Source organism: Carya illinoinensis, chromosome 9, assembly GCF_018687715.1.
Source record: "Carya illinoinensis cultivar Pawnee chromosome 9, C.illinoinensisPawnee_v1, whole genome shotgun sequence".
NCBI lineage: Eukaryota > Viridiplantae > Streptophyta > Magnoliopsida > Fagales > Juglandaceae > Carya > Carya illinoinensis.
This window is the reverse complement of record NC_056760.1, coordinates 11,750,304-11,822,392: the sequence shown is the minus strand read 5'-3', so window position 1 is coordinate 11,822,392 and position 72,089 is coordinate 11,750,304. Positions and strand designations below refer to the sequence as shown.

General features: G+C 35.6%; 3 protein-coding genes and 1 long non-coding RNA gene across 13 annotated transcripts; 2 read left to right on the top strand and 2 right to left on the bottom strand.

Moving 5' to 3' along the window:
* Positions 1–1,133: 1,133 nt before the first annotated feature.
* LOC122276341 lies at positions 1,134–7,181 on the top strand. Of its 3 annotated transcripts, none has more exons than XR_006228833.1 (4): positions 1,134–1,388; positions 1,982–2,841; positions 3,072–3,531; positions 3,615–7,181. It is a non-coding gene; the product is annotated as an uncharacterized LOC122276341 (long non-coding RNA). The 3 variants fall into 3 exon arrangements; XR_006228832.1 differs by having other exon boundaries at positions 1,138–1,388; positions 2,565–2,841; XR_006228831.1 differs by lacking the exon at positions 1,134–1,388 and having other exon boundaries at positions 2,699–2,841; positions 2,948–3,531.
* Positions 7,182–16,490: 9,309 nt separating this feature from the next.
* Positions 16,491–21,966, bottom strand: LOC122276803 (putative calcium-transporting ATPase 13, plasma membrane-type). Its single transcript, XM_043086707.1, has 3 exons — positions 21,724–21,966; positions 19,393–19,521; positions 16,491–18,824 (listed from the first exon to the last, which is right to left on the bottom strand). The coding sequence occupies exons 1-3, from the start codon at positions 21,964–21,966 to the stop codon at positions 16,491–16,493; spliced, it is 2,706 nt and encodes a 901-aa protein (XP_042942641.1).
* Positions 21,967–43,204: 21,238 nt separating this feature from the next.
* On the top strand, positions 43,205–61,715 carry LOC122276609 (protein FAR-RED IMPAIRED RESPONSE 1-like). Of its 8 annotated transcripts, none has more exons than XM_043086461.1 (9): positions 43,205–43,376; positions 44,973–45,026; positions 45,175–45,290; positions 59,899–59,928; positions 60,164–60,317; positions 60,410–60,502; positions 60,587–60,676; positions 60,762–60,864; positions 60,948–61,715. In XM_043086461.1, exons 5-9 carry the CDS (start codon positions 60,258–60,260, stop codon positions 61,658–61,660), a joined length of 1,059 nt encoding a protein of 352 aa, XP_042942395.1. In that variant the 5' UTR covers positions 43,205–43,376; positions 44,973–45,026; positions 45,175–45,290; positions 59,899–59,928; positions 60,164–60,257; the 3' UTR covers positions 61,661–61,715. The 8 variants fall into 8 exon arrangements, 4 of the variants coding, with proteins under 4 accessions (XP_042942395.1, XP_042942397.1, XP_042942396.1 ...); XM_043086463.1 differs by having other exon boundaries at positions 43,205–43,468; XM_043086462.1 differs by lacking the exon at positions 44,973–45,026 and having other exon boundaries at positions 43,205–43,468.
* LOC122276608 (putative calcium-transporting ATPase 13, plasma membrane-type) lies at positions 45,585–55,700 on the bottom strand. Its single transcript, XM_043086458.1, has 2 exons — positions 55,325–55,700; positions 45,585–48,044 (listed from the first exon to the last, which is right to left on the bottom strand). The coding sequence occupies exons 1-2, from the start codon at positions 55,535–55,537 to the stop codon at positions 45,741–45,743; spliced, it is 2,517 nt and encodes an 838-aa protein (XP_042942392.1). The 5' UTR covers positions 55,538–55,700; the 3' UTR covers positions 45,585–45,740.
* Positions 61,716–72,089: the final 10,374 nt, after the last annotated feature.

Here is a 72,089-nt window from a genome sequence, read left to right as displayed (position 1 = left end):
CGTACCTCCAAGAGCGGGGAGTTACAGTAATCATGTAATTTAATTAAAAATAAATTTAATTTTATAAAAATTAACTCAAAGAGTAAAAGAATGTTAATTTTTATAAAATTAAATTTATTTGTAATTAAATTGCATTATTACGTTAGTTGATTAAATTTATGTTCTTTTAGATTATGCAAAAGTGTCATGTTATGAGATTTTTAATCTAGATTCAAAGAGCAAAAGGAAAGAAAAATTGGATAGTAAAACTATAGTAAAGAAACTGTAAGGATATCATTACTCATTTAGAAATGGTTTGAAAAAAAAGAAGAGAACCTGTTTTATATTGTCATTTTTTTTTTTTTTTTTTTTTTTATCGATTGCTCATAAAGTGTTAATGAGCAAATTTAAAAAAACGGTAGATAAATCAGAGTTAATATTCTGTTAAAAAAATAAAAATCATAAACGCACAGTAATTTTAAAAAGGTTTGAACTATCCTCCGATATGTTTTCCCTTTTCCCTCAAAATATTGTCTTAAATAAATAAATAAATAATCAAACAAGAAAATCATCGTTTTAAATAAATAAATAAATAATCAAACAAGAAATTAAGACAAAAATAAGGCCCCTTAACATCAGATTTTCTGGTAATCATAATTTTTTAGCAGTAATAGTGTCCATTGATTGACTGTCCTTACAGAGTTAGATAAGTAGTCTTTGCAAGTGGATAAGAGTAACGAACTTGTGAACGAGTTTTTAAAACCGACTTCCCCTTTATCGGGTCGATAGATATTGCGTTAATAGAAATATTAATTCTATCGGATATATGTCTCGATTGTGTATTTTAAATCTATTTTTTTAATTTAGTTATTAAGAAAATATTTTTAGATAATATTACGATTTTTTTATTTTTTTTAAAATATTTATAATGATTAAAAAAATGCATAAAGAAAAGAAAAATTAAAAAAAAAAAATGAAAGATACCGTTCGGGACAATTTTTCGGTGATTTCGTCGGTAACTGTACAAGAACTCGTGCGTTGATACAGAAAATCTATACAGGAGTCTCACATTTTTTTACACTATTAAAAAATATGAATTTACTATTTTACTCTCTGTTATTTTATATTGGTGTGTTGACTGTGGAGCTGTGTAGCAGTGCTCGCGTTGATAACTCTGTGTGGCGCACGTTTAACCGAAGTCAATGGTACAAGTCTTCTGTCTTCTTCAACTGAAGTCAATGCTCTGCTAATCTTTGGGGGGAGATAGCGAGAGAGATGTTGCGATTGAAGCCTTTCAACATTTTCCCAGTGAGTCAATTGAACGGTCTTTCGATCACTAACCCTCCGGTAATAAAGTGTGTATGCTCTGCTTCACTTTGATCCATTGTTGGCTAGTACATGAATCTTTGGTGGGTTTCTTACATTTCCGAACAGTTTCCTTCAATGGGTTCTTACATTTTCCACGTTTCAATCCTTTCATGTTTGATCTCTCTCTCTCTCTCTCTGAGTGTGTGTAATGTTATGTTGTCTATGCTGATATTTTAGTTCAATGCTATGTGCTTTTTCTTTGTTAAGTTAGATGTTTTTTTGGTTAGCACAGTTAAAGGTTTTTTAATTGACAAAACATTGGCACCATATTGGCCTCTTGCTGGTATTGCCTGATTCTAAGTTGCTCTTTCTTTCTGTACGATACGCATTTCACAAATGTTGCTTTGTTTTATCTTTCGTTTCAACGATAATAAAGATCCCTCTAGTTCGGTATAAACACTTTATCTGCACGCTAATTATTGAAATATCTTGAAATAGAATGCAGAGATCGGTGTGTCACTAATTGTTTTAGCGGTTTCTTGTTCCATTCGATTGTTAATTGACGAAAGTGAAATTAGAACTTGGTATATTTCCCTTTTATCATATCACTATACGGTAAACTTAAATGAGTTCATGGTGCTTAGGCGGGAGTAACATCGTTCTTATGTGCACAATGTTTCTGGTTTGAGAACAGGAAAAAGACATGGAGATTTGTAAATGTTGTTGTCCAGCAACCATAATATAAAGCTCCCAAACATCGTTGGGGAGACATATTATACAGTTGGGGAATGTTATTTGTACCTGCCCTTTATTTATATACAAGAAGTGGAAATTGGCATAGACTAAGATGAAACGGGTGGGGAGTTTTCGTTGATGAGTGGCAGCTCAAGATTAGAAGTCGGTTCTGAGGGAGCAGAGGGTGTCATGCTGTTGACTCCCATATGTGAGTTAATTGGTGCAATCAACCAATCCCTGATGCAGCCTGATGTGCACTTTGTAGTGCAATCGATGGTCCATGAAACCACACCAATTAGAAGACAGACTAACCACTGCACCAAATTTAATCTTGCACAGCCTGAAACTATATGTGCAATCTCAATAAAAGCCACCTGGAGTACCAGAGTAACACCCACTGCCACCCAAAACAAGATGTTTCGATGAATGCCCCTAAATGCGTTCTTCTTCTCCAGTTCTCTTGCATTGACTTGGTTGAATACTTGACAAAGAACAAAGCTATTGAAGATAATGGTTTTACTAACCTTCTCTTTGATGTGCAGGATGGCTTGCCCTTTGAATTGGAAGGCCATTAAGATAGCTACCTGATATAGAACTTGACTGACAAGATTTCTCCACATAGGCTTGGTGATAAGTGGTTTAGTTCTTCTCAGTGGCGGCATGTCCATTAGTTTCCCTGCTGGTGGCTCAGTCAGTAGTGCAAGGCCACCAAGAAGGGCTACAACGAAGTTTGCCCAAAGCAACTGGACTGATGTTATTGAAGAATATCCAAAACATATCGTTGTTAGCAAGCTTATCAACAGCCCTGCAGCATTCACGGTGAGTACAAGTAGGATATATTTCCTTATGTTGTCATAAGTACATTTTCCGCAACTTACAATGGTGACCAAGAAATTGAAATTTCCATCCCTGATGATGATTTCAGCACCTTTTCTGGCCATTTCACTGCTACAAGTCTCTATCACGATCCCCACATCAGCTTCTTTTAGTACAGGAATCTCATTTGTTTTGACCCCAATCATTGCTACTTTATGGCCTTTTTTCTTCAGACACTGCACCAGAAGGAGCCTATCAGAAGGGAAAGAGCTTCTCATCACAGTGATTTTATCTACAATATTCATCCTCTCTTCTGGGCTGTGATTGAGAAACTTTTCTCCTTCGAGGACCATCCTATTTGAGTCGGGAAGCAGTCCACCCTCGCAAACTTCCAACCCTGACAAATTATCTTCTGATACAAATATGACGTTAAATCCAGCATTTCTCCCAGCTTCTATTTCTTTTAGCATCTCTGTGCAGCACATATCTACTGCCATTGGATTTAGTGGTAGCCAACTAGATTTATCAAGACAGATAGTTGTGACTGAAGCCATGGTAAGACAAGCCAAAGGTTCTTGAGCAACGGCCTTGTCAGAGAGCATCTTCTTGTTCCAATAAGTGATGGCTAGTGTGATGGCAAAAGGAATTCCTTCCATTAATCCAACCAAAGACATAACAAGTGAAGTTGTCATGGTACTGATCTTCCCATTTGGTTTCAGAACAATTCTCTTGATTGCATTCATTATCTCCTCACATGAGATTGGTTTCCCCTTCAGGTCTGGAAGGCTAGAGTCAACATCTTCCTTTTTAAGCATAAAACGGAGGAACAACACTACAAGGATGAGGATTGAGATTGAAAGCCCAGTAATTTGTATGCCACTATTCACCTTGTCAAGTTCTGCTGGTAAAGGGGTATTTTTGGGGGCATGGGTACCCTGCTTCATTAAATGACCCCATGTTGTGTCCATGCCCACAGCTGTAACAAGCATGCGACCAGTTCCTTCCGTCACCTTTGCACCATAGAACAGAAAAGGGTTCTTTTTATCAACAATGAACTCTGAACCATCATTTAGTTTTAGGAATCCACTGGATATGAACAAACCATCAGCTGGGACCAGATAATCCCTCTCCAGGCATATTATGTCACCCAGCAAAACATTACGGATGGATAATTTCTGTTGGCATCCACCCCGGAAGACATCAACATTTTCCCACATTTCTAATGCTTTCTGATTTCCTGTACATGTCATTGTCTGGGAATGCTTGAGCCAGAAGTCACGAAGAGCAGGAACAACTACAAGTACAACAATGGCAAGAAGTATTATGAACCCTTCGTACCAACCAGTCCTGTTTCCTTCCTCCTTGATCCCAAAGCCAAGTGACAGCACTGCAGACACGAAGAGAAGGAAAATGATGTAACTATTGCATGATTTCAAGAGGATTTGAAGGAAGCTTCGTGCAGGAGTTTGGGTTGTGGCCAAGATTGTGCTGGTTATGCGTCGAGAACGTAGATCTTCCTCATTGCCAGGTATTCCATTCTCTAAACTCGTATCCAGAGCCTCTGCAATTCCTTGAATGCCTCCAAACTTCTGTAAGGAATCCATGTCCTTATCCTTTACCATCTTTGAAATGTTTTCTTGCTGGAGTTTTGCGTCTCTGCTTATACGGTTACCATTTTCACCGTCCAAAGAATCCAAACTTACATTCATGGAAACTTGAGGTGATGCAGATGATATTTCCACGCCTGGTATAATTTGTTGATCCTGCAAAGTAACAATTAAAGCATATATATATCAGAGTGATGACTATAATCTTAAACTTAAGTCAGTAGTCTTCAGTGCAGATGTAATGCTCATCCTCAATAATATATAGCCATAGTCCAATACTGCATGTGCAGCAAACCTTATCCAGAAGAAGTAACTATATACACGCACACACTCATCAATTCTATATATTATTGTATTATTACTAAATATAAAAAATATGCCATCAAGTTAAACTTTTTGTATGAAATCTAATATATCTAAGTAAATATAATTAAAATCTTATTTAGAATTGAACTTTTTTTCCTCATGCGTGTCTTTATGGTTTTCTCTAGTTATAGTTTTTTAGTTGTGTAATCAATTAATTCATAAATTTTATTGAAATTCATAAGAAGTTAAAGCGGCCAGGGCCATCAGTATGACTTTTGATGACCAAGATTATTTTGACACAACATATAATTGAGAGCTATTGGTCTCTCTCACTTAAGCAAAGTTTCTGAAGTTTCTTTTCGCTAACATAGAAACAAAGGAAACTAAGAAGAGAATATCAAAATTATTCAAAAAATATTTCGAGATCAAAGTGCTAACATGAATCGACACTAGATCTCTTAAAAGTTCTATCTATGGTATAATGACTCAAGGTATGTTAACTTTAGTTTTCATCTAATAAATGTAACTATTTATGCAGATGATGCATGTTTACGACTGGTTTTTATGATAATAATCACCCTAAATTCATTTATTGGCTACTGCTAATTCTTTCAAATTCAAGATCATCGATATTGTCATGACCAATATGTGCATCAGCAGACTAGCTTAATAAGCCGTTTGTAGCTGCAATTTTTCTCTACATTGTGATCTGTCATCTCGATTATCCTGCAGGGTCCTTAAGGCTTAAACATTCGAAGCAAGTCAATTTCCTCATTTATGAGCATGTGATATCCTTCACATGCCTTTGATTCCCTTAGAAGTTAAATTGTACCTAATATATAATGAAAGCTAAGTACGAAATTGTTTCAGCTAAAATATGACTATTAGTTTATAATCTCTACTTTATTCATGTTCCCCTTGTGCTTGGGAATTGCAATATTTAGATCCCTAGCCAAAAGGCACCCGAACTGCTCTTCTTCTTCAAGCACTACCACTTGTTGCTATATTTAATTTTCTGGTACTTACCCAGGTTTGGATGCGGTTTTGAGCATCCCTAAATCTTGGAGAACAGGTACGTGCATCTAAAGATGATAGGTCCTGAAAATAAGGAAGGCTCGGTCCTTCTTTTTTTTTTTTCTTTTTTTCCTCATCAACAAGGACATATTCTTAGTTTTTAGCCTACGAAATTTTAAAACCTCATTAGTCACATGTCAGAGGAGGAGAGTTCAGGTTTGCTCCATCGGAATATAAACCACATAGCTTTCTTTTCTTTAAATTTCAGAGAGGTATGCAAGATAGTTTATGCTTTATCGATTATAAAGATGAAGAAATTTATGTTTTTTTATTTTTGCTGTCTGTCTTCTCAATTTCTTAGTTTCTTTGTTAAAGGGGTTGGGGATCATTCCTGAGCATGGTCTTAATTCTCTAACTGTTTGGTGGGCAATATATATGGTTTTCAACTAATTTTTCTCCCTTTGCTAATTTCTGAAATCATACAAAGGTAATAAATGAAGGACTATATATAAAAGAAACATATACAGTGATCACAACTGACATGTAATCATCTCCAGTAGCAGTAGATTAGTCATATATAGATTTTGCTCAAAATGATTTCGGTTGCATCATTATGTAGTTTGAAATATCAGTATCCCATGATTCTCTAATAATAGTTATCTTTGACAGGCTAGGCCATGATAGGTGCACGATAGCATTTCAAATACTCATTTAGTTATATGTCTTTGTTACCTATACATGACTAATATATGGAATCAGCTAGCATTGATCTACTTGGAGAAGTTGTCAAGAAGCTAGAAATATATCTTTACCCGCCATGCACAGAAGATCCAAGCGATCGAGACATGCAAGAGCAAGAAAACTTACCATTTTTCCCGTGACATCGATATTGCTGATTATACTGTAACAGGAAGTTGATGATGAGACTGTATCGAGAGAAGGAGAACCCTTCTCATCATGAGCTTTATCTGCTCTCGATATTAGATTTCTCTGCTGCAGGATCAAAAGAATCCAGCGCCAACGTTCTCTTGCAGTACTACCGGATATTAGCAAGGCCGTCTGCTGAGACTCGAGGTCCACGTGATCGTGGCCAGAGCTTGTGCTCGACATACAGCTTGTCTGAATTTGCATGGCGGCTGGCGCTGTGCATCAAACTCACTTTCTGTACTTCAACAAACAAATTAATCATTAATGGGTAGGCAATAATAGAATGAAAGAATTCCATGGTATGATTAATTGGTAGCCAGACATATATACTCACATAACTGTATTTTTCTCCTCAGCAGCCACATAATAACGGCACTGATGCTGATAGAAGTTGCTTTATAGGTAGCTGGTCATGTATATATATAATATATATATATGTTGCTTTTCATTCAGAAAGATGAAAGGACACGCTTTCAGTTCAGAATCAAAGTTACTTCGTTGGTTGGAAGAATGAAATTACGCCGATCGTTATATAATGATGTTGACAAACCGAGGTCCTCGGTCATTATTTGTCTTCCTCGAAACTACCTTGAAATGTTTAGGTTGCTCCAAATGCCGCGTGCTTACAAGGTTGGAGATTGAGGCTTCCATTACGTCTTTACTGATTATCCAACTTTTAAAATGGTTCGTTTGGCATCAAGAAGAGCAGAAGAGACAGACGATATTGAATTTTCGTCTTGTTCTTGATCAGTTTGATCATCTGATTATGATCTTGCGGCGTCGTGCCACAACCAACATGATCATGTGGACAGATCCGAGGGTCCAGCATCTGACGAGGCAGATTGTGAAGGGGTCAATGAAATTTCCGTACCACCGCAGTGGAGAGAACTGAGGTCGATGACTCGATATTATTACGTCGTCTTCTATTGATTGTCGTGTGGGGAATTGCAACGATGTATCCACGTGTTCGCAATATATGCTACTCTTGGGCCTCCTCATTGGCTTGGTTAAATTTATCTTTAAATTTAATCAATATTAACACTTTTTTATATTTATATATTCCATCTAAATTCAATCTCTATATTAAATTAACCATTTATTTTCTATATAATAATAAAATATTATTAAATTAATAATTTTTCATTTAATCTATTCTATCAGGTACATTTTATAGTTCAACCAATTAAATGTTAATAATAATTATATTTTCATTAAATTAATATTACAAAAAAGTATTGTTAAATGTTAATAGTAATTATATTCTAATTAAATTAATATTAAAAAAGTATTGTTAAATATTAATAATAATTATATTATATTAAATTAATATTAAAAAAATATTATTAAATGTTAATAATAATTATATTCTAAATGTTAAATGTTAATTATATTCTAATTAATTTAATTTATTTGTTTTGAATGAAAAATTAATATTTTAATATTTGATGAATAAATAGTGATTATCTATCTTTGGTCAAGCACTATAGCTGAAGTCTAAATCAGTTTAGATATGCCTAGCCCAATGTGGGATTTTTTTTAAACATATTATTCAAATTTTGGCCAACCTCCTCATTTGGCCAAGCCAATGAGGATGCTCTAAGAGTATTGACATTGATATATGCATATGCAAATACAAAGACATATAAACAGTATTTCTACAAATTTGAAAATCTACTATTCATTCTTTAAATATTATTTTATTAATTATTTCTCTCTACTCTCACTCTCTCTCACAACCAAAGTTTTGAATACCTTTTCAATAACCATTTCGGTTAAAGCACTGAAATGAAATATTTTAGTACCGGTATGTTTCGGTATTCAGTTTCGGGATTAATTATATATTATATATAAATATTTATATATATAAGACGTATTCTCTTCATTACTTTCGTGAACCATTTTGGATATTTCATTGCTACAGCCTTGAGCTTTTGAGGAGGTCTCATTGCAAGCCTGTCTCTTATTCCTTCCTTTAGGGTTTTGTTTGGTTTCTTATTCTCAGTCTATCCATTCTTTCGATTAGAAGGACAACTCCCCTAGAATCACCATCTTGAGGTGGATTTATGAAGAACTTCCATCAGATATCAAGGACAGGCTTCAAGCTCTTTACTTTGTTCACCCTGGGCTTCGTTTGAGGCTTGTCTTTGCCACTCTTGGCCGATTATTCCCAAGTGGAGAGTGAGTATTTTGTTTTATTCTTGAAAAGTTTAAAATTACTTACCAAAAGTAATACCATGAAATTATAAATCATGTTTTGGTGATGATAGAGTTTTTGATTGTGCGAGTCTGAGTGTTTAATAAGATTAATGGTGTTTTCGAATACTAGTGATGGAACTGAAATCTTTCGTGGTGTGGAGGGAAGGCCGATAGGTTTTAATCATGGAAAAAAAGGTGGAATTTGGTTAAGAAGATGAGACTGGACTTAACCACGGCTCGGTGGTTTGCCAAAGCTCTGGAGGACTGTGTGAAAGTAGGGAGGAATGAGTTCTTTACAGGCCATCGGGTGGGTGACAGGGGTTTCATAGCACAGAGGTGCTCAAACTTGCAGGGTGTGTCAATGGCATTGGTAGAATACTATGGAGGTGGGCGCCGAAACTGTATTTTTGTCCCAGAAGATATCGATGGTCTGGGTTGGCGAAAAATGGTGGAGACGCTGAAAGAGATGGAGCAAGACAGTGGTCTCACTGGGGCGGCATCGACAAAGACATTGACAGAGCATCCACAGCCCTCCCGGTCATACATGGAGGCCCTGCAACAAAAGATTGGTATGGTCCCGTCGTATCAACAGGCCTGGCCAGATATTAGTGATGCAGGGGATAGGTAGTTAGTGAGGGGTGCCATTTTGGAAGGTCTGCAGGGACGTGAGGGGGGTGACAAGGGATATGTTGGTTTTCAAAAGGAAACTTACCTTCGGGTAATGATAGAAATGCAAAACCAGTTGGGAGACTTACAACTAAAACTAAACTGGTTGAAAAAACAAGTCGAGGATGATAATGGGGTGGATTTGGGTGTGGGTCCAGACGGCCCTGTGCAAGATCGGGGGCCTTGCCTTCATCTATGGGCAAGCAACCCATGATTTACGGACTTAACCCAGATGGACTAAACGGGCGGGCTGCAAGTGGATTGGGAGCTTAATTGAATGGGCCTAGTGGGCGAGCTTCAAATAGACGGGTGATTTACGGGCCTAGTATGGTACCGAAGGCTATTAACAATTATGGAGCCCAGAGGCCGTTGCCAAATACGACGATCTGAAAGCAGCGAGCTGAGGCCTCAGCCGAGGTTGATGGCATGGTGCCATGGCCACCTGTGCTGGCGATGGGACAGACGAACCCGGCGAAGGGAGTGAAAACCTTGATAGGACAGTTGGCATCGGAGAACACCTCAGAGACCAACATCGGGCTGGGTATGTTGTAGAGCAATTCGAGGGAGGTGGTTCACTCAATGCCGGCGATGGTGGCTCCTCTGTAGGTGGAATAAAAAATGCTGGTGATGATGGAGGAGCAGATTTTACCATCACGTGATGAGGATTTAGCTAAAATTGTTCATCTCTCTTCGTTCTTCCCTGACATTTGTGCATAGAGACTGCCGATTCCATCTATGGAAATGAAAACCACTCAGAGTGAGGCCCTTTCTACCACAGTGAAGTACCTTGAATTAATTTCGGAAGATGGGGAAGAGCTAAACTTGGAGGTTGTGGATGACAGTATCGGGGGGCTTTCTCAAAGAATTACAGGGGAGAGTACTGACATTCTGTTGGTGCCTGAGTCTCAAGAGGTAAATAATGTGAATTCTGTAGTTGAATGGGAAGGTTGCAACTTGATGGAAGGGGATGTAGAGACTGGGGATAGAACTCCACTCCCACTGAAATGTGTGTCACCGGGTGAGTTTGAGACATCGAATTGGGTGTTCAACAAGGTAAAAGATATTCAACACGTGGTGGGATTGAAGTGTGTGGGGTATGAGGAACAATTTTTGGCACTTCTCACAGCCATTGAGGTGGGTCATCTACAAGATAAAAAAAAATTGGATCCAAAAAACAGAGGGAACTCAAGAGACTTGATTGGTCACTAAATGAAGGTAGCTCAAGCCGGGATAAATCTAAAGGGAAAGGCGCTGCTATTTCTTTATGAAGCCAAAAATTGTGTCTTGGAATGTTCGTGAGCTGAATGAGATTAATAATCGCCAGCATATAAAAAAATTGCTTCGAGAATGGAGGGCAGACATTGTTTGTTTTCAAGAAACAAAACTGAAGTTGGTGACCAGAAAAATTATGAGAGGTGTGTGGAGCTGCCCGTATGTAGATTGGGTGTATCTGGCTTCGAATGAGGCCTCTGGCGGTATTCTTGTGATATGGGATAAAAGAGTAATGGAAAAAATAGAAGAGTTTGTAGGAGATTATACAGTGGCTTGCTCCTTTAAGATGGTGGAGGATGATTTTTTGTGAGTCTTTGTAGGTATTTACGGACCAAATGTTGATGACGTTAGAAAACAATTGTGGGAAGAAATTGCTAGATTACATACCTGGTAGGACCTTCCCTGGTGCATTGGTGGCAATTTTAATATCACTAGATTCCCTAGTAAAAGATCTAGAGATAGCCGCATTCGCTCAGCCATGACAGATTTCTCAGATTATATTTTTTATTTGAACCTGATAGATCTCCCATTCACAGGAGATCCATTTACATGGTCTAATAGCCAAATGTGGTCTCGCTTAGACCGATTTCTAATTTCGCCGGATTCTGAAAGTAAGTTTCCAGAGGTGTGCTAGAAGAGATTGCTACGAGTGTGCTCAGATCATTTCCCTATTTCATTAGATGGATGAGGCATTCAAGGCGGTCGACGTTATTTCAAATTTGAAAATATGTGGCTTAAAAGAGAGGGCTTCATGAAAGGGTAAAGCACTGGTGGTCATCATATCAGTTTTTTTGTAGTCCCTTTCACATACTTGTAGGTAAATTAAAAGCTTTAAAGAATGATATAAAGTTTTGGAATTATCAAACTTTTGGCGACTTAGGGGAGCAAAAGAAAACCATGATGGATGAACTACAGAGTTTTGAGAGGTTCATGGAAGATAAAGTCCTTACCCCACAGGAAACATCACGTAAGGCAAAGCTAACCTCATAAATAGAAAAAGTATTATCTTTGGAAGAAATTTCTTTGCGTAAAAAGTAAAGAGCGTTGTGGCTGAAAGAAGGGGATCGAAGCATAAATTTTTTTCCATAGAGTGGCCAACTCTCATAGGAGAAATAACACAATTGAGATGCTGCAAATTAATGATAGAGAATGCACTGAGGCTCCTGTGATCCGGGAACATGTGGTAAGTTTCTATGAACAACTTTTTACAAAAAGAGAGAGAGATGGTGGACTCAACTTTGATTCTATTGAGCCACAAACTATGTCATGGTTGGAAAGAGCATTTGAGGAAGCTAAGGTACATGAAGTAGTCAAAAGAATGGCAAAAGATAAAGCACCAGGATCAGATGGTTTCTCGATAGGGTTCTTTCAAATATGTTGGGAGGTTGTGAAAAAAGACATTATGAATGTGTTCCAGGAATTATTTGTAGGCAGAAAATTCCAGAAAAGCATGAATGCTACTTTTATTACTTTAATTCTGAAGAAGACTAGGGCATCGGAGGTGAAAAACTTTAGGCATATTAACCTCATAAATGGGGTATACAAAATTATTTCAAAGGGGCTTGCAAACTGGTTAGGGGCGACCTTAGATAAGATAATCTCAAAACCACAAAATGCTTTTGTATGAGGTCGTCAAATTCTAAATTCAATCTTAGATTCTTAATAGCCAATGAATGCCTGGATAGTAGATTAAAGTCTAGTTGTGCCGGAATTATTTACAAACTAAATATGGAAAAGGCTTATGACCATGTAAATTGGAAATTCCTCCTCTATCTATTGAAGAGATGTGGTTTTGGAGAGAAATGGTGTATGTGGATTAGATGGTGCATCTCAATGGCCGGATTTTCAGTTCTGATCAATGGCAACCCAGAAGGTTTCTTTAACAGTTCTCGGGGGTTAAGACAGGGAGATCCGCTGTCACCACTTCTTTTTGTTATCATCATGGAAGCTCTGAGTAGGATGGTAACGACCCTAGTTAATAATGGTTATATGGCAGGATTTTCAGTGAGTGAACTAAATATGGGCGTTATCTCGATTTCACACTTACTTTTTGCAAATGATACCTTAATATTCTGCGAGGCAGAGCAGGATCAACTTAGTACTCTGAAGGTGCTCCTTATGTGCATTGAGGCAGTGCTAGGGCTGAGAATAAACTTTGATAAATCAGAGTTAGTGCCAGTTGGTAGTGTAAGTAATACTCGGCATTTGGCTGGCACACTTGGGTGCGAAGTTACTTATTTCCCTATGATTTATCTGGGATTACCGTTGGGGGCTGCATCAAGGACCTTAGTGATCTAGGATACAGTTATTGAGAAAATAGAACGAAGATTGGCAAGGTGGAAGAGATTGTATTTGTTGAAAAGAGGTCGGGTGACCCTTATCAAAAGCACTCTATCTAACCTATCTACCTATTTTTTATCATTATTTTCTATCCCAGCATGCGTGGCAGCTCAGCTTGAAAAACTCTACCGGGATTTTTTATGGAGTGAGATGGGGGAAGAATGTAAGTTTCATCTAGTTAGTTGGGATAAGGTGTAATTCCTTTAGGAGGGCTAGGGATAAAGAACTTCAGAATGTTTAATCAAGCACTCTTGGGAAAATGACTTTGGAGATATAATGTGGAACCGGAAGCTCTCTGGAAACTAGTAGTTGATTGTAAATATGGTCAGTCTTGAGGAGGTTGGTGTACTAGAGAGGGGAATGAGCCTTTCAGTGTGGGGATCTGGAGGCGTATAAGACAAGGGTGAAGGGTGTTTGCTAACCATACTAGTTTGGTGGTGGGGAAAGGCACACGTATAAAATTTTGGAGGGACATCTTGTGTGGGGAGGTGGCACTAAATGACTCTTTTCCATCAGTTTTTCAAGTGGCATGCGATCAAAAAGCTTCGTTGGCGGATTTCATGATTCATTCAAGAGACCAAAGTCAATGGAATGTTACCTTTACTAAAGCAGCCCAAGATTGGAAATTAGACAGTTTAGAGGCTTTCTTCCGTTTAGTATATTCCAAGAAGCTGAATGGACTGCACGTTGACAAATTGTGGTGGACACCAGCGGGTAAGGGTATTTTCTCAGCTTGCTCATTTTATAAGGCCCTTACAGCTTTACCAAACTCTCATTTCCCATGGAGAAGACTGTGGAGGAACAAGGCGCCTCCCAAATCACTTTTCTTTACATGGACAGCAGCCCTCGGTAAAATTCTGACTATCGATAAGCTGCAAAAGTGACGGATAATTATTTTAAATTGATGTTGTATGTGTAAGAAAGCTGATGAGACAGTGGATCATCTCTTACTACATTGTGAGATAGCCAGAGTCCTTTGGTGTGAAATTTTCAGTCGAATAGGCCTAAACTAGGTGATGTCGGCTTCAGTGGTTGAGCTATTGGCTAGTTGGGTGATGCCGGGCGGTGCTCCATAAATCGAAACTATCTGGAAGATGGTCCCTATCTACATTATGTGGTGCTTATGCCGAGAGCGTAACGAGAGGACATTCGAAGAGAAGGAGTATACACTAGAAGAGCTCCGCGTTTTATTTTTCAGCAATTTATTTCATTGGGCTATTGCTATAGATTTTAATTGCCTAAATGTACATGATTTCCTTTTGTCCTCTTTAGCGATCTAGATAGGTCTTATCTCCTATATACCTCTTTGTATACTTGGACTATGCCTATTCCTATTAATACTATCGTTTATTTATAAAAAAAAAAATATTTATATGTATATATAAACTAACATTCACCTTCACCTTCATCTTATTATTATAATATATTATATTTTTTATCATTTTATTATATTTTTAATATAATATATATAAAAAAATTATATTTGTATTATTAATGCCAAATATATGTAGTGTATGCTAATTGTAAAAAATATATTAAAAAATTAATTTTAGGAAAAAAATTAATAATAATAAAAAATGAGATTTTATTACTATTTTGACTCAAAGATGAATAATCTAATGCGAGAGTTTTTCTTAAATGACAAAGTCAATCACTAAAAAATATGTTTTTGCACATGCATAAATCAATGCCAATGATCTCAGAAATTCACCTAAAAGAAATGGGAGGTGCTTCAATGATTGTTAATGCACTATGGGAAAATTTAGAGATTTTTTTATTAGCACTTTAAATTTTTGGGTGCACAATCTTGTAAGAGATTGAATATTTAATTATTTGTAATGTCTCATTTTAGTTTTTTTTTTTTTTAGATATATTCTCTTGTATACTTCCCGTATATTTGAGTTATGTCTATTTACTTAGAATAAAATCTCTTATTACCTAAAAAAAAAATTACCTGTACATACGTAGCCGAATAATGGGGGGCTTCACGAGCTTATCTGACAAAAAATAAAAATAAAAAAAAAAATCTTTGTTTGCCGTTATTAATTTTGTGGGTTTTCAAAGCCAAATTTTCTTGATTTATTTATTTATTTACATTTATTGGGTCCGAGCTGCTATTAGGAGTTGGGGTGAATCAAAAGTTACCTATATAATATATTATTATATTCGTGAAAATTTGACAGTAGAAAAAAAATTATTTATCATTATTTTTATTATATTCTCTCAACATTTTTTGATTTGATATTAAATAGTTCGTACACAAATAAAATATAATAAATAATTTCTAATTATTTAATATCAAATTATAAGATGGTGGGCAATACTAATCTATACGTTTTATATATATATATACACAGTTCATGTTTTGCAGCAGTACTTCTCAGTTGTAAATGGAGCTCGACGTGTTTAACTTTACGAATTACTTGAGAACTCTACTGGTGTCTCAATTACAACGGTTCCAATTCCAAGCCAAATGGTCAGGTAAAACATGTCATTTAATTTAGATTTTTCTTGTTTGTATAATATTGAAGTGTTTGTGGATGACAGAGAGGGGTGAAGGGAGATTTTTCTTTGAAGCTTCGTTCATAGTTTTGTGAGATCCTTTTACCGACGATAAACAACGTTAACGTCGAGTAAAAATGTTTTCGAGGAAAGCTTGTCATTTTGTAGACATTTTACGTACGTAATGCATGACGTGCTTGTGCTTCATTTTGGCGTGAATCCACGCATCATTACGATGGCTCGCGCCTTTAGATCGAGACGCATTCGGTGCATGCTTTTAAATTTCTTTGAACTTTTCTAAACATAAGACCACGTACCACATATTTTTTTTATATTTTTTTTGTTGAATTTTTTTTAAATATATTCTTTTTAAAATAATTGAATTATTTTACTAATTATCCATATATCAAATATTTGGTAAAATAAAAAATATAAAAAAAATATAGTATATGATGTGTAAGATTATGTATGGAATTTTTCAATTTCTTTAGAGATGCCCTGAAGCCTAACAGGGACATAAATTAAGCAACCAAATTCTTTGGGGGTAAAAAAGTAAAGTAAAACCTGAAATATGTTCTACAGCCCATCGATGGATAGCGATCAGCGCCTTTTTAATACTAAATGCGGACAATTAAAATTAGTTGGATGTGAGATACATGTTCCTTAGGTACGTTCTGTCAAAGAGACATGTGTCCCGCATCTAACAATTTTGAAACTGGACGGCCAAGTCAAAACTAAACTAAAATGGGGTTGGCGTCTGAGTTTGATGAGCGCGCGTCACCTCAAGATGAGTAGATTCAAAGAGAGCCAGAGGGTGCTACTCTAGGTTCCAATACATGAGCCAAATGGTCCACTCAACCAATCCATGACATAGCCTGGTATGCACTTCGTACCCCAATCGATAGCCCATGAAACCATTCCAATTACAAGACATGCCACCCACTGCACCCAATTCAATTTCGCATTGCCCGCCAGGATATTTTCAATCTCAATAAAAGCAAACTGCAGTACAAGAATAACGATCACAGCCACCACAAACAATCGGTTACAATAAATGCCGCGAAACACATTCTTCTCCTCCGGTTCCCTTGCATTCACTAGGTTAAATACTTGACAGAGAACAAAACTATTGAAAATCATGGTTTCACTTACCTTCTTACTAACTCGTAGGATAGCTTGCCCTTTGAACTGGAAGATCACTAAGATGGCAGTCTGATATAGAGTTTGACTGAAAAGCTTTCCCCACATAGCCTTTGTGATAAGTGGTTTATTTTGCCTCAATGGCCACTTGTTCATCGATTTCTGATGATCTGTTGGTGGCTCAGTCAGTAGTGCAAGACCGCCAAGAAGGGCAACAACAAGGTTTGCCCAAAGCAATTGGATTGCCGTAATAGGAGAATATCCAAGACACACGGTTGTGATGGAGGTTATCAAAAGCCCGGCAATATTCCGGGTGAGCTGAAGTTGGATGTACTTCCGAATGTTGTCATGAATGCATCTTCCGCACCTTACAATTTCAACTAAGAAACTGAAATTTCTTTCCATGATGACAATGTCAGAATATTCTTTGGGGATCTCACTGCTCCCCATCACAATTCCTACATTAGCTTCTCTTATTGATGGAATATCATTCGTTTTGTATCCAACCATTGCTACTACATGGCCTTTTTCCTTCAAACACTTGACAAGAAGAAGCTTATCAGAAGGTGAGGAGCTTCTCATCACACTGATATTATCTGCTTTATTCATCCTCTCTTCCTTGCTGCAATTTCGGAAGTCTTTACCTTCAAGCACCATTCCATTTGAGCAAGGAAACATTTCACAATTGAGAGCTATAGCTTCCACCTCCGATATTTCATCTTCTGAAATCAATATGATGCTAATTCCAGCCCTTCTCAAATCTTCTATTGCGTTTCTTGTTTCTGCCAAGCACTTGTTATCTTCCAGTTGGCTGTGTGTTGGCCAAGCATTTTGGTCAAAGCAGATGTTTGTAACTGAACCCATGGAAAGAAACGCGAAAGGGTTTTGTGCAAAGTCCTTGCCAGACAGCATCCTTCTATTCCAAAAAGTAATAGCAAGTTTGATTACAAAAGGTACTCCTTCCATTACACCACCCAGTATTGGCATGGCAAGTGAAGTCACGGCAGCGATCTTTGCATTTGGTTTCACGAAAACTTTGTTCATCATTTCCGTTATCTCAGTTGGTTTCCATTTTAGATCAGGGAGATTAGAGTTAACATCATCTCCTCCAAGCTTAAAACGGAGGAACAACACTACAAGGAGAAGAATATAGATTAGAAGCCCAGTAATTTGTATGCAGCTACTCACTTTTTCAAGTTCTGCTGGAAGTGTGGTCTTGAAGGGCCTGGCATGGTCGCTGATAAAGTGCATCAAATGATCACCACCCCATGTTGTGTCCATGCCTACAGAGGTAACTAGCATGCGCCCACTTCCATCAATCACCTTTGCACCACATAACATAAACGGGTTCTCCTCATTGATGATGGTTTGTAGCTCGCCATCCAGTTTTAGGGATTCACCAGATATGAACAAACCATTAGCTGGGACCAAATACTCCCTATGGAGGCATACTATGTCCCCCAACAAAACTTTGCAGATGGATATTTTCTGAATGTATCCCCTTCTGAAGACATTGACTTCCAATGGTGGCATTTCCAAGGGCTTCTGCTTTTCTAGGATCTTCCATGAAAGCTCCAGGCAAAAGTTACGTACGGAAGGAGCAACCTCAAGAATCAGGATGGCAAAAATTATGATGACACCTTCGTACCAGCCAGTCATTGGGCCTTCCTCCATAATCCCAAAGCCAAGTGACAGCACCGCCGACAGAGAGAGAAGGAAAATGATATAACGATTCCAATATTTTAAGTTAAACTGAAAGGAGCCATAATGTGCAGGAGTCTCATCACCAAGTATTCCATTCTCTAAATCGGTATTAAGAGCCTTAGCAATTCCCTGGATGCCTCCAAACTTCTGTAAGGAACGTAGATCCTTCTCCGTTACAATCCTAGCAATGCTTGCTCTTTGCAATTCTGGATCATTGTTATGATTGTCAATCTCATCATCCAAATTTACATTGATGGAAACACAAGGCAATGCCGATGAGATTTCCGCACTTCCTAGTGTAATTTGTGGATCCTGCAAAATATCAATATCAATCACAAGATATATAAGTATTGTGAACTTTCTTCAACAAACTGACCATGAGTTGGTAGCTCAAGGCAGAAAAGCTCAAGAGAAAGTTGGGCACTTTCCCAAATTCAAGCACGAGTGTTGCAAATTCTTTTGGGAGAAGTAGCTAATTTTTATGATAACTAGTCGTATAGCTAAGCGTGGGTAGAAATAGCTACAAATTGAATGAAAAATCTCATTTAGCATTATACCTTAATTAGACATGCATTACACAATAGGCTTATAATTATTATATATATATAATTTCAATCTCCAAAATTTTGATTGAGCAACTTGATCTTCTATCCTTTGCTCTTGTTTGTTAATGTTATGTCAATTATGATTAGAAATCTCACAACAGTTGTTTGAGTGAACGTCATGATGGGTCAAAATTAAGCTATTTATATTACGAACTGTGCCCGAGTAAAAGAAAATAAGTTAGAGAAAAGAGGCATGCATGTAAATATATATAATTAGTAAAACTACAAAACTACGTACTAATTTTAAATAAAAGTTACTAGTGATTAATGTTTGCCTGTTGGAGGTTGGAAGCAGCACTGATATGATATGATTCGCTGATCTCTTGACCAACATGATCTATGGAAACTTGAGATGATGATATTGCGGATGAGATCAGATTTATGCTTCCCGTATTTGGTGAATCCTGCAAGATATCCGACTAGCTAGAAGATATCAGTAATTAGATAGTAATTGATTTTTATTTACTAATCGAAACTGGCAGTTGAAAATAGGAGAGAGAGAGAGAGAGAGAGAGAGAGAGAGAGAGAGAGAGAGAGAGTAGAAGATCAATTTTTGTGGATTAATTAATGGTCGAGGAATCCTCTATATCATTTGTTAGCTAGCTAGGGACAGTCGACAGACACACGTACTTACTACTGTCAATAATAACCTACTTACTACTATCAATAATCTGTTAATTAATGTCAGTTCAGTTCTATGCTTGCTTTTGCATGATGTTGATCAGTATTCTTGCAACGAATGTCTCGTTATACGTGTATATATATATATATAGAATAATCATTGAAATAATATATTTCTGGCAATATTTAAACGGTATTGATAACAGTCCAGTTTTTGCATTTTATATATAGCTCATGTCTAAGTATTAGTATAGGATCGCGCCTACTGAATCGTTAATAAACTCACCCCTTATCTCTAATATTTTTTAGATAATTTTAAAGTGTCAATTGAAAAATAGGAATAGGAAGCCAGAGTGAGATCACTAATTGAGCGTGAGGAATAAATGCTTGGGAGTCACAAGTGGAGTACTAGTTTTGAATAAGTGTCAAAGAACATGACAAGGGAACATTGGAATATTTATTATGTTATTAGTTTGAGTTAATGGGCATTATTTGAGACTTGTGGAATTTCTTTTTCTCATTCATGTTCACACTTTAGAACTTCATTAGGAAGGAACGTCAAATTTTGAACTAATAAATGAGTTTTACATGTTATAAAGTAGTTTTCCTTGTCTGTCAGAGTACAATATAAATTATTGAGTTGTGATTTTAAAAGATAGGAACTAACTCATGATCATCTTAATTAGGATCTTGCATAAAGAAGCCACCCGGGACAAATCCTAGTTACATCTTCTTCTTCTTCTTTTATATATATCTATATCTATATATATATATATATATATATATATATAAGTGTGTTCTTTTTTTTTTTAAAGTGGATCACAACAAAAAGAGAAAAAAAGAAACTTTTACAAAACTTTGCAACCAGAGATTATATCTAACATTACTTTTAACCAGTCTCCAAGAGTCCATGTTGAACAATAATCATCTTAATGCATGACCGGACCACTAGTGGTCATGAAGCTGTTGTACAAGTACTGATCAATATTCCCCATCATGTGGTGATGTTCAATTTAACTTAAAAGTTTTATGTAATCTAATTAGCTCTAACTGATTATATCTCAAGTGTACAGATTTTTTAATTCAAGTAGTGATCTGTAATATATAGACAATCAGATTTGGTCAGTTGGGCTAGCTTTGCTTCCATTAATCCCCTATAACAACCAAGTGTACCTGTCGTTCGCTTTCAGTAACAACCACTAGTCCACGACTATTACAAGAAAACTTGATAGTTATTGCCACTTATTTTTTATAAAAATAATTATATATTGTTAAAACAGTCTCATTTTAGCAGCATATAGTCATTTTCACAGAAAATAAATGGCAATAACTGTCTAATTTTCTTATAGTGAATCCCCTATAAATGAATGTTTTTACTTATGGTCTATGCTTTTTCTTTTCTTTTTTTCCCCTCATGAGGCTTATATTACACGTGAAATGCTAACAAGGAAGCTTTATACTAAGGGAAATGCTTGGGCCGGAGCTTGCTGGTAGCTCTCGCTGGACACTATCGTTGACTCTTTTTTTATTTATTTTTTACGTAATGGTTAAGTAAGTCTTTTTTAATAATATTATATTTTTTAAAATAAATATTTAAAAGTATTAAAAAAACATATGTAAAAAAAAAACATACAAAACAACTAGCGGACGTTGCTACTATGCTAAATATGGCCTCCACCTATCCAATAAGTTATTTGTTATTTTTATTATTCTGTTTAGATACATATATTTAAATATTAAAATAAAATAATAAATAATAAATTACACATTAATTAAATAAAAATATATAATATAAGATTTTTATATAAAATCTCTCACTTGTATATAAATATATATTATATATAATTAGTTCTTGTATAAGAAAAAACATTTCTTTAGCGTTTATATCGATTGATCAGCTGTACGTACGTAGTTCCAGCTACATATTTAGCTACAAATAATTACTCGCAAATCTAAGGGACATAAAATCATATTTTGAAACTTACTGCTGCTGTTGCTGCTGCTCCTAATTCGTCATTCGAGGATGAGACTCCATGGAGTGCATTAAGAGAGCCCATCTCAGCTGATTTATACGCCGCCGGTTTTGATACAAGTAGATTTCGCTCCCGAAGGATCGAAACAGCCCGGCGCCAACGCTTTATTGGCGTAGTAGTACTGTTGTTACCTGTTTGTATGTCCATCATCTGACGTTCATGATCAGACTCTTCATGGCCAGAGGTTGCGTACATGTTTATCATTAAGCTTGAGCACTGAATGCGCATGGCTAGCTGCTAGATCTGCATATGAATCCTTATATGCACCTAGGAAAATGCTTAGATCAATTCCGCGTGGGGACCACTATTTGTACGTACGATGTTATGGTTTTTTTAAGATCGAGCATTCCGGGCAATTTCGGCGTGTGTTTCCCTGGTCAAGAATTAAAGATTTGCATGAGATTGCGTCAACCACAACATCTACCGACGGACTCCTTTCGGGACTTTCCTAAGGAGGAAATATTTCCTAAGTTAGAATTTTTGTACTAGATAATTTCCTAGCAAGATACTTCAATAATCCTCATAGGAAACAAGAATCAGCTAGCTAGCTTCGGTTTTTTTGTTTTTTTGTTTTTTGAGAAATAACATATGACATTCATATAATCAGTAGATACAAAAAGTCTTCCAATTCAAACATAAATAGCAAAGAAAATTACATAACAAGAAGACCAGCAACATCCACTATATAATGCTACCAAAATAAAATCAAGAGGTTCATACCACTATTGAATAGTATCACTCACATGATGTATATGTTGTGCTAAGCGATGAGCCATATCATTTTCTTGTCTACCAACATGTAGAACATTAATGGAATGGAGGAGGATAATAAAAGTTTTATCTCTCGTATCAAAAGTCCAAAACTTAACTGCTGCTCTTGGTTGGAACAAAGTGCCTCCACGATCACAAAAGAGTCCCCCTCAAGGCTCAAGTACCAAATGCATGTGAAAGTCTCATATGATAGATCATCTGTAAGTCTCGCAAAGAAGCAAGAGTCTCAATATCATCTGGTGCATGTATGCAATTTACATTGCCTTTGATATTACATTGCTGGAAAATATGAATCTATAATATTTAATTAACTATAAGAAAAACATTTATTTTAAGCAGTTATATGTTTTATGTTACGAAAAGGATTATTTTTTATTAAAATGAGTTTATTCTCGTCGCAAATAAATCGTCAGTACAAATAATCTTTTTTCAGGTAATTTGGAGTTTATTAGCTATAGATTTAAGTACTTTAATTGGGGTTCCTTTTAGTTTTTAGGATGCACTTAGGTTTTAAATGATATTAATGGTGGCGTGGAATAGGTACGCGGTGCATGCCACATAGTCATCTTGGATCACGGTCGATTCAAACCTGTACATGTGATTTCTATATAAGCCCGTGAAGTATGTCTGAAAACAGAAGAAACAGGGAAAAAACGAGTTGATAAAGTTTTCATGCTTACAGTGGACGGCATACTACGTACGACATAAGTTCTTGTAGGACAGCTTGTTCTTCTTCTTGTTTTCCAACCATTTACTTTAATTTTTTTTTTTTTTTAAAACAAAAGCTCTTTCTAGGAGTTTTCTTCGAAGCGTACGTATGTTACTTTATAAGAAGAGTTTTGACCAAACGGGAGAGGATGATGGCCGACCTGGATTCCTCGTTCTTATTAGCCCAACATCTCACTATACAGTCCATTATTAGGCCGAAGTAAGCCCATGAGATCGGTCCATTAAACTCCAAAAGCAAATTTTCTTTCCCATGAGGCATCCACAGTTTTGCGCACGCTCGTTTAATTTACGTTACGGTTGGATGTCCAGTTGAGTTGAATTAAATTTTTTATACATAATAATAAGTTAAAATAATTGAGTAAATTTTGTGAAGTCGACTTAAAATAAGTTTAGATATATATAAAAAGTTGTAAAATTAATAAATTTCATCATTAAAATCTACTATTCACCTAGCATTCCTTCTCATTATCGACACTAAAGACAATTTTTTTATTTTTTTGGTAAAAACTTACCTGCAGTCATAACCCCAATATTGAAAATTAATAAGGTACTGCATAAAGTAATTAAAAGTGTGGTCTGCTAGTATGGTGCCAGCCATGTGGGCTCCATGAGATGGAAAATTGAGAGGAAGAGCCATTAAAGTTTGTCATGAATGGTCCCCACGAATAATTCAATTTGAATTGGATTCAAAATGATATAAATGGTGTGTTTAGATGTTGTGGACGGTTTAAATATGAACTGCAATGAGTGCCGTCAAGGAACCCAACCTTAATGTCATTTTATAATTTCTAAAGAATTTATGACATTTAATTTTGTGCATGGTCACAATACTTTTTTAATTTTTTTTTTAGAAAAAGGATAGTATGATTTTTAAACAAGACTATCAAACGTGTTCATATATTTTTATTTTTCTATTTTTTTAATGGTTAAGAAAATAATTATTAATGAGTTTATATATATAAATATAAAAATATTTTCTAATATTAAAGATGTTTAAAAAATAAAATTAAATTAAAAAAACTTATTTAGGAGTAGTTTGGATTATGAAATGAGATGAAATGGTTTTAGATGAAAATTAAAAGTTGAATAAAATATTATTAGAATATTATTTTTTAATATTATTATTGTTTTGAGATTTAAAAAAGTTGAATTGTTTATTATATTTTATGTGAAGATTTAAAAAAATTGTAATAATAAGATACGATGAAATCATTTCTACATCTAAATGCGGCTTACACTAGCGTGCTAATAATAACAATAATAAAAATATGCACATGCAGTAGAGGGGTGTTAATTTTTTTAATGATGAAGAATGTTAAAAAAATAATAAAAAATCAAAAATTTCAAATATATTATCGAGTAGTAAAAGGAGTTATAAGAAAGTAGCATGGTATCATTATCTTATTTGAAATGGACGTGCAGTACCCTTGTGGTTTAGAGTAATGCTACATACAGTCACTTTTGCGTACTCCTTGCGCACTCTATTGATATGATTGGCTGGATTAATTTTTTTTAATACACAACCAATCATATCATTGGGGTGCACAAAGGAGTCTACAAAAATGACTGCACATAGAATTTTTATGTGGTTTATCTAATAGGAAAAATGTCATAAAGGTGAAGCTCCCAAACTCCTCCATTTTAGAGAGAGAAGCTCCTACATCTCTCTGAAACACAAACCAGGGCAACACCACGGGAGAGGAGGTGGGAGCCTCGGCTCCTCCCTCCCCACCTCCTTCCTCTTTTGTTTTTTCTAGTTATCCTCAAGCTTTTTGTGTTTGTGAGTGTCGTTGGCTGTGGTTATGGAGGCTTGATAGCCCTATACCATGTACTGAGCCGAGACTTCCACCATACTAATCCAATCAGCTAAATGGGGTGGTCTTCATGCACGAGGCAGGTGGAGAGTTGTTTTCCATCACATAAAAACCTGTAGTTGGGTGGGGCAGCCTAATACAATGAAGGTGAGGGTCATGGCTTAGTTGGTGGTCTTTACAAAGGAGGTGGGAGGTCTCGGAGTGAGTCTGGGATGTGGTGGTGGTGCTCTCAGCATGTTCCTGCGCAAATGAAGAGTCGTGGTGTGTTTCTTGCTAAAATGCTTTCTGTGGACAATATGCCAAAATAGGAGGTGGATGCATACTGACGTGCGTGGATGACTGTATGTTGGCCAAGGAGAAGTGCTTTCCAGGATGAACATGGATTGCTCTATTGCTGGCCAAGGAAAACAAAGGAATGGGGTGAAGTCTGACTCACGGGTTTTGCTAGGGAATAGAGGAATGTGCATGATGATAGTCGATTTAGAGCCAGCTTCATTGCATGTTTATCGGTTTTTTAGTGTTTCATGTTATTTAGTACGTTGGGTTGTCTTCGATTTGTTGTTGGTTATCGAGGTTTTTTTTTTTTTTTTTTTTTTTATCATTTGGTTTGTTTCAAGTCTCTGTTGGATTAGTTTCATTTGGTTGTGTGACAATAAGGCTTCAGGGCTGCGGTGATGGGGACTCAACAGAGTGCAAACCATGTTTCCATTGCAGACCTATGGTTTGGCATAAGGTGGTGTGCTTGAATCCTGCTATGGAGGACAAGTGCGCTTGGGCTGGAGGGGAGCAGAAGAACGTGGAGCTTGGTGGAGGATCTGTCGAGCACTCATGCATGCTTTGTGCATGTTTGTTGTAGGAGATGGTGAGGCCTGTCAGGCACTCATGCGTTTTAGAAGTGCATCATGGACAGTCTGTTGGAGAGCCATTGTTTTTTAGTATTTCTAGTCTTAGTTTGAATATTAAAAATAAAGAAAAATAGGCTATTAGACTTTATTGTCCATAGCAAACTAGTCCCTTTCCTCTTTAGGAGGAGGAGGGTGTTGAGTCCCTCTCCTCCTTTGGGAAGGTGGGGGTGGTATGTGTTTTCTCAAGAAAAGTCGAGATGGATCTTTCTTTTATTATTGAGTCTCGTATCTCAAAACGGTCTTGTCACTAGAGAACTTTGAAGTTAGACAATATCCGGCACAATGAATTTTGTGTGCGGGGGTGCTTACAACAGATAAGTAGTTGATTTGTAATTAGGGCCTGTTACCTGTAATTATCAATTGTAGCTGTAACTTCCTTCTTTCATAAATAAATAGAAGTCTATTTCCTATAAAAAAATAAAAAAATAAGAAAAATGCCATGTGATGTAGTGGATTTGTCACATTATATTTCCGTTATTGATTCAGTAAAGGTTGTATGGGCGAACTTTTTTTAAATACAAACCTAGTCTTAGGGGTTAGTTTTAAACTTTTTTAAACCATGGGTATTAGTTTGGAAAGAGCTCAACCTCATGGGACCTATATGGTAAATTTTCCTTATTTAAGGTTCAGACTTGAAAAACAATCAATCATATTAGTGGAGTATATAAAAAAGTATACAAAATTGACTATATATAGAGTTTTCATCTTTTCAAACTCTCAAATAAAATATAAAAAATTAATTAATTTTTTAAAATTAAAAAAAATATATTATATTAATATTTTATTCAACTTTCTCATATGTATAACTAATCTGTAGAGTTTCCTTGTTTTTTCAATTCCTTCTTATCTACTTTATATCTATACCTATTATATAAGCGACAATCACTGAGTTGCAGTAATCTACAATAATTTTTCCATCATCTATTTTTCCCCACTTGTGTGTTGTGTTGTCTCTTTTTTGCCTTCAGTTTCTAAAGCTTTGTGTTCATGTAGTTGGAGATCTATTTATCTTTTTGTGCAGTTGGGTCAGATATTATGTTTGTTTGGATCTTTGCCTTTCTATCTTCTCTGTCATTTTTTGTGCCTGTTCTCTTTCATCTTCTCTCTTGGTTTCTTTACCGTTTTGAATTTTCATTTTCTTTTTTCTTCTCTGGTTTCTCTACCGTTTAGCCTTTTTATTTTCTCTTTATCTCTATGTATATTGCCTTCCGTGTTGCTTTTCCAAAATTAAACCCCTTTGCTTCCCTACATTCTGTCTTACGATTTTGTTATGGGTCTTTGCGTTTCTTTTATAAGGCACTGCGATGCTGATATTGTTTGAAGGTTGTAACTTTTTTTCCGTTTTGGGTATGCCGTGGTCTTTGAAGCAACACATATTTTTTCACTTTTTTTTTTCTTTTTTTGGGGAGGGGGAGGGGAGTTTAGAGGACCCGCACATTGCTTCTTTGTGTTGTGGGTGTTGGTGAGGTTTTTTTTCCCACTCCGTGTATGTTGTTGTGCCTAATGCAAGGTCCGTTTTTTTTTTTTAATTTTTAGTTTAAATAATGGAATTGAGGTTTATGTTGTTCGTTTAGGTATTTTAATTTTTTTTGTTTTCGTTTTTCATCCAAGGTTGTAGGGTTTTCCTTTTTTTGGTTTTGCGTGGTTGTTGGTACAAGATCTATTTTTTCCTTTTCATGGGGTGGGGGGAGGGGGTTTAAAGGACCCTGATAAGAAGGTCAAGGAAACTATGCAAGAATGAGTGCAATTCACTTGGAATGAAGGTAGCAAGAGTCCAACACTCAAAATGGACTTGAGAGGAGGAGATCCAGTTTTCATCTTGTAATACGCTATAAAAGACACGACTTGGACATATTGTTATTGACAGTCTTGAACTTATTTATTTTATTAAATTGGTTTTTAATTAGTTCTAAGAATTAGTATAGAATAATTAGGCTTGAGGATGCTTAGCCCATATATAAATTATTTTGTTAAACTAGGGTTTCAAGAAAGTTACTGTAGCAGCACTGTAGCCGCGCATATTCACTCAGGAGTATTTTTGGAAGATGATGATTTATTTTGATTAGAGTTTTAATTAGGTTTTGGTTTAAATACTCTTTGTAACCTCATATTAAGAAGTTAATAAGTTTATGTAACTTTTATGAAATTTGATGAATTTTATTTATTATGAGTTGAGTTTATCTCATTTTGTTCTTCATTGAACTTTTGAATTTATCAAAGGTAAATCACAATATTTGTGACGTTCCTCCTTTGTAATCTAGGTTCTTTGGATAGGTTCTTCAACGAGTCTAAATTTTAATATAATCTAAGTTTTTGAAACGAGTTCCTTAACGGGTCTAGATTCTTCCATCCATTGACTTGATTTTGACTTTCTTAGGTCAATTTTTAACTTAATTATAGATTCAAGAGATTCCAATTCTGCGGGTTCACATCATACCCACCCTTTGCTTCTTTGTCTCCTAGTTGTTGTTGTGGGTTTTTTTCCCCTGGTGTATGTCGTTGCAGTTCATGCAAGGTCTGATTTTTTTTTTTTTTTTTTTGGGAGGATGGATTGGGATTGTCTTTCTATGCCATTAGTTATCGTTTGTGGGGAGTTAACGTGTTGGATGTTGCTTTACCGATTGTAATTTTTTTTGTTTTCCCTTTTGATCTTGTGGTCGATCATGGATTTTGCTTTGGTGTTTGTTATGTCTGGTTGTGATTTTTTTTTTTCGGGGTAATGTGGTGGTGGTTGATGGACGACTTATTTTTGGTGCAGTTGGTTTTTTTGGGGTGGAAATTTTGATACAGTTTTAAGGGTTGTAATTTTTTATTTTTTTTGTTCTCATCCCATGGTCGATGATGCACTTCATTTTTGTACTTGTTGTATGCGTGTAGTTTCCTTTTTTTTTTTTGTGAATTTGATTTTTAGGAGAAGTTTTGATGTTAGGTTTAGTACATGTTTAGGATTGCAGTAAAAAATATAACTTATAACTTAAATAATAAATTCTACTATTAAAAAATTATTTACTATTTGGTAACCATATATTTAAAATATTTTCAAATATGTTATGTTTGTTTGGAAATAAATTTAAAAAGTATTTTTTGAAGTAGAAATGAAGATTATTTGAATTTTTTAAAATTATGATCATATCTTTGAAAGTTTGAAAGTTGTAATTATCTTAAAGTTATATGGATATTTTCGTCCATTGACAGTCTTTTTAAAATGATTTTTTTGTCAAACGTACTTTTTAACTTATTTGAAATTAAAAGTATTTCAACTTTTTTCTGTGCAAATCTGTTTTTCTTTTTATTTTTTCATTTTGCATTGGACGATCGGATATGTTTCTTTCTGAAAGAAAATATACGCCTTTCTTTTTTTAATTTTGATTTGGGATTTTTGTTTATTTTAGTTCACATTTCTTTTATTATTTTAATTGAGGTTGAGAATTGTACAGTAGGTTGTAATTATTAATTGAGAAATGTGGTTTTCTTTTTCGAGATTTGATATTCCGTTGAGGATTGCAACTTTATTTTCGCCTTTTGCCATTAAAAATAGAATAAAAACCCAGCGGTACACTATAACCGTACAAGCGGGCAGCAGACCAGTTTTTTCCTTATATTATATGCCAACATAAAAGGTTGACAATTTCTTTTTTTCCGAAAGCTGATTATATATCAATATCACACGTGTCCTGTCTAGTTGAAGCTTGCCAGGTAAGTACGTTTTACGTCAGTCCTTTCTATAACTAAATCAGCAGATCGCTAACATGGGGATTTCGTTTTTTAATTTTCATTCGAAAAGGTTTTGTATTGATAATTAGCTGGCAGCTATACAATTTATAGACACCTTGATAATAGGAAATTGATTTTGAAGATCAGTTTCTTTTGACTTTTGATTTTTATAATTTAAAAAAATATATTATTTTATTGTTGGAAGATGATGGGAAGAAGAGCAACGATTTGTCAAGGGTTGAAGAAGTCTGTAACGAAGAAAGAGAGAAATTTGTTGGAATAAATAAAGCCTCTAGTGGTCAATAATAATAGATTCTAAACTATATTTTTTAGAATATGCTAATTAAATTAATATAAATATATGCTGACATAATTAGAAAACTACTACTAATTTAAAAAATCCAATTAAGAAGTTTTAATTAAGACATGATTGATCATGTATTCGATGATCGGCTCCATATATATCAAGAAACTGATCAACTCAACGTCATTGTGGCATCCACAGAGAGAGAGAGAGAGAGAGAGAGAGAGAGAGGAGATCAGAGAGAGGGTGAACTGCGGTTCATGAATGTTGGTCGAAATTTGCCTGCAGTCCGAAGGTAAGGATTCTACACGACTTTCGTCTCTGATCTCTAATAACCTTTTTGTACGTTGTATGTTGTCTTTGCTCAATATTGGCCGGCTTCCAATTTCTCGTACTTTCGTTGCATCCAATTCATTAGATATTTTAGTTCAATACCATATTTATGTGCATGCTTAATTCTTCAGTCCAATAGGCTGCATGTACTTTAATTTCTTTTCCAATTCTTTGCTCCACTCGCGTATTAATCCATGATTATTGTATACTTTTTACTCTTCATCAGAATTCGGAAACCTTAATTCCTGGCTTGTTAATATTGAATCATCATATCAAATTTCTGTGCATGCATGGTACGTTCGTTGAGATCTAGGGAGCTAAATTAATATTTAGAACTACAACATGACTTAATTGTGTGCTGCGAAACACCCAATTAGGTAAGGGTTATGGTACTGGCAAAGACAAGTGTTTCAAAATTTATATTTGAATAAAAGAGTGACTATCCGTACGAGTTGAGATGAGATGGTCTCTGAAACCAAACGGCTTCTTATAAGTTAATTAATTCCATATTTATGTTCATGGTTAATTCTTTGGTTCAATGGGCTGCATGTAATTGGCACTCTTACTTTAATTTCTTTTGCAGTTCTTTGCTCCACTCGCCTAGTAATCCAGACTATCCAGTACGATTAATATATACTTTTTACCCTGCATCAGAATTCGGAAACCTTCCTTCCCTTGTTATTGAATCATTATATCAGATTTATGTGCATGGAAGGTACGTTTAGACACTATAACACTTGCGTTACTATGTACGTGCTGCGAATAACAGTACTTGTGGCAAAGACATGTTTTACAATTTATTCTGTTTCCGTTTGAAATTTGAATAACAGACATTTTTTATACTTAAATTATAAGTAATGTTGCATACAATAGTAGAATGCATTACTAAAAAATTAATCTATTTTATTGTAAGTTCTTTATTTATTCATTTTATCAAAATGATTGTACAGTATTTACGCACTCATGATTACAACTATTATTTTTTTTTAATACCAATTTATTAATTTCTCGAAATTTTCTAACAGCTCAAGATGAAATTTTTTACTTAACAAGCAAAATACGATAAAGAGTATTGCTACTAATCATTTCACATACCATACTTATTTTTTATTTTATTTTTCATTATTTTAATCTTTTTAAACTAATTGAGTTATTCTACTTATATCTTTATATTATATACCTATTAAAAAAATAAATACATAAAAAAATATGTATAATATGTGGTGTTGATAGAGTTCATGATGAGTAGATCAATTTTTTATTCAGGTTCGGTTTGGCCATCAAGACTTCTCATTTCCAACACAAAATTCTCATCTCATCATTATAATTTTTCTAAATCTTCATACAAAATATAATAAACAATTTAACTTTTTCTTAACTTTTTTAAATCCCAAAATAATAATAATATTAAAATATAATATTTTAATATTTTATCTTAAAATTTAAAATTCTCATCTTAAAATTTAAAATTCTCATCCAAAAAATCTCAGTAGCCAAATAGAACCTAGCGTTGACAAGATATAAAAACGAGGGTATCGAGACAACTTGGGTTTTATTTGGATGTATAAGTTGTCATGGCTTTTTTTTTTTTTTTTTTTGAGAATTCTGTTCTAAGGTCTTTGATTACTATTATTATTATTACTTTAAATCTATACTAAGGCTAACACGTTTTCGAGGAATGAAATTAGATAAAAATTTAATGAATAATAATAAGATGATTTGTAAATAGTAGTGACATAGTTTAAATTGAATATTTTTTAAATTTTCGAAAAGAAGAGAGAAAAAGTTGAATAAAAAAATTATAAAATTAAAATATTGTTAAAATATAGTTTAATATTATTTTTGTTTAGAGATTTGAAATAGTTGATGTCCTTTTTATTTTTTGTTTGAAATTTTAAAAAAGTTGTAATGATTAGTTTGAAAGTATTTGTTTTTTAGTGATATTTAGAAATAAGATAGGATGAGATGAGATGACTCAGATGAGAAAGTTTTATAATATTATTTTTTTTAGAGATTTGAAAAAGTTGAATTCCTTTTCTTTCTTTCTTTTTTTTAATTTTGAGAAAGTTGTAATGATTATTTTGAAAGTATTTGAGTTTAAATGATGTTTAAAAATGAGACATGATGAGATGAGATAAGAATTTTGAGATGAAAACTTTTACCAATAGATCAGCCCTAACATGATTGAAAGGACCTTGTACTGGAAATCACAGAAGGCGTTACGTTGCTTCAGGTATGTGTCTATAATATATTCATATTAGTCATCTTCCTATTTACAATCCGTTGTGAAAATATATCATACATAATATTATTGATGTAACACGATTTGATTTGCAATATGTAAATTTATAAATTTCTCTTACAAATTAAATCCAACCAAGTCAACAGTATAGATCAATATTCATCCTACATGTTAATCAAATTTCTCTATTCATGTTACATGTTAATCAACAGTGTAGAATATATATCAGCTTATGAATACAATTTCTCTATTCATGTACATGTTAATCCCATCCTCATATCACATTCTTTGCAATACACAAAAGCAAAAAAGATCTACTGTCATGGAAATGTAAGGATAAAGGCAATAAATGTGTCAATTTATATATATATATATATATGCAACCTGCATGCAAGTTAACCCTTTCAGCATAGCTAGCCCAGAGGAAAGCGCAGAACAACGTTCCAAGTTTTGCTTTATAGGAAATAAATGCATAACGGTGGAAAATAAACTAAGGCATTTCACAATCATTTTCATTTCATCTCATATCATGATATAATTATTGTAATTTTTTAAAATTTTCACATCAAAACAAAATAAACAATTCAATTACTTTTTCAAATTTTGAAATAAAAATAATATTAAAAAATATATTTTTTAACAATATTTTATTTAATTTTTAATTTTTATCTTAACTCATATCATCTTATCTATGAAAAAAAAATATTAATAGTACCCAAGCTTTATGATCATAGATTCATAGTATATTCTCGGACACATGCATTTATCTTTCATTCTTGATCACGATTTACACATGCAATGGATTACTTGCAATTGCTCACAATTACTCATAACTTACAGATATTTCCATGCCAGTTTGATTAGGGTTAATCGTATGCGACTTGATTTTGATTTTCTCTTCAAGTTTGATAAATGTTTTGATCACGAGTTATGTATTTGGATCGGATTGTGAAATATCTACGCTAATTAAGGCCACCTTTGGAGTCATTTGCATGCTTGTGCTTATAAATGTGGATAACCCCCTGCACACATTCGGCCAGCCAGATAATAACCTGTCCAGATGAACAGCCTTGTCAGTCTGTCAGACACTTAACCATTAAATGGTTAGGCATGAAGCGCAAACTAGTAACTTAAAAACAATCACTTAGTATTAGTTTGGATGTTGAGATAAAATGCATGGGGATAATAAATTTATGAATAGTAATGATAAATAATTTGTAAATAATAATGAAATTATTTGAATTAATGTTTTATGAGGTTTACGGGAAGTAGAAATAAAAAATTAAATAAAAAATTATAAAATTAAAATATTGTTAGAATATAATTAATTTTTTAAGATATTTTTTTTTTGGGATTAGAAGAAATTGATTTTTTTTTTTTTTGAAAGTTTGTAAATTTAGAAGAATTGTAATGATTAAGTGAAAAGATTCAAAATTTAAAATTTAAAATTTTTTGTAGTATTTGTTGTGTTGGATGTTGAGATGAGGTGAGGTCATCTTGCAATCCAAAAGAGATCTAAGATAATAAGCATAATTTTTTAACCTTATTAAACAGTGACACACGAGAACATCCCGATACCTCAATGGAATTCAAAAATAAAAAATAAAATTATACTCATCATTCCCATACTACATATGATTTTTATTTTTTTACTTTTTTTTTTCCTTATCAAATATGTATTGTATGGATGATGAGTAGAAAAATTCTATTATTTTAAAAATATTAAAAAAATAAAAAAATAAATATAATATACGAGATATTACGCAACAAAGCTCATTCAAATTACCAAAATAAAATGGCACTGAATTTTAAGGTAAAATAGGATAAACGCATGATCAGCAAAAACTTAAAAAATAAAAAAATAAATATAATATATGAGATGTTACGCAGCAAAGCTCATTCAAAGTACCAAAATAAAATAGCGCTGAATTTTAAGGTAAAACAGGGTAAACGCATGATCAGCAAAACTTAATAAAAAGTGCGTAACGTTTTCGTGGGGTTTCGAATCTTCGATTCTTTCGAACCATGGTCCACCAGCTGGTCTATGACAAGGCACGCCATTTAGCTGCGGCAATGAGCATGCAGGCAAATGGCAGTTTGTTTTTTATTATCTATTTTTTAATTATGTAAATAAATAAATAAATAATAATTGATGCGTTGACATGCATGTTTTTATTGTACAATCCGTTTTATTTATTACATATGATTATTTAATTTAATATGTGACGAGACTAAATGCGATTACATGTTTATATGAGTTGATAACATGGGAATGTATGATATTAATTATAATATTATTCTATAGCATATGTTTGTTAGATTTTAACATAGATAATTTCCACTAAGTAGTCTTAAGTTAATATTGTCCGTGTATCTTTTGTAGGTGTGGTCTGTTGTTACACAATCTATTTGTTTGGAGCGAGATTGACACTACATTGAGATACGTAGACCCAAGGCCATGGCCATTATGTGATGTAATAAATAGAGGGGCGCACAACCCCGCTATAGGCATTAGAAAGTAACTATTAGTGTATTGATATTATTTTAAAAAATATTTAAACATGTTAAGAAAATTTGAATAAAAAAATTAGAAAAGTAAATTTTATCTAGAAAGCACGTCCAGTGGTCACTATTAGGTAGCACCTTAACACTACTCGTAGGCATTAATATTTGACTTAATGATTAGGTTTTATTTGGTTGTTGAACCAAATTCAGTTTATTTCAAACTAATTATTGATGGAATTCACTACTTTTTAAACTTCTTATAAAAAAAAAAGTTAAACTCATCTTAACTTATATAATTTATACATTTTAATATAAAAATTTAAACTCGTCTCAATTTAAAATAGTTAAATCTATCTTAATGAGTTTTACAAAATATTACTATTCATAACTTAACTTAACTTAACTTATCTTAAAATCCAAACGTATCATAAGTGTTCGTGTGTTTTGAAGTCATTAAGGGCCAGCTATAGATTACTTATGGGAAGGTTATATAGAACCCTTCCCAATTAGTCAATTTGACATGGAAAAATATAGTTGCAAGCACAATTGTGCATTAATCTGTGCACCAATATGATGTGATTGGTCAAAAAGTAGATTTTATTGAAAACAATGTTAATTTAAATTTTAAGTATGAATAAATCAATATTAGTGCACAGATTAGTACGCAACTGTGTTTGTATGTAGCAAAACTCGACATTGCTATATAGTGCACTCAACCAAGAACTTGAAGAAGGCTTCTTTTGGAAAGGTCGCTAAACTAATCCGTGTAGCAAAGTAAAGTGGATTGCTGGACAAACTCGTGGAACAGGTTGTGAGATTGCATTTGAGGTATTTATACAAAAATTATTCTTCTCCTCTGCATGATTTTTGAGCTCTAGCTATATTAGCTACTGATTTATACTCGGCCTTAGTGGAGGACTGAGCAATGGTGGCTTATTTTTTGGACCCCCAAGAGATAAGATGTTTGCCAAAGTATACACAAAACCCCACAGTTGATTTCCGATCATCTGGACATCCAGCTCAGTCAGCATCAGAGAAGGCCGAGATTCTAAAGGAGGAATTGGAGGAGAAACAAAAACCAAGTGAAGAGATGTGACATAGGTAACGAAGAATTTGTTTCACTACTTGCCAATGAGAAATCCTAGGACTATGTATAAACTGACAGATGCGATTGATGACAAAGGATATATCAATGAGTGTAAAAGCTAAATATTGAAGGCTGCCTACCACACTTTGATAGAGTTGTGGATCATCAAATGAGCAGCCATCGAACAGAGTAAGTTTATCCTAGGTAGGCATAGGAGTACTTACAGGCTTGGAATTATGTATTCAACTGCGATACAAGAGATCATAAATATACTTTGTTTGGGAGAGAAAAAGGCTAGAAGGGGTTTTGGTAACCTCAATGCCTAGGAAATAATGAAGATTACTTAAGTCTTCAACTGGGAAGTAATGACTCAATGAAGAAATGAAATAAGAGATGAGGGTCGGATAGGACCCAATAACAATCAAGTCATCAACATATATAAGAATAAACAAACAATCAGAACCATTACGAAGTATGAATAGGGAGGAATTGGCCCAAGAGGCAACAAACCCAAAAGAAACCAATTGATCAGTTAACTTGGCAAACCAAGCGCTAGGGGCTTGCTTTAAACCATAGAGGGATTTTTTAATTTATAGATGTGTGACGGGTAGTCCGGATGAGCAAATCTAGGTGGTTGTTCATGAAAACAGCTTCCTCGAGGTCCCTATGCAAGAACGCGTTCTGAACATTAAGTTGGTGGAGAGGCCAATTGGAGGTGACGGTTATGGATAGAATGAGTTTGACTGTAACTAGTTTGATGACAGGACTGTAGGTTTTGTGATAGTCTAACCCAGGTTGCTGATGGAAGCTCTTGGCCACAAGCTGAGCCTTACGGCGTTCAAGGGTTCCATCGGCATGCCTCTTAGTATTTAAAACCCATTTCGAACCCAAGATGTTCATATCAGGAGTAGGAGGGACAAGCTCCTAAGTGCGATTATGGAGTAAGGCATGAAATTCATCCGCCATAGCCACACGCCACACACCACTTAGAATACTTGTTGGCTTCAGAAAAGGAGGAAGGTTCCTCCGGAATGATGGAGGAGGTGGAGGGAGTGGTCGAGATAGTGAGTGAAGCGGATGGGCATTTGGTAGGCCACAGAATAGTGTCATCCGTGTGCACTTTAGGATGAAGAGATTGAGTGTGAGACCTGGTGGTCATAGGGTGGGTGGTTCTGAGAGAGTTAGTCGAGGGACAGGATGAGGGTGAGGTTCCATGTATATTAGAACTAGAGGAAGAAGAGACAGACTCAAGGGTGGACGGCACACTACCAGTAGGAAGGGAACGTGAATTAGGATTAGAAGAGGGAGGAGGGCTTGTATCGGGCTGGGGTGAGGAAAGTCTAAGAGATGGGCTTGTGACATGGGCCGGTAAAGAGATGGATGACAGAAGTGGAGTAGTGTGGAGAGATAGAGATGGAGGTGGACCTGTGGAGATATTATAAAACGGAAATATAACTTCATCAAATATTACATATTTGGACACATATACTCAGCCCGTAGGAATATGGAGGCATTTGTAGGGTTTATGATCCGGGCTGTAGCCCAAAAAGATGCATTGGAGATACCAAAAATCAATTTTGTGACGAATATATGGTCTCAAATTGGGCCAACAGGCTGTGCCAAAGACCCAAAGAGATAGATAATCAGGAGGAGGGCCCAATAATGTTTCATATGGAGATTTATTGTGAAGGATCGGGGTTGGAAAGCAATTGATAAGGTAAGTGGCCGTTTGAAAGGCTTTAGCCCAATACCTTTGTGGCATATGAGCATGGGCAAGAAGAGACAATCCAACTTCAATTATTTGTCTATGGCGATGTTCAATGGTGCCGTTTTGTTGGTGGGAATAAGGAGCAGTGATACGATGATGGATACCACAAGATTGAAATATGGGACGAAGATGTTTAAACTCAATACCACTGTCAGTTTCAATAGACATAATTTTGTGCGAGAATTGAGTGTTAGCATAATGAAGAAAAGCTAACACAACATAGGGCACATCAGACTTTAAATGTAAAGGAAAGCACCATAAAAACTTTGAAAAGTCATCTATTATTGAAAGGAAATAACGACAGCCGGAGGTAGATAATGTGGGGCAAGGCCCCCTACATCAAAAAACAAAAGATGAAACGGCCATTGGACCGAAAGGGAGAAGATGGGTGAGGAAGGGAGTGGGCATTGGCATGTACACCTGCAGAGCAGAAGGGAGGCTTAGGACTGTTCGTTGTGGGAAGCTTGAACGCATGAAGAGTGAAATGGGTGACTCGAGGGGACGGATGCCCAAAGTGATGATGCCAGAGATTAGCAGAGGTACGAATGCCAATGTGAGCTTGCGATGAGACAGAGGAAGGAGAGCCAAAGGAGGACAGGCGAGGTGGCGATGGAAAAACATAAAGGTCATTCTCAACAGGACCCTGGAGAAGCTCCACCTTGGTATGTAAATCCTTCACACACAAAAAATCAGAGTGAAATTAAAAGAAAACTCTATTATCAGTGCAAAATTTCCTAATAGAAAGAAGATTTCTAGAAATCAAGGGGACATGGAGCAGGTTGTTTAAAAGAAAATTGCCGGAAGATGACGGAAGGTGAGCCAAGCCAACGTGTTAGATAAGGAGAGACAATTCATCGCCGATGCTGACAAGGTCAAACCCTTGGTAAGACGTGAAGTCAAGGTTGAGGGTGGAGAGGTTGAGGGTGAAATGGTGGGTAGCCGCAGTGTCTGGGAACTAGTGGGAGACATTGTTGGGGAAAGGGGGAACATGGGAGAAGTTGTAGTGAACGAGGGTGGGGGGGAGGCCTAATAGGCATAGTTAAATTGATGAATGTAGGTTGTGACAGAGTGACCAATTTTGTTGCAGAGTTGGCATACTGGGTGAGAATCATTTTGGTTTTGAAAGTAGTTGGAGGATGACTGTCCACATCCAGAGCTAGAGTAGCCACGTCCACCATTGTGACCCCTGTGTCCACGAGAAGAAGAGCCTCGGCCACAATTCAGAGATGGACCCAGTATAGAACCTGAATTTGTGACAGTAGTGTTTGCAAAAATGGATGGATCCGAGAGCAAGGATTGTGTTTGATGATTGAGATGAGCCTCATGATTCAATAAGTAGCTGTAAATTTGATGGAGAGACAATGAATTAGGACGAGTGGTGACAAAGGTGACAAGGGACTCATAATCAGTCCCAGGTCCAGCAAGGAGATATATGGAAAACTCTTGGTTTGTAAGAGGATGACCTGCTACACCTGATGCACCAAGGGTTTAGGCAAGTGATTTGGCTTTGGCATAGTACTTCGAAATGGATTCAAACCCTTTTTTAAGGGTTGCAAGTTGAAATTGAGTGTGAACGACATGAGCAGAGGACTTGGCAGCAAAGGAATTTTGTAGAGTTTTCTAGATCGCAGAGGATGTTTTGCAATCTAGAACTTGAGCTAGGATAGACTCGGAGAGAGACGAGTTAAGTGTAGACATAATCAATTTATCTTGGAGAAGCTAGTTAGTGTATTTAGGAGTTGGAGAACCAGTAGAAGAAAATGGGGGCATGGGAATGGAACCATCCACATACCCATAGAGCTGATGACCTTGGAGGAAGGGCTCAATTTGAGCTTTCCAAAGAAGATAATTGTCTAGATTAAACTTGATGGTGATGAAGTGAGATGCGGTGTGAAGAAGGCTAGGAAAGGGATTTTTATCAGCGGGAGATTTATTAGAGGAAGCCATGGAGAGAGGAAGGGAATGAAAAAAGAAAGAAACAGAAGGATCGAGAGGACGTGAGTCCTTATGGAGCTCTAGATACCATGCTAAAAGTTTAGAAAAGGCAAAATAAAGACAGAACGTTTGAGGAAATGGTACACTCATCAAAGACAATGATTGCTCCCAGAATTTATCATTTCATTCAATGTGAGTCTGTATACATTTGAGTGGCAATCATTTAGTGACAGATGGCTAAAGAATCTCTATTCGGTTACATAACCATCTTTTAGAACTTGTGAATTTTCCTCTGCTTTCATCTCAGTTTTGCTACATGTATTCGGTGTGGGTGCATTCTGCTAAGGTGCCACAAATTACAAAATCATGAGATGCAGAGGAGCAATAGAGGAATTGAGGGGTGGTGATGAAAGAGACAGTGTTGTGTTTGTTGCTTTGTCTCCGGCAGGCATTGAAAAATAAAAAGGAAGAGTAAGGATGAGGTGAATTTTGTGTCTGAGATGAGGAAAAAAAAAATGAAGATTGAAGAAGAGAGGTTTGGACGTGGATCCTATCGAGCTCTTGATACCATAATAAGAAATAAAAAATGCACAGCAAGTGTTTGGAAAAATTCCTCTATCACACTACAGAGTCTACTGAGTTTTTTGTGTATATTTTCCTATCTTTGTACATTGGCCCATAGATCCTATTTATACAGAATGCCTTAAAGAAATGAATGAGCATTTACATTGAATTTCATTTGAATTTACAAACAAATTTTGGGACCACCAACCATTCGGTTAGTGTAGGTTAGGACTGTTCAACCCGGCCCAGTCCGAAACCGGATTCCGGTTCCAGTTTTCGGACCGGATCAAATCCGGGCCGAAATCCGGATTTAAAAAACCATATGAATCCGGTTCGGGTACCGGATTTTAAATCCGGGTCCCGGGTTTAAAACCCGGTACCCGGGTTGTATAAAAAGAAAAAGGGCATTGCCTTAGCCGTCACACCCGCACCACCCCCCAAAACCCAATTCGTCTTCCCCCCGATTCCTAGCCCCAGTTTCCTTTCTCTCATCTGCTCTCTCTCTCTCTCTCTCTCTCTCTCTCTCTCTCTCTCTCTCTCTCTCTCTCTCTCTCTCTCTCTCTCTCTCTCTCTCTCTCTCTCTCTCTCTCTCTCTCTCTCTCTCTCTCTCTCTCTCTCTCTCTCTCTCTCTCTCTGTGCTTTGCGTCTGTGTCTATGATGCCCTAGCCCCTCCCGAAATCACTCTCTCATCTGCTCTATGTCTCAGTAAGCTATCTGCGATGTCGAACGGTGGAAGTGCTTTAGGGTTTTGGTAAGTTTTATTTCTTCCCTCTGTTGCGTTCTCTCTTCGTTGATTTTGGGTTATTTTTTTGTTTATGTTACTTTTTTTCGAGGTTTTTGTTCAATTCCATCACCTATTGGGGCTCAAAAATTTATTTTCCAATTGAAGGATTCAAGACAAACAAAAAATTAGTAAGTTATTGAAAAATCGGAATGGCGAGTCTATATGTGATGGCGCTGCAGCCGACGGATCTAAGCGGTTCATCTACCCAGGGGTATGGACCACCTACATCTTTATTCTTTTATTCTCTTGGCTGCCTTTCCTCTCCATCTTTTGCTTTTATGATTTTAGGGTTTAAGATATTTGCTGTTTTGTTTCTTGTGCTGTTGTGTTGAGGAAGAGAGCATACCCAAGTTGTAAACTGTGTAGAATCGGCTTTGATTGTTTGCTATGGAGAAGTGGGTAAATGTTAGATTTTGGATTGTATTGATGTGTGTTGGAAGGCTTGGAGCCATGACATTGTGGACAATGCTGTGGCTTTATCTGAGTTGGAAGGATATCCAATTTTATAATTTTCCTGTTTGTATGCTGCTTACTATTGCAGTCAAGTCGTTCTTGCAAGTTCTCAACTGGTGTTGTACATGATAAAAGGCATTTGAAAGTATCAATATTCTGTTATTCTACAAAAACCTTGATCATTAGAACGATTTCAGGTTGAGATTGCCTACAGAGAAATGACAGAACTCGCTGTTTGAATGAAATTGACTATTAGAAGTCAGCAACTGCGATGATAATAGAGGATAACCTGTGGAGAACTGAAGTAATCTTGTTTCAAGGTTGGCTTTCACTTGTGGCAACAGACATTACAGGAAGCATTCAACTAAGATCATCATCATGCTCTTAGTGTTTCCTTCTATGGTTTGTGTTTTTTTCTGTTGAAATACATTCTTACTCTTCAGTTTGGTGGGCTGCAGAGAACTAGGAATTCAATTCAATGTGGCGGTTATCTTCCGTTTGGGTGGCTACAACGAATATATTTGAAGTTTTATTTGATGTGATTAAATCACATGGAAGAATGTTATTGATATGGAACTCATATCTTGTAATTTTATATTTTGTAATGTAATGTAATATGTAGTGGATTGAATGCATTTTAGTTTTTCATTTTTATATATTTTATTATTCTGAACAATGTTATGCTTTTTAACATTACCTCTTAGAAAAATTTTCACAAAATATAGGCTTTAAAAAAAAAACCTATGATTTTCAACATTTTTTTAAAAATTGCTATAATAAATATAGGCTTTTACATAAAGAGAATTGTGCTTTTCAATATTGACTTTTCTTAAAAAATCTTTAATATAATATATGTTTTTATTAAAAAAAAATTATGCTTTTAAAGCTGGAAAAAAAAAAAAAAAAAAAAAAAAAAAAAAAAAAAAAAAAAAAAAAACCGGGTTGAATCCGGAACCCGGAATCCGGGTTTTACAAAACCCGGATTTATCCGGGTTCCGGCCCAGATTTGATCCGGGTTAATCCGGTCCGGGTTTCGGCCCGGATTTCCAGGTCGGAACCCGGATGAACAGCCCTAGTGTAGGTGCACCAGAGTCTTCTAGAAGTTTTCAAACTACTCGTGTTGAGTGGATATTTCAGCTGCCTTAATCGTACTCCCTCTCTTTGTCTTTCTTTTCTTTTTTCTGTTAATTTAGATATCTTAATTTAAATTATCTCATCTTAAATTATATAATTATTATAATTTTTACATAACATATAATAAAAAATTAATTTTTTTAAATTTTAAAATAAAATTAATATTTAAAAATATATTTTAGCTAATTTTTAATAAAATATTTCATCTTATTTCATTTTATCTAAATTATACAACTAAACGATACGTTACTCAAGGCCAACATACGGCACATATAAAACACAAAATCTTATTTATTTGAAAATACTAAATTGCCACTAAAGAGCTTAAATAGTTTCCTCATATAGAGGGACCCACCAACAGCTTGAGACGGGCCATTCGGCAAATGCCAATTTAATTAATATAAATATACGCCGAGAGAGATAATGATGAAATCCAGTGTGGATAGACTTTTTATTCTCCTCCACAAGTCCACGCTATGCCGCTTCCGGGAGAGAATGATGAAATCTACGTGATGCGCGGCTCCGGCATTCCAGATGACTTTGCCCAGTTTGGCAGTCCGAAGGTCAGGATTCTTCTTGACTTTCGTCTCTGATCTCTATTAAGCTTTTGTACGTTGTCTTGGCTCAATATATATTGGCCGGCTTCCAATTTCTCGTACGTTGCATCCAATTCATTAGATATTTTAGCTTAATACCATATTTATGTGCATGCTTAATTATTCGCTACTTCAATGGGCTGCATGTACTTTAATTTCTTTTGCAGTTCTTTGCTCCACTCGCGTATTTAATCCACGAATAATATATACTTTTTACTCTACATTAGAGTAACTTTTCAAGTTTTGCTTTATGGTAAATAAGTGCATAACGGTGGAAAGAGAAAGTACTAAATGCTTTATGATCATAAATTTATAATATATATTATATATCGTAACGAAGAATGGTTTATTTGTATGATTTGATGGAATATTTCAAAGAGGATCATTACTAACTATCATCACAGCATGTTTAATTGAATAGAAGAAAACATACATACTCCATAGTTAAAAGATGAGCCAGCCATCACTTGTGTGTCTTCCAATAATGATCTAGTGTTTTGTGTGTTTAGGAGACTTTTACTCTCTTCCCTCAATAACACAAATGACCGTAATGGAGTATAATGGACAAACTCCATTTATATACGTGGGGTGAGAGTAAGGGCTTCCTGAAGTGTTTACTAAATAGCTTAGCTCATTATCGACTCATATTATGACTACGCTAGTTCACACATAAAAAACTACAACCAACTCTCACTTGGGCAGCAAAGTCATCCACGCATAAATTGAATATGAATTTGCATTTAAAGAACACAATTTGGATCAAGTGCATCTGTAAGCAACAAGTTATGAGTACACCGATAGGATGCACGACACAACAAGTACCTACACTCACGATATCCAAATAAATAATATGCAAGTACAACACACATATCAACACAAAGGTAATTACTTGATTCTCAAATAAAGCCCAATGAGACTATTTCATAGTGTCTCACTTTCAAACACAAAATATCTCATAATTAACACAAAATATATGTACAATGAAATGTAGCAACCAAGTGCTCACAATAAATACAAAGATACATCTCCCACAATCTTAATAGATTAGAAGACTCTAACAACCTCATATGAGTCATATGGGTCACCTTTCACAATAGGTGCTTTTCCATTGGTGCCACTCGGATCCCGACAATTGCTGCAAAACCTTGAAACCTAGTGCTATCAACCTAATGCAGAAAGAGATCTAAATCACCCGATGTTGTTGACAAACGAGATTTTATAGAGATTTGAGGGATTTGGATTAGTAGGATAGCCTTTCGGCGATAGTTATCCGACAAGCCTTGAATGTTGTCTAAGAGCCGAAAGAAAATCAAGTAGGATTTCCAAGAATTTGAAATGCTCCGGTTCTCTATAAATATAGTCCTAATTTTCTTCCATTTCACGAAAAAATCTCTCTTTTCTATGAATTCCATTAGCATTATATTCTCACTCTCTAAGCTTTCTTCTTTTCTTGTTGCAATGGCTCAATCTTCTTCCTCCATTAATCCCCTCGATCACTCTCTGAGATATCCTATACCTCAACCACCAATTCTGTCTACATCTGCCATCGATGCCATGATGCAGTACGAGAATAGTAATTTGGTCAATAAATTAGACTTCAATGCCTTCTACGAACTAGTGAGTCTTGAAACTCGTTACTCTTTATTTATAATTGCTTTTTCCCAGCTACATGAAAATATAGAAACTTTGTCTCTCTTAATTGTTCATTCACTACAAAGTTTAAGGTTTTGGAATTTTGATTATGGCTCTACTCCTTGCTATATAGTGCACTCAACCGGAGAACTTGAAGAAGACAGCTTCTTTCCAAAAGGCCACTAAACTAATCCATATTGTAGCGAAGTAGCAGAGTGGATTGTTGGACAAAGTCGTGGAACATTTGAGGTATTTATACAAGAATTATTCTTCTGCTCTGCATGATTTATTATGAGCTCTAGCAAACGCACTGTTCCGGTCTTGAGAAAAGGAAAACGCAAACATTCAACCATTGTGTGAGATGGGTTGTAGAAATTTGCGAACTTGAGAGTGAGAGTTTACATTGATTAGAGAGATCCCTTAGAATGGGAAATTATGTAAAAATGAAGAAGGCAAGATTAAGAAGTTTGGTTATCATGCCGATTGGATATCTAAAGTTCTAACATAATCAATATTATAAGGCTGAGAAAACGGAGAGAAATAATAAGCTAAAAATTAGAGAGAAATATTCAGATAAACCATTTGAGTTTGCTTCACTACTATGGTTTAAAATCTGATAAAGTACCAACGTACGTAATTAAAAACTAACAAACAGTACAACCTCTTAAAGTAAAGTGACATGCATATTGAAAAAAAAAACTAGATTGGAAGCTCAGTGATCTTATCCTTCCTTATATATGCGAGGCAGATGGTATGGTCGATCAGTCCATGTGAACCCAATATAAACTTTGAAGCCGAATCAATAACCAACGACCCCATTCCAATTAGAATAGGGACGAGCCACGGCACCAAATTCCATATTGGGTTGCTAACGAAGCGAGTTTCAATCCCCACAATAGTCACCTGGACTGCCAGAATACCAGTCACAGCCACCCAAAACCATCCGTTACGAATAACACCCCTGAACACATTTTTCTTCTCCATCTCCCTTGCATTGAATAGGTTAAATACTTGGCAAATTACAAAGCTATTGAAGATAATGGTATTACTAACCTTCTGGCTGATGTTCAGGATGGCTTGGCCTTTGAATTGGAAGATAACTAAGATGGTTGTCTGGTAAATAACTTGGAAGACAAGATTTCTCCACATTGCCTTGTTGAAAAATGCTGCTGTATGTATCCTCGGGCACTTTTTCATCAGTTCTTCTGTTGGTGGCTCAGTTAGCAATGCAAGGGCACTTAGAAAACTCACAAAAAAGTTTGCCAATAGCTGTTCGATTATCGAAATTGGAAAATACCCAGAAGAACAGACTGTGATGGTAGTCACCAACGGCCCTACAATACTCATGGGGAGCAAAAATAGGACATACTTCTGAGTGCCTTCATATATACTCCTTCCCAACTTTACAAAGTCTGCGACCATTAAAAAGAAATCGGAATCTCCGATGATGATGTCAGCACTTTCTCTGGCCTTTTCACTGCTATTGGTCTCCATTACAATCCCAACATCTGCTTCTTTTAATGCTGGAACGTCATTTGTTCTGCTCCCAACCATTGCCACCACGTGTCCCTTTTTCTTTAAACACTGCACCAGAAGGAGCACGTCAGAAGCTGAACAGCTTTCCATGCGGTTGATGCTATCGACTTTACTCATCCTCTCTTCATCGTTGGAATTTCGAAACTCTTTACCTTCAAGCACCAATCCATTCGAGTTGGGAAGCAGTCCACAATTCATGTGAGCTATGTCGGCGGACACCGATATGGTATCTTCAGAAAACAATATGACGTTAATACCAGCAGTTTTGAAACATCCTATAGCTTTTCTTATACATTTCATGTCGTCGTCAGCTGCAACATCTAGACCAGTACTGGTGTTAATGCAGACGGTAGAGACTGAACCCATGGTAAGACATGCTGAAGGTCTCTTAGCATTGGCCTTGTGAGATAACATCCTGTTCATCCCCCATGCAATGGCGCATCTGATTACCCAAGGCATTCCTCCCTTTATTCCAGCTAGTGACGCAGCAAAGATCCATATAGTGCCATTGGTATTCATGGAAATCTTGTTGATAACTTCGTTTAACATAGTTGTTTTCGCCTTGAGCCCTGGGATGTTAGATTTCACATCTTCATCTCCAAGCTTAAAACGGATAAGAAGTACTGTTGCGATGAGAAAAGTGAATACCAACCCCATTATTTGGGATATGGTATTCACCCTGTAAAGAGCGGTTGCACCGGGGATCTTGTCAGGGAAATGGGTTACCTGGCTCATCAAATGACCCAATCTCATGTCCATGCCCACAGATGTAACCTTCATGAGACCTTCTCCATCAATAACCTTTGCACCATAGAAGAGAAATGGATTCTGATCATCTATGCTAGAACCATCATCTAGTTTTAGGAATTCACCAGACACCAATATACCATCTGCAGGGACTGGATACCCCTTCTTGAGGAATATTTTGTCACCCACGACGATATCATTGATCTCTACTTCCTGTCTGACTCCCTGCTCTCTGCTGGCATAAGCTTTTGCTCGTTGCATGCCCAGTGGCTTTTCCTGTGCTGAAATCATTATGATCTTTTCAGAAAAGAATTCAGCTATCGATGGAAGAAGCACAAGTAAAAAAATAACGGAATCAATGATGATGACCCCGGTCTCCAAAGCACCCTCTAGGCGAAAAATACCACCAAAGACAAAAGCCAGTACTGCCCCCATGATGAGTTGAATGATAATGGAGATATCATTGAGATTTCCTATAAGAATTTTTATGAAACCGCGCCCAGGACTAGCCTCTGTTAGGGAGAGTGAGTTGGCTGTATGTATGCGTTGGTCTTGTTCATCGATTCCCGTCTTGAAATCTGCAGTATGCACAGCCTCTTGATTGAGTGTTGAATCACTGGCCGTATCGTTGTTATTCTCTTCTTCCAAATTTACGTCTTCCCAGCAATCATGATCAGGTGGTGTGGGAGAAATTTCGACGCTTCCTTTAACTTCTCTATCCTGCAAAAAACCAACGACAAAAATAGGTACTCGACAAATCAATGCTAAATTTCTTTTTTTGGATAAGTCCCTTTAATTTTCGAAGCATCTACTACGTTATCCACTGTACCACGCCATCAAGCATTATGTTATAGTTTTGTTTTAATAAATTTATGCAAATATGTTTAATCCTCATCTTATTTTTTTTTTCTCAGCAAAGAAGTACAACTTCATTAATAATAAACTGTTTGTTACAAAAATAAACTGAGTATCAAACTTATCATACAGATCAACAAGAAAAGTGGGAAGGGGGATCTTTTCCACTAGGAAAATCTAACAAACATTGTGGAATTCTTATTAGGTGGATTATTCCAAACTCATTGTTGGAATGTGCTCATTGTGCAATGAAATGTCGATTTTGTGATCGATTTATTTTGACTGCTGCCCAGATTTCAAAATCTCTTAAGAGATACAATATCTCTTGCTATGCCTTCTATTTCCCAATTGTTAGCTTTCTGTGGCTGGCTGACGCAACAGACGGCATTTGAGAAGTCACTTTCTATGATGAACTTTTTTATCTGCTGCGTGTGTGCTTCTTGCACTCCAACGAAGGCTGCCATGGCCTCCCCTTGCTTCGGATTAGTGCTAGTACTTGTGAATTTGGTTACCACAAATCTCATGGATCCATTGTGTGATCTGAAAACTGTTGCAGCTATGCTGCCTTCTTTTCTAACTGCTATATCAAATGTGATTGAGAAGATATCTTTTGAAGAGGGTGGAATCCATTTGGGAGTAGTTTCAACATTTTTCCATGTCTAAGCTTTACAGTGTTCCTTATAGATTTCTGAGGTATTTTTGACTAAATGACCTATTATTGGGATTTTGAAATCATGAGGTATTTGGTTTCTAGTGAACTAGAGATTATCCATTGCTAGAACAACAAAAATTTGGAAATGATGGGATTCACTGACCGAAAATTTTAACTAGTTTTGTAGGATTCAAAATCTGATTTATCTAGTTTTTGATACCTACATGTAGAAAAGATGAGATGTCCAAAGGCCAGGCACATGGCCTTCACAAGATTCTTGTATAAGGACAATTCAAGAAAAGATGGTCAGTGGTTTCTACTTCTAATTGGCAGATTGGACAATATTTCTGGTCTTCTGTTAAAGAAATACAGTTACTAAGTAAGAACTTAGCAGGCAAGACATTATTAGAAATTTTTCAGAGTAGCAGCTTTAAACAATCTTGCATTTTTAAGGACCAAAGTTTTTTCCAATCAATGGTAGGATGAGATTCATTTTGTTCATTGGATTGGAGAATAATTGCAGCATCGGCTGATTTAACAAAAAATTTGCCTGATGAATGATGAATCCGTCTGGGGAAGTCAGATTGATTATGAAAATGATATTGAGTGAGATGGATTTTTTGGATTTCAACTACTGATTCTTGTGAGAACAGAGCTTGGATGAGAATAGTGTTCCATCTCCTAGGTTCCTCTAATGTAAGTTCTGAAACTCTCAAATGAAGATCTTTCACTATATTGGGAGACTAAGGTCCAGGAATTGATGAGTTTAGTGTGGGAATACAGAGATCAGACCAGACTCTAGTATCAACCCCGTTGTTAATATGGAAGCAGACACTGAAACTTATGAAATTTCTTTGCTTAATCAGACCTGTCTAGAATCTGGAATTTGTGGGTTTGGCAGTGACTGATTGCCATGAAAGATTTGTCAGATATATTTTGGACAAAGTTTTTTTCCAAATGCTATTTTCCGCACTCATTAGGTGCCAACCTAGTTTGTTTAGCAAAGCTTTGTTAAAATTAGCTGCTTATCTAAGGCCTAGACCACTCAATGATTTAGGTTTACAGATTGATTTTTAGGATTTTGGAGTAAAGTTGTGGGTTTTGTTAGGCTCAAATCCCCACCAGAACCTCATTAAAGCTCTATAAATCTGACTATAAATATTTTTTGGGGGCCATATGGTGGACATGGTGTAGGAGAGTATAACACTAGCCACTAGTTTGATGAGTGTAGTTCTACCAACTTGAGATAAAAGCTTGGTTTTCCAGCCAGCTAATTTGTCTTGAATTCTAACCAAGATCTCCTTGAAGTTATGATAAGGATCCACAATTAAGGGAAAGGCCCAGATATTTGATCCTAGAGGAAGATATTTTAAGGTTGAGAATTTCTCACTCCTCTAGTGATGGTTGGTCTACTATTTATGTTGAATTGAATGATGTAGGATTTTGAATGACTCCTTAATACACAAAAAAACTTTTCAGTTTCTATGCCCAAGAATTCCCTAGTTTCTACTTTTCAAAATAATTTATTATATTACATCTAAATTCATTTGTCTTCAAGATGAAATTAGATAAGATGAGATGTTTTGAGATAAAAATTATGAAAATTGAATAAAATATTATTAAAATTTATATTTTTTATTTTTTGAGATTTTAAAAAGTTAAATTGTTTATTTTATTTTATATAAAAATTTGAAAAATTTATAATGATTAAATGACATGAGATAAAATGAGATGAGTTAAGTAATGTTATGAAAACAAACAAGTGCTACAGCTACAAGGAGGTTTCACAAAAAAACCTTTTTGGCTTTTTAAAGGTCATAACACTTTGCACTCTTTCATTTATAGCATTCAATAAACCAAAAACCCTTTTTGGTTTCTAACCCTAAAAGACTTTTACGTTTCTTTTAAAAAGACAGGAAATTCTAAAGATGAGTGACGTTACAGTCACAATGTGCATGGTCTCACAAAAGTAAACTCATAAATTGGAATTACTTCGTATAATATGTTAAATCTAACTTATAATAAAAGTAATTTTATAATATAACGTACCGTATTAAATCATATTAATTTATGAGTTTATTTTTGTAAAATCTATTTATAATTAAAGTACTTCTTAATTTTAAATGCTAAAAACATTTTGTATTCTTTTATTTATATATTCTTGGTACATACTCACTCGTAGATGATTGGTGTCAGAATTTTTTATTGATTAGGTGAGATCAATCTCATCCACGTGAGAATTAAGTCCACATGAGAATTAATTCCTCTTCCGACTTGTCCCAAATTGGGCGCTATGGCCAAAAATATAAAGAACAAAACAAAAGGACAAACTTGTCCCATAGTTACAAAAATGATGGCATATGATCCAATCTAGTAATATGCAATCTGCCAAAATCAACCAAAATAATCGTTGGTGAATATAGGCTTGTGCATAAAAGGGCTTGGCCCGATCAATCTGAGACATGGGCCCACCCAACTAAAGTTGGGTTCAACTAGTCAAACCCAATATTAGGTTTATTATACCTAATATCGGTCAAAACCGATCACCTGAAGAAAAAGAACCAACACCCACTCAATGCTCAGAGCTATTCTCCATTTCTCCTCGAGTCCTTAAATCCCAACCTCTCTCCAAACAAGTTAAATGCGAAGGCATAGTCCAATAAGGGGAAGATATTCCAAACACCTAGAGAGCTACTGAGCTAGAGCGTTATAAAACGCTTGCTACAGCCATGAAACATCTTTCAACCTCTCATTAGCATAGAGAACTGCACAAGAGTTCCAAACCCCGTTTTAATGTATTCTCGTCTCATGATCTAAACACATTCATGCTCAATCAGGTGCCCCCACTTTAACAGCACATGCTACAAGGAAGAGGTGGTGCCGATTTTGATTCCAATCCATCATCTTTCTCCTCACTTAAGTCATCTTCATTGAAGAGTATGGGAAGGGGGAGTGGTTCTTGGGTAGGGAGGGGACGGAATCGCCAATGGTGGAGGGGTGGTGGCATTTGGGGCAAGGGATGGTGGGTTTGGGAGGGGCAGAGTAGGAGGAAGATGAAGTAGAAAAGGAGGGAGGGTGATGTGGGAGAGGCAGAGTTTGCAGAAGTAGTGACCACATTGGAGCAAGAGTGGGGCGTGGGAGTCCTCCTCATATGGAGTTTGGCAAATTAAGCAACTCAAGATCTAGATCTTCTTCTTTGAATTCGATGGAGATTTCTTTGGCATGGAGCTTGGTTGATGGAATCGGAATGGTTGTGAAAAATGAAAGACTTTTATGGTTGGGATAGAACTTTGAAGAAAAAGAAATCTGGGGAGACGAAGGGGGAGGGAGGATCAAAAGCAAAGTAAGGAGAATGGGTTTTACTCGATCCGAAATTTGCAGGTCGGCTCAGGTCAGGTCAGGTCGAGTTGGTGTGGCCTTCCCTACAAGCCGGGCTAGGACGGGTTGGACCCAAAGTATGGTTTGGGTGGGTCAGTGTGCAGGCCTAGGTGAATAGGACAAAACTACTTGAGCTACACACACTTTTAAAGAAAGCTAATCATATTTTCTTTATTAGGTTGACATATTTAAAAAAAAAAAAAAAAAAAAAAGGCCTCTTTAATAGATCTTGTCTTTTTTTGGTTGAACCACGTCATCCATTATATTCATACGTTAAATGGCAAAAAAAATTTTAAAAATTAGAAAATTCTTAAAATTTTAAATGTCAAAAACACATCTTTATTTATTTGTAATATTTTGTCTTCTATGTCTCTGGGGCGCATACATGTATATATATATATATATTCAGTTTCATACTCGTTACTTGTGTTGGAGATATTATGATCTTGATTTGATATTATCTTGTATGATTTTTATAATTATTAAATTAAAGTTGATTAGAATACTATCTAGATTAAGTTGATGTATATAATTACTTTGATTTGAATAACTCTTTATTTCACTTGGCCTCTTTCTCTATAAATAGAGATCTACGCGCGCATTGTATTCATGACAAAAAATAATGGAAAAGATATAATCCTCAAATTCTCTTTCACTCCTCTCTTTTCCATCATTTCTATTCTCAATAGGTATGAATACATGCAAGGAATGTATAATAAAAAGTTTCTTTTTTATGTCAAAAATGATATTTATTCTTCTTCAGTACGTTTTCTTTCTTTCTTTCTTCCTTTTTTTTTTTTTTTTTTTTTTTTTTTTTTTTGTATGAGAAATCGAAGTGACTTGGAAATGATATAAGAATATAGATTTGAAACCAGCTTTTAGTTTTTTAAATAAAGTTTCCTCAGTTTTTAATTTTCCAAACCGTCTGTATATGGACATATACATATCATGTGTGTGTGTGTATATATATATATATTATTCAGATTTTTGAAATTTCTACCTTAATTTTTCGTTGTTTGGTTGTATATATATGTACGTAGGGATTTTTAGGCTTCCTCATCCGCAATTTCAATGGATGTGTTGGAATACCCCAGATCATGGGCATAGAAGGTAGCGAATGAGATGATCTAATCTAATCATATATTCTTGGAAAAAAGAGATCGATCAGTTCTAATATATATATATATATAACCATTGATTGATCCGCTTCAAACATAGGCCTAAAGATAGTTTGTTTCAAGTGACATCTAAACCAATCCAACCAAAATGTGAAACTTAAATTGTGCCACCTGCATATATGTGATGTAATAGCCTATATATCGAGGACAGTAGGAATTTAAAGGAGGTTATTACCCTAGATGAGTATAGAATTAGGTTAACGGAATTTGCCTTTTATAATGATTTCAAACAACTTCAATTATAGCAATGACTCGTACTTATTAATGTAGAGTATGGGCCCAATTAATGTTGTTTAAGCTTTTCTCGAATCCACTTTATTATCAACTAAAACAGGCTTGGAAAATGAATATCTTCTCATCACAGGCCCCAAATATATATGTGTGTGTGTAATTTAATTCATGAATATCTGCATCAACTTTTTCTTGGTATATTCTCTCTCTTCTCTAGGAATATCAGGGAAAGATTAATCTTTTCGTGTAGAGCTAGCTGTAAGACTTTTAGTAAAATTCTATGTCCTACACATCCATATCCTAATAGGTTTAAATTAACTCAAATATTATCACTTAATTAATGAGTCGCAGTAAGACGAGAATACCTCTATATCTAGTCACAGTGTGATTCGAAATCTCTAGAATATTTTTTGATAGCCAAAAGTCTACAAATAGCACTAAGAGTGACCCTTCTCTCATAATCCAGTTAGATTCTTTCTTGAACTGAGATGGATAAAGATACATTTTTTAACTGTTATTATTTTATTTTCGTGGATTATAGAAAATCAAAGATTATTATATTTAATTTTTCATGTTAAAATATTTAACACTAGCTAGCTAGCTGAATGAGCGGTTAAGGCTACTGAATGGGCGGTTAAGGAAGGAAATATGAGCTTACGTATGATAATTGGTTTGGAAAGACCGGATTTATTGGCTTAAAAAGTCGGTGGTCAAACAAAAAGGTTCAAACTTAGGAGGTCACGTCTTCATCTAGGTGGAATTTACAGAAATTACAAGAACATCTAGGATCAGATTTGGCATCTCAGATTGATGTTTTACCTTATTGTTCTTAATTAAAGGGCGGAAGATATACCTGTTTGGATGGCTAATTAATAAGGAGGGGTCTAATTTTAAGTTTTATCTGCCAAGATCTAGGTTTTTATGTGGAGATGTTTTCATAATAGAACTCTTCCCTTTTGATTCTAATGTACACTAGCTTATCATTTCGATTGTCTTCTTATGTGATTGTTTCCAGTCAACATATATTGTGGGTTGGCTCAACTAGCTGTATGGAAGTATTTTTCATCTATTGTGGGTCTTAGCTTCTTGGAGGGACAGTAGTCCTGGTTGCAGAGCTAGGGTTTCATTGTGGTTCTTTCAAGCAAGAAGTAGCTGACAGTCGGGATGATTTTGGGTTTGATGCCTTCCATAATTACTAGCTACAGTTTTTGGTTAAGGAGATGTTCTGCGAGAATTGAGGCCTCTTTTGAAACCCAGGCTAGGTGCATGGTTTAATCTCAAAATTAAATACTCATTATCTGCTCTTGTTTAACTTGAAGGTTTGGCCGGTTGTTTTGAGCCCTCGGTTTCCCAGCGATTGTGTTTGGGTCTAGGATTTAGTGCCTTATATACAACATATGTCATTATATATCAAGAGTGACTTATCAAAATATATATATATATATATATATATATATATATATCAAGAGTGAATTTCTTGTTCTTTAGATATTCCGATTCAATTAATAAACGAAAGAAAAAGGTTAGAAACTTGAAAGAGCAAGGATTGGGTTGAGCCATAGATATGAAAGAGAATACAATATTGGTACTGTATTTGGCGAACTCTGATTACATGCCAGCAGCATTGAATTCTTTTGCTTAAATGGTCAGAAAATAAAAAGTTAAATGGAAAAATATAAATCTATGGGAGAGAGCAAAAAGCTTACCGCTTCTCCTGTGTTGGCAGTGCTCACGATCACACCGTGAGTAGAAGAAGTACTCGATGAGCCGACACATCTGATCTTGATTTCCGGGGTCGAAAGATCAGCCCCGTGCTGCTCCGATCTTCTAATGTTGGTGCAGGCTTCTTCTTGGGACTCGAGGTCGACAGGATCACCGTCGCCATGATCCTCGACGTAGATCCTGCTTGGCATCTGCATGTTGCTCTTCGATCTGAAGTCTCTCTAATGCTTTACAAATCTAACGTTAAGAGGAGAATTATAAATGAAATTTCCAATGTACGTCTAAGAACTTCTCACAAAAAAAAAAAAACAAAATAAGAAAAGCACAACATGCGAGTCTATAATTAAGGTGGTGGCGAAATGTGGTAAAAGCTACGACTATTACGAGTTGTTCACACGCTCGACTTCTTTAACCAAATATATTACGAGTTGCTTCACACACTTGACTTCTTTAACCATGATCAGTTGTTGAGTCAAAAGTGGCGGCTGTTTGGATTCACGAAACATCAATGCTCATCCGTCATCGTCTAAAATCTATAGGATTATAAAAAGAAATACCATCTGGGCTTTGTTACATGCAGTCAATAAATATAAGTGGAATGCAAACAGTTGTATAGAATGAATAAAAAAAATTATAAAAATAATTTTTTTTTTATAGTTGTACGGAATGAATAAAAAAAAGTTATAAAAATAATTTTTTTTTCATGTAGGTCTCATATTAATTCACTTTTTTTAAAGCGATTGCACTCCGCTTGTATTTGCCGACTGCAAATATCATTTCTCATACTATCTGGAAGCTATCGAGTTTTTGTGATAGAAGAACTGATTTTGACTTCTAACTAGTTTAATTTTGGTTAGGTTTAAAAGTTCTTTTAAATATAACATTTTTATTTCAATTTTATTATTCTAATTTTTTTAAAATTTTATATAAAATATAATAAATAATTTAATTTTTTTAAATTTTAAAATAATAATAACATTAAAAAATAATATTTTATTTAATTTTTAACTTTTATATCAAATTAAAAATTTTAATCTCAACATCTAAACCTAACTTTTATATTCCCTCCTTTTCAAATTTAATAAGTTGAATAATTCAAGAAGTTTATTAATAATAACTCCTTTATTAATTATTAAATAAAAAATTCAGTTCATCACTTTTTAAGAGAAATATTTTTTGCAGTCAGTAGATGCAGTCGGTGTGCAGTCGGCTGCCAAAAAAAATTAATACAGGACCTACATGAAAAAAAAAATTATTTTTATAACTTTTTATAATTCATGTAGGTCTCCCTGAATATAAAAAAAAAATTTATAATTTTTTTTATTTATTTCGTACAGCCGACTGCACGCCGACTGTATATGACGACTGTATGTAGCAAAGTCCCTTTTTAATCATTTAATGTCAGCTACAGTAACTCAGTGATTCGTCAGGTCGTTACAAACTGACAAATGAATGAAAACATTTGACAAGATTAGAAAAAAAAAAAAAAAAAACATTTGACATTTGACTGAAAAGACTGAAAATGTCCTGTCAAAGACTTTTCGGCAACTATCCGATAAATTTATAATATTATATAATAAAAATTCTATATGGAGGAAGAAGCGCCACGTGCCGCGTGCGCATATCAAGTAGATGTCAATATTCCCGTCTCATTCTTTATAAAAATAATTTATAATTTAATTAAAAGGTATATTATTTTAAATTTTTTCTTAAATTTTATTCATTTTTTAAAAATACTTAAATGTTCAATATTTTTTTCTTATATTTTGAACTATTACTCTAGTAAATATTTTAAATAAAAATTTAATTTAACTTTTTTTGTAGATATAATAATATTTTTAAATATTTTGATATTTAATTAAATTATTTTTAAAACTTTTATTTCAAACTATAACAAATATGAGTACGAGAGAAAGTATAGATAATTCGAAGAAAAATATATTTTATTTATTAGAATAAAATATTAATAAATAATAATTTAGGAAATGAATAGTAATTTTTTATATTTAAGAAATTACTGTTTATTTCCTAAATATTTTTCTTAAAATAGAAATTTAGATGTAGATAATATTTTGATTAAAATTGTAAAATAAAACTCAAATTATAAGAAAAGCAGTGATATCGGATGTGAATGTTCTAAGAGCACTCTCAATAGATGTTATATAATGTATTTTTCTTTAAAATATAAAGAAAAGTTCTCAAAATTACTTTCCATCCGATCTACTATTTTAAAGGAATTTTACAGTTTGCTACATAGAAGCCGCTACATTTGGAGGAGCCTGTACACAATTGTAAACATTTTTTTATTCATTTCTCACATATCCATACAAACCTGGAGGCTACGTAGTCAGGTAGCCATTGTCTTTGGAAATGTGATATTTTTAATAATTTGGATATTAATATTTGGTTAATGGTGATATTTTAATATATATTTTTATTATATAATTTTTAAAATTTTTTAATTAATTTATATTTTAGTTTAGCTTATAAATTTGGATTAATTTAAAATAATACATAATTATATGATATTGTATATATAGAAATATTACAAATATCAAGAGATATGAAAATATCATTTGTAAATAGAGAAAATATTTGAAATGAATAAAAAATATTAAAAAGTATAATATTTAAATTATATGAATAAAAAATAGATAAATTAATGTATGGTATATTGTAAAAGTCAGTATGTAAAATAGAAAAAGTGAGTTTTAGTGATATATTTTAAAAAATAGGATAGAAAATCCATTATGAGTGCTCTAAATGACTAATTTCTAAGCTCGCCGTTATTGACCAATTCTAGAAAGGAAAATTATCATCCTACATATTAAAATATTATTATTATATTTTTTATATATATTTGACCAATCTAACCCATATTATAATATTAAAATATTTTTATTTTTTATTTATATTAAAAAAAATAAGCTTAATTCTTTTAAGAATGGATTTGAGATATGGGATGAGATATAAAATTTTCATCTCATTTTATTATTATAATTTTTTAAAATTTTTACATAAAATATAATAAACAATTTAACTTTTTGAAATTTAAATTCAACTTTTTTAAATCTTAAAATAATAATATTAAAAAATAATATTTTAAATTTAAATTAAAAATTAAAATTCCCATCTCACCTAACAGTCACATTTATAATATCTTGATATCTTTTAATATTTTTATTATCTACTATTAATGTGATTGTAATGTGTGTATTTATAACACTAAATATGATTAAAGAGTTATACTACACAACCACCCACTATTCACGCAACCCCCTCACTCCAGCCAACGTGGCATTTTTTTTTTTTTTTAAAACGTCGGCGTTTGGTGAACTGCATCATTTCAATTTCCCCCCCTGCCCGCATTCTTCTTCACTTCTGACGCACGAAAGCTTCCCCGCGTGCTCTGCTCCACGCCCCCGGCTGGTTTCCTTCGCCTGCTTGACCTTCTCTCCGGCCCGTGTGGGAGCATCAATTCAGACCGTTTGACTTCATCTCTCCGGCACGTTTGGCTTCATAACTCCGGCTGGGTTTGCTTCCTCTCTCGGCGCGTTTCTGTCCGTACGACGAAAAAAACTTCCCCATTTATTTTCGCCGCACAATCCTCCGGTGGTATTCGGATGCTTCCCAGACCCACCGGATGTTGTATTGCAAGGGTAAGAAAGTAAGGGTCTGCAAGTTATTTTCGTTGATGGGTCTGTAGTTGATTTTCGTTGATGGGTCTGCAGTTTATTTTCGTTGATGGGTCTGCAGTTTATTTTCGTTGATGCTTCCTCTCTGGCTCTTGTTCGGATACTTCCCCATTTATTTTCGTTGATGGGGCTGCAATTTACAGTATTGTTGCTTGAGAATATTCAAGTTGGTTGCTTTTGATTTGATAACCCAGGAAGTCTCAACTTTTTGCTTGGATATAATCCTTCCTTCCCACTGGTAGCTACGCTGCTTCTTCTTGTTAGTGTTTTAGGTGTTGTCGTCGTGGTGCGTAGAAACCAAGTTTACGAGAAAAAGAAACACTGGGAAAAATGAAATATGTGACTGTTTTTACATTAATTACTATTACACAAGTTTACGAGAATTTTTTTTTCACCTTTTTTTTTCTTGGAGTAACGAGTTTGTCCCAGCATTCAAATCAGTGCTTTTTCTTTTCCCTAAAGGCAGCTGGTATTGTATTGAGCTTGTTGCAAGTAAAAAATAAAAATGGTATATTTGACATCCCTGCACCTGCAAGCCTGCAACGTTAGGGGCATTAATTTGTGCTTGTGTGATAGATCAATGTTAAAGAAATATATGCGTTGCTTTTAATTAGTTTGAGGTAGGAATATTTTAAGCTTCTAACTGATCATCACAATGTTATACTTAATGCATTTGAAGCAAAGAATTTGAATATTGAGTACATTACTAGTGGACAAGAGCAGTCTAATTTATTCTCATGGTTGGTCCTTTTGTATGACGCATAATTTATTCTCATGCTTATAAAAGTATGATACACGTTGGCCTCATTGATAAATGAGAAAGGAAATCATGAGATCATGAAAAATATTTTTTTTTTGAACAGGTCTAGCCCTTTGCATCGCATCATTGCAAGGTAATTTCTTACATGTATTTTTAGCAGTTGCTCGCCTTTTGCATCATTGATCACAACCTTGCCCCATGAAACAGTATATGTGAATTTTGTGAAGTCGAAACTATACGCACAAAAATTATTTGAAAATCCAGAATATGCACATAAAGTAGCCATTGCGTTTGTTTAGTGGTTAATATTTTCTGGGGATCAATTGTTGGTGTCGTCGGGTATTGACAGAACTGTTATATGTTTGCAGGGTGAGTTATTGCTGTTGATTTTAAGTAGATAAGCTGCCCACTGAATTTCCACCTGCAAAATATACTGTCCCAAATGGTTCCTCAAATAGCGTGATGGGTGAAGAGGAAGATTTGAGGCCACCCAGGCCTTCTACATCGACTTCACCCACCCAGGTATGGTACACACATTGGTTATTTGAAAATCCATATGTTTTAGATATTGAGCCTTTAATTAATCCATGATGAGGTTTTTTTGTATATTGTAGGAATGTCATGATACACTAAATCCAAATACAACGCCATATATGATGAATCTAAATACATATCCAACTCCATATCCGTATACTTGGGGTAGGCAGGTAAATAAATTATCTATATTTGTTTAAATTTTTCTTTTTTACGTGCATGGGTTTGAGTCATTCTAACACAGTGGGTAATTGCAGCCTCTGGCAATGCCACCCTTTGGGCCAACCATGCCATACCCTCCGCCGACTAATTTGGAGGAGTTGAGACAAGGTGAAGATACAACTGAGGTAGTTATTTTGAGTTAACTGTTACGTAAATTTTCGACATACCTCCATATTTTGGATAATGTATAACACAATAATTATAATACAGCTCTCAGCAATGTCGCCATGTGGACCAAGTATGCCCGAACCAAATTGGCATAGTGGTTCATCATCTATGCCATTTAGTGTTGAAAGTGAAAATGATGTTGGAGGTACACTTTTAACAATATCCACCCCCATCCATTGAATATAAAAAAAAAACTATGTGTCCTAACCACTCATTTTTTCTTTTCAGAAACTTCACCCGACAAAAATGTATCGCCAAACAAGGGGGGGATGTTTGAAATTTCAGATGATGATAATAATATTGAGCCTCCAAAAGCTGGTATGAAATTTGGTACTGATAAATTGGTTTTGGCCTATTACAAACGATTTGCCAAACAAGAGGGTTTTGGGGTTATGATAAGAAGGACGAAGAGAGATCTTGATGGGAATTCTAAGTATGTCACGATTGCCTGTGCACGCGGCGGAAAGTACTATCCTAGCCATAATAATTTATCCAAGCCTAGACCAACGACAAAAACAGATTGTAAGGCGAAGGTAAATGCTCGCCTTGTGAATGGGGAATGGGTGTTGACCAGTGTAGATCTTGTTCACAATCATAGTACTATGAGCCCAAAAAAATCCAGATTTTTTAGATCTCATAAAAATCTGGATGAATACAGTCAGAGGATGCTCGACTTGAATGATAGAGCAGGTATTCAGATGCATAAAAATTTCCATGCACTTGTGACTGAAGCGGGGGGGTATGAGAATTTGGATTTCCAAGAGAAAGATTGTAGAAATTTCATTGACAGAGCTAGACATCTAAGAATGGGTAAAGGAGGTGGGGAAGCACTGAATGAATATTTTAAGAGAATGAGGAAAATGAATGATGGCTTTGTCTCCGTCATGGATGTGGAGTTGAATATTGTATATAACAAGTTGAAAGATGAAAATATTTTGTAAAAGAATTTGTATATGAGGTGGATAATATATTTGTAAATTCATGGTTGTCTATGAAGTGGATAAATTAAATTCTCCAATTTGTATATGGTGTAGTGTTGACCACCAGGTTACAGATTATATGCTATTTTCCAATTTGTATATGAATTTAAAGTGTTGGGTAGGTGGGGTAGCGTTAGAAAGTCATTGGTGTTGATTTACAAATTACTTGGTGTATTGGATGGTACTTTTCAATTTATATTGCATATAAACTACAGGTGACAATTTTAAGAACTAGGTTGTCCACAAAAACCATGGCAAAATTTTAATGAGATTGGCGTAGGAGTTGACACAGGTATGGAGGAAAAATATGGGGGTTATTTGACAGGTTTTGACATATCAAGAAATGCAAAATTTGTACGTGGCCATTTATGGGTTTGTAGAAAATGTTAGTTGGCAACCTGTAATACAGAAAAGGCATTATATTGATATGTTTTAAAGTACATGTCAAGTGTTAAGTGGTGTAGAACATTCTTTATAGGAAGCGGCAGTATACAAAAAATAAAATGATCATGAAAGTCAATAGATATTTTGCAAGAGAAATAAATGGTTAAATAGGCTTGTCTACTAGAAATTGAAAAGGCAGTTCTTATTAAGTCAGATGATATTTGCAACCATAATCTTGGCAAGGCGGTATAATACAACAAAAATCTTGCCAACATTACTTCCAGAAATGCAAAATTAAAACTAACATAATACACCTACATTTAGAACCAACCTATTACAAGCGAGACAATCCAAACTATACACAACAAAATACGACCAATCCTATTCTCTATTATCCTTTTTCCCAGTTCGCCCTCTTGCTTGTTAAGCATATGCTCTCTCTCTACTAGCTTGTCCTTTTCTTTTTGAGCTTCATATTCACGCAACAATAATGCATCCTCCCTCTTCCGTACTTCATTCTCTCTTCTGTTGTTTACATTCTCACGTACTACTGATTGAAAGATATCTTCCCAAATGAAGAATTGGCATCTTGGTTCTTCCTGTGGACAATTCAACAATTTCAAGCTTCGGTAAATTGACTCAGAATATGTACATTAATTTCAAATGTAAACAAAAAAAGGAAGAGGCTAATTACCGTGTAATAATTTGGACAAGCATAATATTTCCTTCCAGGATTTTTGTGGGTGTGAGAGATCTTTAATGGCGATTTCAAACCACACCAACAATTCGGTGAGTCAATTTCAAGATCATTAACTACGGAGGATGATGATTGACTCGATGCCATAATTGATCTACATGATGAGGTTATTAATGATCCGACTCAGAAAAAAGTATTTCACAATATTGAACGCAATGACTACTTTAAGTGCAAAACTGATTTATTATGTGCACGTACAAATTTTCAGAATTATTATAACGTAGGAGCAGAATATAAAAGAGAGTATAAACCTTCATATAATGAAGGTTTATACTAAGAATCAATGGACGGGCACCTTATTTTGACATTATGGAGACATGGTACTAAGAAGCAATTTCCCTGGTACTAGGAGCATAAGTTTGACATTATTTTTTCAACAAACCAAGTAAAAAGTTTAAAACCCATTCACAATAAAGCACCTTCATTTATAAACATAAACAGATAAGTTAAGCACAATTATCTACGTATTTCAAACAAAATATAAATAGAGAGCCCCTTGTAATCCTTTTTTCCCATTAAAATGAAGAAATATTCAAGTAAAGGAAAATGTAAGTTTGACATATCATTTTCCATTCATGTATAATTCAGATGATGTTCATTATGATCTTTTTACCCAGGTATAAGTCTAAATTCTTCATTCTTTTCCTTTGCATAAAGCTCTATATATGCATGTTTTTTACTTTTTCCATCTATATATATGGATGTCCTCTTACATTAAATGCCGTTAGATAGCTCTGATAACATTACTCTTGATAAAAACCTTGATTGCTACTCAAAACAAAATTAGTGCCTACAAAGAACCTCTCCCTCAAACCCATTCACAATCAATGCCCATCATTTCCCTCAAACCCTTGCCACAATAATACCCCTGATTTCCCTCTCCATCACAACCAAATTTATGATTTAATACATACACCATCGCTGAATACTATAGTACTGAATCAAGCTCAGGTCTGTTTTATCCGTGTTTTCAACTTCCAACCAATCCCAGCATCTCCCTCATTTCAGATATAATCAACAACCAACAAATTTGTTGCTACATACAACATCAACAACCCAAAAAAGCAAATAAAAAACAGATCAAACAGCGAATCAAACAGAGGATCAAATCCCACATCCATAAACAAAAAATATCAGATATGCTAGAAATAGAGGGATGAAACGACAACACAAAAATATAAACCTACATAAATAAATATAAAAACCTAGAAATATTTGTCGCATTTTAATTTACTGATCTTACCCTTGCATGTGTCCTAAACGGTGGGTCGGGCTGAAGCGATGGAGTGCGGGCAGAGGGTCACGCCGATGCCGTGCCGTATGGAAATGGTGACCCTTCCGATAAGTTTCCTTTCCCGTGTGCCGGAGTGATGGACAGCGGTGGTTGGGTCTTTCCGGCGAAAGCAGGGGTGAGAGAGAAGAAGGAGAGTCGAGTGAGAGGGAACAGGACGGAGGGGGGAGGGAAACGGCGTTTTCGTCACTCCGGGAGGATCAGAGGGAGGAGGACGGGCGTGAGAGGCCGTATTCCGTTTATGGGTCTTAGGGTAGGTTCTTTGTCTCCGGCGTCGTGACAGTTCTGAGAGGGAAGAGGGAGGATCGTGAGAGGGAGGGAAGAGTGAGGTCTGAGAGGGGAGGGAAGAGTGAGGTCTGAGAGTTTGAATGTCGTGCCCGATGCGTCTGACAGTTTCAATTTCTTCCCACTCGGATTAAACCGTGATGTTGATGTCGAACCGGGTTCTCGCCACGTCAGGAGTGCGACGTGCATTTTAAAAACCGGGGGATGGATAGATTATTCCATGATTAAAATAACCTAAGTAAAAAAATGAAAATAAAACCATGAAAACAAAATGATCGAGTATATTACGAGTAGTTTCACACGCTTCTTAAACAGTGATGTATGACGCCACCGTAGCAGGAAATAGTTTTTTTTTTTTTTTTTTTGAAAGGCGAAATTATAAGACATAAATAAATAGATAAGGAGAGAGAAACAATAAATAAATTAATTTTAGATAAGATATATATACACACACCCAAATGTCGAATTAAAAAGAACATATTTTTGCAGGTGAAAGGCTGAGGTCCGGTTTGGTGACGCATCAGATAAGGAAAGAAGAGGTGAAATATTTTATTAAGAGTGGAATAAAATAATATTATAAATAATTTTTTAATATTAATTTTATTTTAAAATTAAAAAATACATTAGTTATTATATTTTTTATAAAAATTATAATAATAAAATAAAAGAAAATAAGATTAGATATTTTTAATAACCAAACGGATCTAAATAAATTATCTAACCCTCCTGAAAACTGCCAAATATAAGATAAATTTATAATATAATATAAAAAAATGATATTCACAATTATGATTGTGTAGATGTCGTGTAGTTTTTTTAAAAAAATTAATTTATATAAAAAAAATTAACTAACTTTTTAATCATAAATTTTTTTTTAAAAATAATTATATGATATTTATATATTCTATAATTATATATAACATTACTTTATAATATACTAGAATTTCTTCCACTTCGTTGGAATATCCTGCCAACCCGTGCACGAATGTGCCGACATTACCTTTTGCGGCGTGCGGTTATATATGCGTCAGCGTCACCTACTTTCTCCACGAAGAAAGAAAAAAAAGGGTCAAAATCATCTTTACTTCCAACGATTATTTTGGCTTAATGCTCAATGGTCAACAAACTCTCTTTTGGCGGCTAATCAGTAGTGTCAGACCAGCAAGCGATGCACTGTATCCTAGTAGGAACATGAACCAAAAATAAATTAAAATCGTGGAAAAGAAATTAAAATATATATGAAATAATTGCTACAGCCCATCAACATCTTTTATCCTGTAAAACGGAAATCAGTGATCTTTAACAAATGAGATGAGATTAACTGAAATTAAAATTAAAAGTTAAATAAAATATTTTTAAAATATATTATTTTTATATTAAGATTTGAAAAATTAAATTTTTTATTTTATTTTATAAAGAAATTTAAAAAAATTATAATGATTAAATGAGATGAAAAATTTTATAAAAATAAATAAGCCCTTAGCATAAACTAAAGAGAAAAATTAGTATAACCAGGAATCAAAACAGTTGGATGTGGGACACGCGTTCCTTAAAGCATTTGAAATTAGACCAAGCTAAAACTAAATTAAAATGGGGTTGGTGTGGAGTTTCCATTGATGACGGGCACCTCAAGATGAGTAGATTCTGGGACTAGAGCAGAGGTTGTCATGGTACTCTTAAATTGATTCCAATACGTGAGCCAATTAGCCCACTCAACAAATCCATGACACAATCTGGTATGCCCTTTGTACCCCAATCGATAGCCCATGAAACCGTCCCAATTAAAAGACAGACCACCCACTGTGCCCAATTCAATTTTGCATATATGGGCCGCTAGCATGTTTTCAATCTCAACAAAAGCCAACTGCAGTACAAGAATAACAACCACAGCCAGAACAAACAATCGGTTACAATGAATGCCCCGAAACACATTTTTCTTCTCCGGTTCCCTTGCATTCACTAGGTTAAATACTTGACAGAGAATAAAACTATTGAAAATCATGGTTTCACTAACCTTCTAATTACTTATTCCTAGGATAGGTTGCCCTTCGAACGGGAAGGTCAGTAAGATGGCGAGTTTGACTTAAGAGGTTTCTCCACATAGCCTTCGTGATAAGTGGTTATTTTGTCTCTGTGACTGCTTTTTCATCGATTTCTAACCTGTCGGTGGCTCAGTCAGTAGTGCAAGACCGCCAAGAAAGGCAACAACGAGGTTTGCCCAAAGTACTTGGATTGCCGTAATAGGAGAATATCCAAGACACAAGGTTGTGATGGAGGTTATCAAGAGTCCGGTAATATTCTGGGTGAGCTGAAGTTGGATGTACTTCCGAGTGTTGTCATGAATGAATCTTTCGCACCTTACAATTTCAACTAACAGAGATTTCTTTCCATGATGACAATATCAGAATATTCTTTGGGGATTTCACTGCTCCCCATCACAATTCCCACATTAACTTCTCTTATTGATGGAATGTCATTCATTTTGTCTCCAACCATTGCTACTACATGGCCTTTTTCCTTCAAACACTTCACAAGAAGAAGCTTATCAGAAGGTGAGGAGCTTCTCATCACAGTAATATTATCTACTTTATTCATCCTCTCTTCATTTCTGTAATTTCGAAAGTCTTCACCTTCAAGCACCGATCCATTTGAGCTAGGAAACAGTTCACAATTGAGAGCTATAGCTTCCAACTCCAATATTTCTTCTTAAATCAATACGATGCTAATTCCAGCCATTTTCCAAGCTTTTATTGCGTATCTTGTTTCTGTCAAGCAATTGTTATCTCCCAGTTGGTTTAGTGTTGGCCAAGCACATTTTGGTCAGAGCAGATGGTTGTAACTGAATCCATGAAGAGACAAGCGAAAGGGTTTTGAGCAAAGTCCTTGCCAGACAGTATCCTTCTATTCCATAAAGTAATAGCATGTTTGATTACAAAAGGTACTTCTTCCATTACACCAACCAGACTGGGCATAGCAAGTGAAGTTGTCATGGCAGCGATCTTTGCATTTGGTTTTATGAAAACTTTGTTCATCGTATCCGTAATCTCAGTTGGTTGCCCTTTTAGCTCAGGGAGATTAGAGTTAACATCATCTCTTCTAAAAAGGTATTATAGAAAGATGATCTTCGAAAAACCCATTTTGAACCGACAATATTCATGGACAGAAGAGGAGGGACGAGGAACCATGTGCCATTCTTCAAGGGAGTGTCAAATCCAGTATTCATGGCCTGCAACCATGCAGGATCCTTACTAGCAACCGTAAAGGATGTTGTGGCACAGGCCTATCCGTAAATTACACAAAATAATTTTTAAAGTGGTTCAGCAAATTGCCTACATCCACTGGAGCCTCTTTTATAGAATTTGTACGAGATTTACAAATCACTCTACAAATTTCTATCTCTCTCTCACGTCCCTCTTTCTCTCTATTTTTCTTCTCACCCACTGCCTCTTCTGAAGATCAGAACTCTCCTATTTATAGGAGAAGTTCTCTTGCTGATCAGTTTCGATGCAGCAGTTTGCTGCTGAAATTATGGGATCGGTGCCTAATAGAAACAAAAGCACCGTTCGGTGCAGCAGGCAAATTGCAGCATGTGGGGGGGGCGCCTAATACGCCAAGAGCTTCACACTGCAGGTGGCTTTTTTCAACAATCACCCCCTCCACCCAAGTGTGCCATACTAGGCTGCTTGCAAATTGATTCATTCTTCAAATGAATGCACCTCTTTCTTTGACATGAGAGACTTCTGCTACCGAATATGCTCCAATGCACCCGAGGGTGCTCAGCAGTGTACAATATTGATCAAGTCCAAACAGTGTTGGAACTTGATTCCTGTGACGACCTTCGTCAACATATCTGCTGGATTATCTTCAGTGCCAATCTTCTGAAGTTTGATGTCATCTTCTTCCAATATCTCACGTACGAAGTGGAAACGGACATCTATATGCTTTGTTCGAGAGTGGTATACTTGATTCTTGGCCAAATGGATTGCACTTTGACTGTCACAGTAAACGGTAACCTCTTGCTGCTCAAAGCCCAAATCTGTTACCAGTCCCTGTAACCAAATGGCTTCTTTTACGGCTTCTGTTACAGCCATGTATTCAGCCTCAGTTGATGATAGTGCAATTGTCGACTGCAAAGTTGATCGCCAACTAACTGGTCCTCCAGCCATAGTGAACACATATCCAGTTGTCGATCGGCGTTTGTCAAGATCACCTGCATAGTCTGAGTCAACATACCCAGTTACTAGACTATCTTCACTCTTCTCGAACTTCAAACCAATATCTACGGTCCCCATAATATACCGTAGAATCCACTTAGCCGCATGCCAATGAACCTTTCCAGGATTATGCATATAGCGACTAACTAAGCTAACGGCCTGGGAGATATCAGGTCGTGTACACACCATGGCATACATTAAGCTTCCAACCACACTTGCATATGGGACATTCTTCATGTAGTCCCGCTCTTCATCGGTTTTAGGAGACTGCAATGCACTGAGCTTGAAATATGAGGCCATAGGAGTACTCACCGGCTTCGTCTTCGAGTCGATGTTAAAGCGTTGCAATATTCTCTTCAGATACTGCTTCTGAGTAAGGTGAACTGTACCTTTCACCCTATCTCTGCTGATCTCCATCCCCAGTATTCTTCGTGCTTCTCCCAGATCTTTCATTTCAAACTCATTACTTAACTGAGTTTTTAAGCGATCTATCTCCCTCTTGCTTTTACATGCAATTAACATATCATCTACATATAAAAGCAAATAAATGAAAGATCCATCTGCAAGTTTTCTGAAATATACACAATGATCGTATTGGTAACGAGTGTATTTCAGATCTATCATAAAGCGGTCAAACCGCTTATACCATTGCCGAGGTGACTGCTTCAAGCCATAGAGAGACTTCTTCAGACTGCATACCCAATTTTCTTTGCCAGCTTCTTTGAATCCTTCTGGTTGAGACAGATAAATCTCCTCTTCCAGATCACCATGTAAGAAAGTTGTCTTCACATCAAGCTGTGCTAACTCAAGGTCATATTGTGCAACCAAAGCTAGCAATATCCGAATGGATGAATGCTTCACAACCGGAGAGAATACTTCACTGTAGTCAATTCCCTCTGTCTGAGCATAGCCGTTGGCTACCAACCTAGCTTTGTATCGCACTCCATTTTTAGCAGCTTGATCATCTTTCTGATTGAAGATCCACTTACAGCCAATTACCTTCTTTCCTTTTGGAAGCGGCACAAGCTCCCAAGTCTGGTTCTTGTGAAGAGAATGCATCTCTTCATTCATCGCCTTTGTCCATTCAACTTGTTCACTGGACTGTACGGCTTCTCTGTAAGTGGTTGGGATCTCATCCCCTTCAGCTGGTAATGCATATGTCACATAGTCTGCATAACGTGTTGGTACACGTTTCTCTCGTCTCGGTCTGTTGGTTGCTATTGATTCGGGTTGACATGGAGGTACTGTGACTGGATTATCAGTCTCATCTTGTCCATGCTTCTTTGAAGTAATAAACTCCACATTCTGCGAATCATCTGATGTTTCGCCATTACTGCTGCCTTCACTGGAATCTTTATGCTTATGTGACTTAAGCATCTCAGATTCGTTGAATGTTACATCTCTACTGATAATCACCTTTTTGGACTCTATACACCAGAGTCTGTACCCTTTTACACCAGTACTAAAGCCCAAGAATTTTGCTTTCTTGGCTCTAGGATCAAGCTTACTTTCTTTAGCATGATAGTAAGCAGGACATCCGAAAATGTGTAAAAAGTCATAATCAGTAGCATGTTTACCTCTCCACATTTCAATGGGTGTCTTCCCATCATTGGCAGCTGCGGGTAGTCGGTTGATGAGGTGGCAGGCATATGTCACAGCTTCAGTCCAAAATTGTTTACTCAATCCAGCATTTAGCAACATACATCGCACTTTTTCTAATAAAGTACGATTCATTCGTTCTGCCACACCGTTCTGCTGCGGTGTACCTCGTACCGTGAAGTGTCTGACAATTCCCTCTCTCCGGCATACTTCCATGAAGGGGTCTGAAGTGTACTCACCTCCATTATCAGATCTGAGCCGCTTAATCTTCCTGCCGGTCTGAGTCTCAACCATTTTCTTCCAATCAAGGAAGATTTTCAGCACTTCATCTTTATTCTTCATCGTATACACCCACACACGACGAGAATAATCATCAACAAAAGTTACAAACCAATGTTTACCTCCCAAAGATGCATTTTGGGTAGGTCCCCAAACATCGGAGTGCACATAGTCAAGTATTCCTTGTGTATTGTGTACTGCGGTTCCAAACTTGATCCGCCTCTGCTTCCCCAATACACAGTGCTCACAGAAAGATAGTTTACCAGTCTTAGCACCTTTGAGTAAGCCTTGCTTCACCTGTGTTTGCAAAGCTTTTTCTCCTGCGTGTCCCATACGCATATGCCAAAGACTGGTGGTGTCATCATCAGTCTCATCTAGCTTCTCACAGCCTGTGGAAGCTCTTCCAGCAACAGTACTTCCTTGCAAGAAGTACAAGTTTCCTCGCCTCAAGCCCTTCATTGCCACCTGAACTCCCATTAGTACTTTGAGAGTTCCGTCTTCAATGACGATTCTGAATCCCTTCGAATCCAGAGATCCCAGTGAGATGAGATTCTTCCGCAAGTCCGGAACGTACCGAACTTCTGTCAGAGTCTTGACGCTGCCATCGTGCAGCTTTAACCGAATGCTACCTATTCCTTGAGTCTTACAGGCACTGTCATTGCCCATAAGTACTGCTCCACCCTCGATCTTTGTGAAGTCAGTAAACCAGTCCCGATTGGGACACATATGATAGGTACATCCGGAATCCATAATCCATTCATCGGAATGACAAATGGATGATGAGCTTATCAAGGAAAAATCCGAATCATCATCTCTGTCCACGACATTGGCTGTGGTGGGTTGATTCTGCTGTTGTCCCTTCCGGTTGGGACAATCCTTCTTCCAGTGTCCTTTGTTGTGACAAAAGGAACACTCGTCTCTGGCGAGGTTTCTGCCGACTGATGAACCACGTGATGTGGCCCGGGTTTTCGAATGAAAACCTTTTCTCCTTCCGGGATACCTTGACTTTGGTCTCCCTCTTGCTGTTAAAGCTTCACTTGATGTATCTTGATGTACCTGTTTATCCTTTTTCCGGTACTCATTGCTAATTAAAGAACTAGATACATCATCAAAACTAATACTTTCCTTCCCATACAATAGAGTAGTAATTAGATGCTCATATGTATCGGGCAAGGAATTTAACAAAGGTAAAGCTTTATCTTCATCTTCAATTTCAACATCTAAATTTAACAAATCAGCAAGAATTTGGTTGTAACTATTCAGATGTTCAGACATAGAAATACCTTCACGAAATTGGAATCTGAAGAGCTTCTTCTTCAAGTGCAAACGGCTCTCAATGCTCTTCTTCATGAACTTATCCTCCAATTTCTGCCAAAGTACCTTAGCATTTGTCTCTCTCATGACAAAATACTTTTGTTCTTTGGTAAGGCATAATCGGATTGTACTACAAGCTTGAGTATTAAGCTTCTTGCAATCCTGATCAGTCATATCATCTGGCTTTCCTCCCAATGCAATATCCAACTCTTGTTGGATCAACACATCCATGACTTCACACTGCCACATGCCGAAGTTGCTTATTCC

Bases quoted from the DNA above. Each gene is read 5' to 3' on its own strand.
- LOC122276803 (XM_043086707.1), bottom strand. From the start codon at position 21,966: ATGTACGCAACCTCTGGCCATGAAGAGTCTGATCATGAACGTCAGATG. The intron at 19,522-21,723 runs GTAAGTTTCAAA...GATATCTTGCAG, and splicing joins GAGCAGCAGCAACAGCAGCA to GATTCACCAAATACGGGAAG. The intron at 18,825-19,392 runs GCAAACATTAAT...GATATTTTGCAG, and splicing joins CTGCTTCCAACCTCCAACAG to GATCCACAAATTACACTAGG.
- LOC122276608 (XM_043086458.1), bottom strand. From the start codon at position 55,537: ATGCAGATGCCAAGCAGGATCTACGTCGAGGATCATGGCGACGGTGAT. The intron at 48,045-55,324 runs GTAAGCTTTTTG...GGTTTTTTGCAG, and splicing joins CTGCCAACACAGGAGAAGCG to GATAGAGAAGTTAAAGGAAG.
- LOC122276609 (XM_043086461.1), top strand. From the start codon at position 60,258: ATGGGTGAAGAGGAAGATTTGAGGCCACCCAGGCCTTCTACATCGACT. The intron at 60,503-60,586 runs GTAAATAAATTA...GGGTAATTGCAG, and splicing joins CGTATACTTGGGGTAGGCAG to CCTCTGGCAATGCCACCCTT. The intron at 60,865-60,947 runs GTACACTTTTAA...TTTTCTTTTCAG, and splicing joins AAGTGAAAATGATGTTGGAG to AAACTTCACCCGACAAAAAT.